The sequence below is a fragment of the Mus caroli genome, unplaced genomic scaffold (genome assembly GCF_978045245.1).
Source record: "Mus caroli unplaced genomic scaffold, Mus_caroli_1 scaffold_17, whole genome shotgun sequence".
NCBI lineage: Eukaryota > Metazoa > Chordata > Mammalia > Rodentia > Muridae > Mus > Mus caroli.
In genome coordinates this window covers 41,716,783-41,788,499 of record NW_028227272.1, presented here as the reverse complement: position 1 = coordinate 41,788,499, position 71,717 = coordinate 41,716,783, and the positions used below count along the sequence as shown (strand labels likewise).

The 71,717-nt window shown below is 41.1% G+C and overlaps 3 protein-coding genes across 6 annotated transcripts in view; 1 reads left to right on the top strand and 2 right to left on the bottom strand.

The window, feature by feature from the left end:
• Positions 1-21,586, bottom strand: part of Cd200r1 (CD200 receptor 1) — a 24,804-nt gene extending 3,218 nt beyond the window's left edge. The window contains exons 1-4 of the mRNA XM_021185411.3: positions 21,284-21,586; positions 3,317-3,379; positions 2,276-2,590; positions 1,913-2,164 (exon numbers count right to left, since the gene is read on the bottom strand). Of these exons, the coding sequence (XP_021041070.1) occupies positions 1,913-2,164; positions 2,276-2,590; positions 3,317-3,379; positions 21,284-21,347 (694 nt within the window). The 5' untranslated portion in view covers positions 21,348-21,586. The remainder of the gene's footprint in view (positions 1-1,912; positions 2,165-2,275; positions 2,591-3,316; positions 3,380-21,283) is intronic.
• Positions 21,587-40,977: 19,391 nt separating this feature from the next.
• On the top strand, positions 40,978-52,773 carry Gtpbp8 (GTP binding protein 8). 2 transcript variants are annotated; one of them, XR_015045774.1, is made up of 7 exons: positions 40,978-41,331; positions 41,837-41,935; positions 43,466-43,596; positions 44,732-44,831; positions 47,189-47,307; positions 50,141-50,362; positions 52,608-52,773. XR_015045774.1 is itself a non-coding variant. In XM_021185258.2 (6 exons), the coding sequence occupies exons 1-6, from the start codon at positions 40,993-40,995 to the stop codon at positions 50,220-50,222; spliced, it is 870 nt and encodes a 289-aa protein (XP_021040917.1). In that variant the 5' UTR covers positions 40,978-40,992; the 3' UTR covers positions 50,223-50,521. The 2 variants fall into 2 exon arrangements, 1 of the variants encoding a protein (XP_021040917.1); XM_021185258.2 differs by lacking the exon at positions 52,608-52,773 and having other exon boundaries at positions 50,141-50,521.
• Positions 50,142-65,939, bottom strand: Rmp64 (ribonuclease MRP subunit p64). Of its 3 annotated transcripts, XM_085832422.1 has the most exons (10): positions 65,779-65,939; positions 62,852-63,006; positions 60,729-60,808; positions 60,328-60,459; positions 59,644-59,721; positions 57,930-58,294; positions 57,503-57,564; positions 54,777-55,048; positions 53,304-53,790; positions 50,142-50,259 (listed from the first exon to the last, which is right to left on the bottom strand). In XM_085832422.1, exons 1-9 carry the CDS (start codon positions 65,882-65,884, stop codon positions 53,331-53,333), a joined length of 1,710 nt encoding a protein of 569 aa, XP_085688548.1. In that variant the 5' UTR covers positions 65,885-65,939; the 3' UTR covers positions 50,142-50,259; positions 53,304-53,330. The 3 variants fall into 3 exon arrangements, with proteins under 3 accessions (XP_085688548.1, XP_021040914.1, XP_085688549.1); XM_021185255.3 differs by lacking the exon at positions 50,142-50,259 and having other exon boundaries at positions 52,380-53,790; XM_085832423.1 differs by lacking the exons at positions 50,142-50,259; positions 65,779-65,939 and adding an exon at positions 65,001-65,446 and having other exon boundaries at positions 52,380-53,790.
• Between the last annotated feature and the right edge of the window lie 5,778 nt (positions 65,940-71,717).

Genomic DNA, 71,717 nt, shown 5'->3' with positions numbered 1-71,717 from the left:
CATGAGCTCCGTGGGAGAGGGGTGCGGGTCTTCTACTGTTGCTTTGCTAAATGGACACACTGTCCATTGTCTTCTAAACATTTATTTTATACTCATAAATTAATGCTGCTTTCAGTCCTGATCAGAAAATTTTTTTTCAATGACTGATGGCTAATGCAGGGACCCATAACTATTCAAGTTTCTGAGAATAAATGGTTGTTGAATGGAATGTTCAGCCTTAAACATTGTATATCTACCACTCCACCAAGTTTCAAGGAACATAGGAGAGTGGCAAAAAGAATGTAAAAACCAGAGGATAAGAAGGAGTGTTGTAAAACCCTGTCCTCCAGGAATAAAATAGGTGTTGAACTCAAAACAGCAGGGGTATGTACAAGACTGGACCTATCAACATTCCACCATTAACAGGGGAATAGACCATAGGTTGTCCTTGTTCAATTACATAATTCCCCATAAATACTCATGCAAGCAACCTCAATTAAACACATTATGCCACACACACACACATACACACACACACCAACAATGACAACAACACAACATCCCCAACATGCACATCTACACATACACATGCACACAAAGAAGTAGGAGGGGGCATGTTGAGAAGAAGTTCAATCGAAGGAGATAAGAGAGGGTAATGGAAGAAATGTTATCAAAGGTGTGTGTGTGTGTGTGTGTGTGTGTGTGTGTGTGTGTGTGTGTGTGTAAAACTTTTAAGGATAAAAACTTTTAAAAAGTGCCTCAGAACTTTCATAGACTAAATATCTATTTCTTTATTCAAAAAAAGAGAAAGAAAACAAGAGATCTCTTTGGGAAAAGAAAAAATGATGCAGTAAGTTTTTCTGTTGCTTGCTGTCTTTGCAGAATACTAAGAACCCTGTTTCCTCAGAAAGAAAGAGAATGGACTGGCAGAGGTACCTCAGAGCATTTCGTATATCTATTCAGACTTGTACAGCTGTGAATAAGAAGCCATGTTGTGCAAACACTTTACACCTAACTGCCATTTTGTATCCTGAAACCCAATATGAAGCTAGGAATGTTCTCATTTTTATCATTGTATCTTAAGCTTCAAATATATGAATAATTTCCAATAAATATTGGCTTCAGAGACAAGATGGCATGAGCAGGAAAACCTGGTGCTCACTTTAAACAACTGCAAGAAAATCAGGAAGAGAAGAATCACCACTCTTGGTTGTCAACTCAATAAGCATAAGACATATAAAAGTATTGATGTATTGTATCAATAATCTGAGAGTTAAAGTCTACACATCACTGAAGTATGAAAATATTTCATGGTGGTCCTTTAAAAAGGGCATTTAGAGAAGTACAGATTAGAACTGCTACTTAGTACTGACAGTTCTTTTCACTTGATATGAAGTTACAAAATACTTCCAGGCACAGCAGTGGATTTCCTAACTTTAGAACAATATCCAAATAAGCTGCTCAAATTGTCTTCCCTGTTCTGAGTTATTCGTTATCTACTACTGAAGAATAAATTAAATACCAGTTCCCTCTCAAGGAAGAAACAACTGCCCTGGAATCCAACCATTCAGGCAGCAGATAAAGGCAGATCATAAGTCAAGGCTACAAAAAGAGATCTTATCTCAGAAGAAAAAGATAAAGAGTGGAAGAAAAAAAACAGAGAAAATGACAAAGAAAGGAAAAACAGTTAGATAGGGCTGTGGATAGCTCAGCAGGTGAAAACACATGCTGCCAAACCTGCGGGCTGAATTTCTATCCCACATGGTGAAACGACATGTTGTTCTCTGGCCCCTACAAACTTACTATGGCACATGCACAAACATATATGTGTGTGTGTGTGTGTGTATGTATATGTGTGTATATGTATATATATATACACACATATACATACATACATACATATTAAAGGCAAAAAAAATTAAAAGGTACTCACCACCTCTACTCAGTTTTATGGACAGAGATTGGTTACCAGTCAAATGAGAGACAAAGCAGGACACAACAGACACATTGTTCTGCTCCCATTGGCACTTGCTCCTGACAGTCACGGTGCCATTGCTGTGTGATTCACTCTTAGTGACACAGTCCCCATCTGGAGTCCAAGAGATCTGTGCAGCAGGCTTGCCTGCCATTGCCTCACAGACTGCAGTTCTGTTTTTCCCTGGAAAGTAGGTTACTTCAGGGGGCACTGGGGAGATGGAAAGAAAATAAAGATTCAGTCTTGTCACAATCACATAGACATTTCTTCTAACTAAAATTGGTGACCTAAAATAGCAACATATGTGTCATTGTCACTTACCCAGCACTTGGAGGTCATAGTTTCTTTCAAAATTCCCTTCAGGTGTTACTGTCTCACATGAGTAATTCCCCTCATGCTGGAGGGTCACTGCACTGATCTGAAGTTCAGGACCGTAGTCAGGTGTGAAGGCCCAGATGATGTTCCTGCCCAAGCAGTTGGTTTCATTGGTCTTTGTTTCTACTTTGTATGCTATTGTGCAGGAAGGCAGGTCTCTGTGCTTTATTATCCATGTGATTAATACTGCTTTTGTCAGTGAAGTAGAATAGCAGCAGAGCAGAGCCTTTGAACCCATCTGTACAGACACTGTAGTGTTAACTGGATACACAGAGAAAACGAAAGAGAAAAGGTAACCTTGTGAGTTAGGTCTATCCACAGTAACTTATATGAAGTTACACTAGAACAATGCCTAACTAATGGAAGTATTACAGCAATAGTAGATTTTTCTCACATTTCTTTGTTTCTGTATGTTCAAACTATCAGAATTAAATATGTTATTCATCTTCTAAAGTAAAGGTTCAGGCATTTGGGCTACGCACATCTTGCACCATAAATCCACACATTGCTTGGACACTGATGAAAATCATCCATGATGGATACAAGTGTGCTGAGTGGTGATTACTCAACAAAGTTATCTGTGACTAAAGTTGGCCATGTCATCACTTTAACAGGAGTAGAACTTGATGGGATAAGCTGTGCTTATAATAAACATTGCATTAACTATCTCTACTATCCTATATCTATGTCGCTTGGCTCTTTGTGGAACTCAAGTCCTCACAAGTCAAATCCAAATCAAGGTCACCTAATCAGATGAAGAATGAAATTCTTCAACACAGACCTGGGAGGGTGATAATGCCACAGTCTTTCCATCACTCCCTCTGAGATGGCAGAGGTTTAGAGGCAAGTGTTCAGAGTCCCTCCCACCATAACACTACATCACCAGACTCTGCTACTCATCCTGAATCTGTCCAGCAGCCAAGGCATTAGTTACAGTTTCTAAGCAAGGTCAACTGTCCATTCCCACAAGATAAGCAAGAATATTACCTACTGACACAGGAACTGAACTGTTGTTCTGCGTTGTTTGATTCTTATCAGTACAACTTGACCCTAGAAAATATTTAAATACAAGTGCTTAAATATTTAAATGATTGTAAGGAGGAATTCAAACGTTTATCATCACTGATATGTCAACATCTTGAAAATTGCATTTATAAGAAACTAATCAGTTTTTTCCCATTCATGAGTAACTTTATTTTGCCACATAGTTTACAGTAGCCCTGCCTTCCTTCTTCCTTCTTGCCAGGTTCTTTGTAGGCATACCACACAAGCTGACTTCATTAAACTCTTTCTTCAGGTGTGATCCACTAATTAAAGCCATGTGATCCTATGCACCCTGCACCTATATAGTAGATTTGCAGCTTGATCTTCATGCAAGTCCCTCAAAGCTAGAGCAGAGCTGTCCCTGAATATGTTGCCTGCCTGTGGATCCAGGCCCCCTAACTGAGCTGCCTTGTCTGGCCTCAGGAAGGGAGGATGCACCTAGTCCTTCAGTGACTGATGTGCAGGGGTGGAGAAGTGATACCCAAGGGGCTCCTTCTTCTCAGATAAGAAAATAAGGGGGTTTGGGGGAGGAGCTGCAAGAGGGGTGACTGGGATGAAGGGGCTGACATTGGGATGTAAGGAGAATTAATTAATTAATTAATTAATTAATTTTAAAACCAAAGCCACTTGGTCCAATAATGAACACTTCCCACAGATGGAGAAACAGAGCCATTGTCCAAAAACTATAGAAACAGAATCACAAAGGGTTCATCCTCTCGCTTCCTTCCACCTGTTCTACCTTGTGACTGAACGGCAGAAATGAAGCCGAGCAGGGTAGGAGAAGTATGAGCCCCCTTTCCTCTTTCCTTTACTTCCCTGAGTTCTGCAGAATTGTTCACAGTTATGATGGTCTGAAACCAGGCATGGTTACACAGAGAGGGAAGACAGGAGAATTATGATGTCAGGGCAGATGGCCATATTGTGAATTTTGGGCCAACCTGGACTACATACACTGCTTTATAAGAAAAAAGCCGTCATAATCAGCTTCTGAAACATTGCCCTATAATAGTTCCAAGCTTTCCAGGCAACAATTAAAGACGCAGGAAAGGAAAGGTAGCTTTGTTTGTTATCCTAAGGTACCTACAGTACTATGAAGTGCTAGTGTGCTTTTTAATAGTAAAATTGGACTAATTATAAATGTATATTTCAAACAAAAGCAAAAGAATGCCTATGCTAAATATCAGAGGAGACACCGAAAGTACAGAAAATCTTCAATTAAGAACATAAAAAGATTAAAAAACACAGCAACAAAAACCTGTCATTAGCTGGAAAGAGGGTGGAGCCAGAAGACATGCTATTAAGCAGAATAAGCCCAGTACAGCGAGGTGAATGACTCATGGTATTGCATGTGAAAGCAAAATGAACCTAAGACCTGAAAACAGAACTGGGATTGCAGTGGACTGGGAAGGGTGAGGGGAGGAGGAGGGGCTGATGATGAAGGAAGACATTTTTCTTTCTTTCCTTTCTTCAGAACAGAGGGTGCATTATAAACCACAAAGCTACAGCCACTTGATTTTAATTGAAAATAGATTCTTTCATAAAACTAGATTATAATTGTGGTTTCCCCTTCCCTAACTCTTCCAAGATCCTCCACACCTACCCAAATCCGCACCCTTTCTTGGTCTCCCTCATTAGAAAGCAAACAAACATCTAAAAAATAAAAATTGTAATAAAATAAGATAAAGGACAAACAAAACAAGCAAAAAAAAAAACAATAAGCCAAACAAGACAGGAAAAATGGAGCTAAAGTAAAAACCCAAGAACGCATGTAGTCACACACAGAAATCACATTAAAACACAAAACCAAAAAGTATAATATATAACTAAAAGACCTGGAAGGGGGGAAAGCACCCAGAGAAAGCATTAGGACACAAAATGCCTCCAAAAGTACCACTGAGTCCATTTTGTGTTGCCCATCTACTGCAGGGCATGGTACCTGCCCTTAAGTGTAGTTTACATACTCAGTGAGAAACAAAATAAGAAATAATAATAATCTTTGATCAGAAATCAATAAAATGAGAAAAACTATATGAAATACTAAGAAAATAAGAATAAACCCCAGTGTGGACGGGGAGGAACACAGAAGTCCCCACACCTAGCTGAGGCTAACAGTGGATGGCTACTAGGGGAGGGACAGTGAGCTCCCTTTAGGGGTGCAGTGCCTGGGTAAGTTGGCCACACTCTGCTGGATGGCCCTACGCCCATGTGCATACGGGCAGCACTAATTAGACTCAATGATTTTTGGTCTTGCTTTTGGTTTTTAAGAGAACATGAATGGAGGGCATCCTGGAGAAGTCAGGGATGGGTCAAATATGATAAAATACACTATATGTAGTCAAAAATAATTCCTAGACCCTATAAGTCCTCAAAATAAGTAAAAATACTCAACATTTTAAAATAAATAAATGTATAAACTCTCTGTGCAGTGGAATGCTCTTTGAAACCAAAAAGAAAAACTTCAAAATGTCTTGCCTAAATGAGGCAAGACAGATGAGAAACAATACACAGAAGACAGTTGTCTTTATTTAAAATTTGAGTCAGCATAAAAAATAGGTTTCATTATAGCATTCTCGTACATATTAGACCTTTCCTTGGTCCCCTCCACTGCCTTGGCCCATTCCTACTTTCCACATGTTGCTGGACCTCTCCAAATAGTCTCTCTTCCACTTTCCTGTCAAATATACATACATATTTACATATGTATCACATTCACATAAACATACATGTTTAAATATAGATATTATAGTTAAGAATGAACTTGTGATTTTGTCTTTATTTTCCCTGAATACCTCAGTTTGACTTCCCACCTCCGGATCTCTCCCTTTGATTCTCTTTGTCCACACATCTATGCATATAGATATAAATCTAGATTCTGCATGAGAAAGAAGCCTGAGACGTTTATCTTCCAAAGTCTAACATGGCTCTTATCTTCTCTCTCTTTTTTTAGGATTTATTCGTTATTATATCTAAGTACACTGTAGCTGTACTTAGATGCACCACAAGAGGGCGTCCGATCTCATTAAAGATGGTGTGGTAACTGGGATTTAAACTCAGGACCTTTGGATGAGCAGTCAGTGCTCTTAACCGCTGAGCCATCTCTCCAGCCCAACATGTTTCACTTAACATGATATCAAGCTCGATGTGCTCTGTGGCACGTGATGTAATTTCATCCATATACCAGCTTCTCTATATCTGTTCGTCCATGTACAGGCTATGGTGGATAGTGTAGCCATGAACATGGGCATACAAGCATCTGTGTAATATACTGACTTAGACTCCTGCTGGACTAGACCCAAGAGTGGTGTAGCTAAATAGCTAGATAGATTTGAGTCCAATCCTGGGACTCAGATTGAGGAAGGAGAGAACTAACTCGACATGAGTTGACCTCTGACCTCTACCTGCACATGTGACGGACACACATACAAACACACGCTCATGTATGCACACAGGAATAAAGATAGTTTTAAAAAATAGGAGCTGAATTTATAGCTCATTGGTTAAGAGTCCTTCTTACTCTTCCAGACAACTTAAGTTCAGTCCCCAGCCCCTACACCAGCTCCAGGGGATCCGGTGTTCTCTTCGGGCCACCACAGAGCGTGGGGCATACAAGCACACACAAACAAATGATTTTTAAACTATTTTTCTTCTCTTTCATTTTGTTTCTGAGGAAAATTTTTGTCTGTGTAACCCTGGCTCTCCCGGAACTCACTATGTAGAGCAGTCTGGCCTCTACATAGTAGAGCAGTCTGGTCCACCCGGCTTTGCCTCCACAGTTCCAGGAAACTCCACCTCAGCCCAGTCAGAACGACCATCATCAAGAAAACAAATGACAACAAATGTTTCAAAGATATAAGGAAAGAGGTGACATTACTCATTCTTGATAAATAAAAACTAAGGCAGCAACTGTGGAAATAAAATGTGAACACTTCTTGGGAGCTGAAAACGGATCTACCGTCTGAGCCAGTTACATCACTCCTGAGCATAGACCCAAAGGACTCGAATATGATGCTTGCTGCTGCTCTCTTTACCATAGCAAGGAACTGGAAGCAGCCTGGAGGGATAGCTATTTGAAATGTAGTGTATACACACGTAAGACTGTGTTTGACTGTATGGAAAAAATGGAAATCAAAGGAAAACTGGATGGAAGTAAAACACATAATCAGAAGGTTATCCAGGCTCAGAAAAACAAATGTTATCTGGCCTCTCTCATACGTGGTGCCTGGCCTCTATTAAATGTGTAACCAGGTAGGTAAAAATGGGTAAAGGCCAGGAAACTACAAAGGAGCCAATCAGACTGAGGGTGGGGGCAAGGCGGGGTGGGGCAGGGCAGGGCGTTAAGGAAAGGGGTGGGAAATAAAGTTTCTCTATTTCCACAGAATAAAGTGGAAGGGTAAGACTGGTGAAGGCAGATAAGTGAGGAGCAGAGGGCTATTAAACCAAAATGGAATATGGATATATAGAAGAAAAAAAAAATCCAATCTGGAAATTTGGTGGTATATAAGTGAATTTAAAAATAAAACATTGTGCCGGGTGGTGGTGGCGCACACCTTTAATCCCAGCACTTGGGAGGCAGAGGCAGGCGGATTTCTGAGTTCGAGGTCAGCCTGTTTTACAAAGTGAGTTCCAGGACAGCCAGGGCTACACAGAGAAACCCTGTCAAAAAAAAAAAAAAAAAAAAAAAAAACACACACACACAAATAAATAAATAAAAACATTGTTTAAAAAAAGAAAGAGAAGATAGGAAAAGAAAGAAACTCCTTAGTTTTAACACATGTACTATCACTAATATATAGTTACACAAATAAGCACAAAAAAAAAAAAAAAAAAAAAAAAAACCTTGGTGAGGACCGAAAGAAGCGTTTAAATACGGAGGGAAGAAAACTTTTCCACCTAAGTCAAAATCGTCAAAGGAGAATGCCTTTTGGTTTTACTGTTAGCGAAACTTCTTAGTAACTCTGAGCAGCAGAAGTTTCCTTTCCCAAATCATCTTCGTCATTTGCCTGAGCAAGCAAATACCACCCACACACGGGACCCACGGCAAAGGCATGACGGTGCAAACCCGGAGCTGGAGCGAGGCTTCCTCAGTGACAGGAAAAGGCCCTCAGAAAAGGCACATGACTTCCTTGTGAGATTAAACAATTTTCATCTGTTGCAAAATGCTGCATTTTTTAGGGCAAGCTCTAACAAAAAAACCTGAAGAGAGGGATTTCTTCATGAAACCTCGGCATTAACAGCCCCTGGTTGGGAGCCGTCATCCGCTCAGATGGAGCACGGAGTGCGCCGTAGATTAGCAGCTGTTAACAGTCATTTCTTATTCCCCGTGCATAAAAATAAGCAAAAAGTTAAGATTTCCTTCCTTTTCATTCCTTTTCGAGTCTTTTAGAGGAATGCAATCTTGTGTTTAAAGATCTAATAAATGGCCAGGCGTGGTAGCACATGCCTTTAACCCCAGCACTAAGGAAGCAGAGGCTGGTGGATCCCTGAGTTCAAGGCCAGCCTGATCTACAAAGTGACTTTCAGGACACCCAGAGCTGCACAGAGAAACACTATTTCGAAAAATCAAACAACAACAAAAATCTAATAAGCGAACTTTGTATTAAAATTTTAAATCAGCCCCAAACTGGTTTTTTTTTCAAAAATTAATTTACAAATTCATAACTGTATCACTGCAAAAAAATAATAAATTTAGAACTTGTCATCTTCATTTGTTATTTAACACAAAAAAATATCAATCGGAATGAGTGGAAATATCTAAGGAAAACCAAGTTAAAGCATTTCTCTCTTCACCAGTTAATCTAAGCTCCAGAACCGTTTTCTTTCCACCCTTCAAAGCTAAACTAATACACTACACGCGGAGCTGAGCATTTGGGGGGTGGAGCAGGAAGGAACCTAAAGGCTGGAGAATCTGAGAGATGGGAGTTTTGTGTCTTCCTTTTCCTTTGAATGTTTTATATAATTAGATGGATGGTGGCGCAGTGCTTTCCCTTCCAAAAACTCTAGGCTGTTGTCATTTATTTTACAAACAAGGAACAAGTATAATATAGAAGCACATTGCAAGCTGAGGTACTAAGCCTGTTGTAATCACAGACATGTTTCTCCTGGAGAATCAAGGTCTCATTTTATTTTATTTATTCATTTATTTTGATCCGTTCTTTGTAATGTGATCTGTCCTCGATCTTGCTACAAAGACCAGACTCACAGAGATCCACTTGCCTCTGCCTTCCTTGTAGCAGGATTAGAGGTATTTGCCAGTACCCCAGGGTCAAGGTTTTATTTTAAATGAATGCAACTTCATGGTTCACATCTTCACCATAAAAGAACCAGAAATTCAAATGTCCTTGGCAGATGCCTTTCCTCAGCTACACTAAGACCTTTATTAAGCTCTGCTGCAGGGTGACTTTTGCTACCCACAAGTATACTACAGTCACTATGGTATGGAGAACTGCTGACCCAAGTAAAGGCTAATGTGGCAACTTTAATTGTGACTTAGTGTTTTCCTACATTTATAAGCTACGTATTGTAGCTGTAGGTTAGAAAAGTGTCCTTCTTCCAAGATGTTTTTGAGTAATAAGTGGGATGGGATGAAAATTCGTTGAATTGTGGGATTAAATTGGCAATTGTCCAGAGGTTCTCAGACCTAAGATTATCATCATCCAATGACTTCACTGTGTTCTACTCTAATACAGTGATTTTCACACTATGATAGGAAAGTAGTAGAAGTCTGTGATAGCTAGCCAGAAGATCCAACACATACACACACACACTCACATACATACATACACTCACACACATACATACATACAAACACACACACACACTGCGTTTATAAATATACACCCATGCACATAAACCACACATTTGCAAAAAGACACATGGATTACTCTCACCTCTTATATGAAAATAAAATACATGGGAGGTTGAAACACGAAGAACAAAAATAGCAAAAAAAAAAAAAAAAAAAAAAGGAGGGGGAAGAGAGGGGGATGATTTTGGTTTTTGAATCTCAACCAGCATCTACAATGAGTAGAATCTTACTTTGCTGGTTTCCTGGAATGCAGAAATTTCAGTTCTCAATCCAGAAGAAAAAAAGATTTTCATGTAAACTGAGATGAGTCATCTGCACTGGGTAATTGAAAGCCATTATAAAATAGAATATTCAACATTCCTGTTAGGCACAACATGCAAAAAGGTAAAAGATCTTATATTATTCAGAGCGGTCCGTATATGTGATGATGATAATTGTTATTAAGGAAACAGGACTTTTGCAAAGGGGATGATTTCCTCAGGGGAATCTGCTGCTGTCAGAGCAGAAGTCGGGGCGAGGCAGGGAGTGAGGGGAGGGAGACTCACAATAGTCTACTTTTTAAATTAGTTAGGTCCTTAATGTTTAATTATCCCTTTATGTTTATAAATGTCATATATTATATACAACTTAGTATTCATTTACATGGGAGAAAATTTAAATAATTGCAAATAAATAAAAAGTACACATTGGTGTGTTTTATTTTTAATATTCTTAGCCTAATTGGCACAACTGATCTGGGATTTATTTCCTAGTCTTAGACTTTATGGAACTATCTTTCCTTATTAGAAATACCAACTTAGTAGCAGACAATATCTATGTAGATGTTAAATAACAACATTTTGAATAGAAGCCCAAAGTGACAGCAAAGACAGAGGAAAGAAGATATCAAAATCTGAGTCACAAGACCAACCAATAAATTAACTTTTCATTTATTATCCCTGTAATCTTACACAGGTTCCTGAGAACCTCAGTCGCTTAATTACACATGTGAGAACTGAGAATCTAACATTATTAGTGGTACTTAAGCTCTGATAGTCACGGGTAATTAGTCACATTATTAGTGAATGTAATTTTTTAAAATAGCCACATGGAAAAAAATCAAATCAGGTTCCTATCTCACTCCTCAGACAAAGGAAAGAAATATTTGAATGTAAGTTTTTAAAGCCTAGAAAGAAAATGTGAGTAATTTGTGGTTTTTAATCTTAAACAGGGCTGATGATGGATAAGACCCTATGTGGCTAGAGCCGAAAGGCTTCCTGGGGTGTGCCAGGGTTTAAGAACTGAAACCAGGAAGAAAGTTCCAGGTAAAATGGGACAGTTGACTTTAACCAGAAACTTTTCTAGCCCCCATAGAAAGCTGAAACCATAAATAAAAATACCGAAATATCTAACTCTAGAGCTTATACCCTTTTCATGGCCAAAACAAAAAACAAAAAAACTAAAAAACAAAAAACCTCATTAAAAGATTGTCAAGCCAAACTGTAGAGATTGTTTACAACATTTATGATGAACAAAGGCTACTTTTTCTCAGAAAATAAACAGAGAGCGTGCAACCAATTGGAAAACAATGGAAACGCTGAATGAAAAAAAACAAAGTCATGAATGTCTAGACAAAACATTTAAAAACGTGTTGGAACAATCTTACTGGTCAGACCGAGCATGGAGATCAAATAAAACACCCAGATAGTTTCCAAAACAAAGATATGAAAAAATGATTACAGAAGCAAAGCTTAAGACACAAGAATTCAAACAACACATTCAACAAATAGATACAATTTAGAAAACAAGCAACAATTGTGTGTGGTGAATAATAAATCTTATTCCAGTTTCCAAAGCAAAATAGCCATTTGTGTCAGTTACTTGTGCCAACTGCTAATATAGACTTAGCCAAAAAAAAAAAAAAAAGAGAGAGAGAAAGAAAGAAAGAAAGAAAGAAAGAAAGAGAGAGAGAAAGAGAGAAAAAGAGAAAGAGAGAGAGAAAGAGAGAAAGAGAGAAAGAGAGAAAGAGAGAAAGAGAGAAAGAGAGAAAGAGAGAAAGAGAGAAAGAGAGAAAGAGAGAAAGAGAGAAAGAGAGAAAGAGAGAAAGAGAGAAAGAGAGAAGAGAGAGAAAGAAAGAAAGAAAGAAAGAAAGAAAGAAAGAAAGAAAGAAAGAAAGAAAGAAAGAAAGAAAGAGAGTGGGAAGGAAAGAAGGAAGGAGGGAGGGGGGAGGGAGGGAAGGAGGGAGAGAGAGAGAGAGAGAGAGAGAGACCTCTAATTGTTAAATAATCAAAGCCAGTCAATGGAGAAAAACTTGTTCCCTGACATAAGCCAAATACTGTAGACCTATGTATAAATTGCCCATGACCGTAAGGGATAATAGCCACTGGATACATACTAAATACATATGCAGAATCGCATATGCAAAGACATATAATAAAATGTTAAATCCAGTATTGGTTCTAATTTCTCAAGAAACCTAAAATAGCCAAAATGTTAATCTGTAGAGAGCTAAATTAACTCTATGTTGTGAAACAATGCGTGTGAAAATTCTTTGAAAACTATAAAATAATCATCTTTAAATGATTTCAAATACTAACTGTGCTAAAAATGTCAGCTACTTTGTTGGACCTAATCCTCCGAAAAACTCTAGAAACTAAATTAAGGATTTGCAGCAAAAATCTCCCGAGTTTCCCATTAACTGACAGCTAGTTTAACGTTTTCGTTTAACGCTTTAAAAATATGATGGGAACTAACCTTGAGTGACTGCAAGCTAGCTAAGCCCATCATCTGCCAAGTGTCTGTCTGTGGTATGGAAACTAGAGAAAAGGTCAAACTCAGACCTTTAAGAATGTGCACCTAGGGCTCTGTTGGAGGCTATGAACTTGGCGGAAACCGTGCAGCAGAGCAGAAAGCAAGCATGATGTCGAGAAGTCCAGAAGATCTCATGATACAAAGGATGCAGACCAAGTTAAATGGGCGATATTTTTGATATTAGTTGGCAACAAGCATTTCAGTGACGGCCCTTGAGATCTGTAAGGGAAGCCATCTGAGTAGAGATATAGGGGTGGAAACCAGTCTCAAAGGGACCTAGAGAGCAGAGATGATTGAATACACAAAATGGAGGCTTAGACAAGAATCCTGCCCTAGATAAGATGGGAGCCATGAGACCTTGGCTTTGTTTCCTGTTCGTATCAAACTTGGGACAGAGATAGAGCAACAGCTGGTGCCTGAGGACTGAGGAAGTATCTAAGGACAGGGGAAGACAAAGTGTGCTTGAAGATAGAAAGACATAGAAGTTAATGAAGAAAGCTGTCTGGGAAAACAGGATCTTAGAGGTACTGAAAGAGTGTGAGGCAAACAGTAAAGTGGTTTCCTTTTGAAAAGGAGGAAAAAGGCATGCTTACAGATGCGAGGGATGGGAAGGATGTTCAAGGCACGTAACAGTTAAGTAGCTTAGTGTCCGGTAGCTGGCAGGGCCCTAGGCGTGCTAGGATAAATGGAGCAAGGTCTCAGATGCCTTATCACTGGGAGGTTAAAGATCACATTGAAGATGAGCCCATCAGAAATGAGCTACTATCCTTTGACTGTGGAATAACAGGGATAATCCAGGTAGCAGGGAGACTAAAAAAGACCTAGGGCAGAACTCTTAACTATAGCTCTATCTGTGTCACCTACTAAGATTCATGAAAGCCCAGGTGTCTTGTCCTTTGAAAGCCTGAGTGTCTCTAGCAACTTAAGCTCCTTAGGAGACTCACAGTGGCACATGTTGTTGTTGGTGTTGCTGGTGGTAGTGGTGGTGGTGTTTCGGTTGGTTTTGTTTGTTTGTTTGTTTGTTTGTTTGTTTGTTTGAGACAGGGTTTACCTGTGTAGCCCTGGCTGTCCTGGAACTTACTCTGTAGACCAGGCTGGTCTTGAACTCAGAGATCTGCCTGCCTCTGCCTCCTGAATACAGGGATTAAAGCCATGTGCCACCACCACTTAGTTCTGTATGTCACAACTTAAAAGTACTAGATTGCAATAGTACTTACTTAAAAGTACTAGATTACAATAGCCCAGGAAACAGCAAAGAAGGAACCAGTTAAGGTTTGCTTTGGAAATCAAACTCGCTAGACTTAATCATTTGGAATCTGCCAGTGTTTACCACTTCAACATTTTTGTTGACACCTTAGAAAGGATCGTGGATGTCAAGGTTCCTGTAGGATGCAATGGATAAGTTGGACAGAAAGAGATACTTCATGATAAAGTAAGAGAAAAAAATACATATATATATATACATATACATATACACAGTAGTTACTAAATACATCAAAACTGCATGAACACACCCAGATCAAAAAGATATTTTTACTGAGTCACCACATTGTCTCAGATAAGTATCCTGAATACACTCCCAGGTTTACCAATTTTGATGGGGGTGGGGCTGGGGGCAGATTCTGCTTTCCTCACTTGAAACAGTTCCCTTCCCCTTCCTTTGCTGCCTGACTTCTAGAATGAGTGGCTGGGGCTCTCAGCATCGATTTTCCTCCCACTTACTTCCCCAGCAGTAGCTGCAACCTGACTGCTCCCCCGCCTTCTACTCAAACTGCAATCTCGAGGTCACCCTCATCTTTATAGGCAAATTAGGGCTTTCTGTGCACCTGGGTTGCTTGGCTGGGTTTTTAGATTGGGGAAGTTAGAATTAAAATAGAATTATTTGTATTAACTATTTCATTTTAAAAAAATCAAATAAAGTAAATAAAGTCAGAAGGTTACGATGGGCAGGAATCTCATGCTTATGTGTGGTAAAAATAAATAAATAAATAAATAAATAAATAAATAAATAAATAAATAAAATAAAGAAATAGAAAAAAAAAAAAAAAGAACTGTGGTGACTCTGTAAAACCATACATAAAGGTCACTGCTACCTTACACAGAAAACAAGACAATTACCCAACAACTATGGGAAAATATGGACAGAGCCCACTCATGTCATGATTCCTTGCAGGCAATGATGATAGCTTGAAAGCATCCTATGTAATCCTTCTCTTTCCACCTTTAAAAACTTCCCTTGCCAAAAGCTCTTTGTGTACACACATAGTTGACGATGACACATACTGCCAGTGTGGAGCAACTCCTAAATATATTTACTAATCTTTGGGGCATCTCTCCCTGGTTGCTCTCTAAGTTAACAACACACATGGTCACTTTCTCCGTCTGAAGCCCCTTTCTTCACCTCCACCACAATACCTACATGTTTCTTCTCTGTCTCCTTCCCATCCTACTCCAATACCCTCTCTGTAAGCTTCCTTTCTCCTTGGGCATCTTGGTGTGGGTATTCTCCCAAAAGTCAGGGCTCCTTTATGTTAGTTAGGTAGTTAGTTTTGTTTTTGTTTTGAGATAGCACAGCTCTAGCTGTTCTAGAACTCACTCAGTAGACCAGGCTGGCCTCGAACTCAGAAATCTGCATGCCTCTGCCTCCTGCATGCTAAGATTAAAGGCATGCGCCGCCACCACCACCCAGCCACCTCTATTTTAAAAAACGTTTTGTTTATTTGCTTGCTTGTTTGAGATAGGCTCAACTATGTAGCCTAGGTGGAGCAGACCACCTCCCTCACGGGCCTAAATGCAGAGACTGAAGGTATGCATCACCATTCATAGATAGGTCTTTCGTAAACTACTCTCTTCTCAGTATCTTCTCCCCTCATCCATTCCACCTTCCAGAATTTCTGCTTAATCTCCACGCTGTCAGCTTCCTCACTCCTGTCCTACCTGAGCTCTCTGTGTGTATCGTGGAGACTGTTCCACCAGCCCCAGAGAGTTCTACTCACAGCCCTTACTCTGTCATCACCACCTGAAGCCCAGACAAGATCAGATTTGCCGGTTACACTTTTATGCCATCCTGTAATTTTCCTACATATTTTATGTTCTTTAATTATTTGCGAGAATTTGTGTAACATCTATCCTCCCTACCAGATTCTAAGCTCCAAGAAAGTGGAGTCTATGGCTGTCTTTTTGAAGTGCTGGGGTTTAGTTTAAACCCTTGTACATGGTAGACCAGTGCCCAGCCACTGAACTACATCCTCAGCCCTGGTACATCTTTCTTCATCAAGTATCACCAGTACAAAGCACAGTACTGACACATGGCCAAAGACTCCCTTGCTTACTCGTCGATCAAATGACCAAGCCTCATTTTGACTGTGACTTATTTTTCCAAAACAGGAATCTCAAGCCTCTAATTATTCTTGTTTCTCTCTTAAATGTGACTCTTATCTCCAGTGCATCGCCTCTAAAACCAGGGGTTCCATACACACAGAGACTCTTGACTCAGCTCTTTCCCTTCTATTGTTGGTCCCACAGAGCCATTCCAACCAATTCATCCACTGAAAGGTTAGGCGACATTATCGGCAGTTCCTTGAACATGGCTAGTCTCCACATACAAGATGGGAGAACTTAATACAGAAGTGTCTTGAGTCCTTTCTGTCTAAAAATTCTAATCCCCTAATATTATCATGCCTATTTGTTTCATAAGTGAGGAAATCATGTCTAATGAAGTTAAGCAATGTCTTACAGGTGAAAATACCACAGTTAGACAGATTAAATGTGGCCAAACCCCAGCAATATGGACAAAATGTCGTAAACAGGCCTAGAAGATCAGAGATTAAATTCAGAGAAATGATGTAAGAGACTGGCTGACTCCCCATTAGAGATTTTTTGGGTGTTAAAGGGGAGGGGAGATCAATATCAACCCATAATTCTACACATTCCCAGCAAATATATGCTTTGGTAATGAAAGTAAAACAAATATTTCAGACATAAAACAGTTAACTCTTTTCATATACAAGAAAACTGGGAGAACTTCTTAACTGCTAAAAATAAAATAAAAACTAAAGTGATAGAACTGATTTGGAGAATAATACCAGATAGAGGCTCAGAGTTTCATGAAGGGATGCAGAACATAGGAAGCAGCAACTCTAGCATGTATCAAGAATGTGCCACCCAGAATCCCCTCCAGGGATGGCCCTTGCTCCTCTGACTGAGAGCAGTAAGTAGACAGCCTTCAGTTTTCAGAGACTTCAAAGGACGGTTTGGTTGCTTTGCTGAAGATCAAGCCCTTCCCCCAGGCAGCCCACCTAACAACTGAATATGGCAGAGATATAAATGACCAGTGTTCTGATCAGTGAAATCTCTCAAAAATCCAGCTAACTCAGCTCCTCGCTGTGCCCAATGACGGTGGTAACTGAGATGCAGGAATGTCTGTACACAAAACCCCAATTTAGATTGACTCCACACCACACTAAGTGCTGATGACCACAGCATCAACAGTTCAGAGCAGCAGAACTGCCAGTTGTGTCTCCATGCTGGCACTTTTCTAGGGCACTTCCCTTAAACACACACAAGATTGTGTTCTCAGAACAAATGGAGCCTAGCTTTTCAGACACGCAAGGCATCTAAATTCTAGATATGAAAACCTTGAAATCTTTGCTTAGAGTCAACGCATGAATGACATCAGTTCTTGGGGAAGAATGAAATGAGTAGATCATAGTCAACTCGCATAAAAACTTCATGTATTTGTGATGTCTATTGTTTCTTAATGTGATGGATGTTCACTGCTTCTTAGGGAGTATTAGCATCACTCAGTCCAAAGCTACATGACACCCTCTGGCCTGCTCTCTAGACCCAGTCAGGCACTAGCAAATGGGAGTCAGTGACATCAAGGGAGAGGACACCAAAGCTCACTATGCACTGATAACATTTTAACGACTGCATAGATTAATTCTTCAGTCACAATAGAAAATTAGATGACCACTGGATGGCTTTGTTGGGTAGCAACATCAGCTTAAATTCACCTGGTCATACTGAGAAGTTAGTTTGTCACAGTGAGTACCTTCATTGATTCCACCTTGTTCTAGCCATTTTGAGCTGGCCTCACCTTATCTAAGATCTGTATCAACTAATTTCTCAAGCTCAGAACATTTCTTTCCTTCTAGTTAAGGCTAAGCATAGTCTCTGTAGGTGACATTGTCTCCTTTCCCATCTCTTCTTAGAACTTGCTCGCTGTTACACAGAGATAGTTATGGCTCCCCAGACTGAAGACAAACATTTCTAGTGCTTCATCTCTCATTTGCCCGTCTGTCTCGGCTTTGAGGGAACATCTGCTTTCAATATGGTGCGCAAACTCTAGATCTTTCTATTCTCCCTAGGATGGATAGGCATGTCCATCCTTCATGTCCTTCCTCTACAGTTCCCTTCTCAGCCACGAAAGCCATAGCACAGAACCTTCTACTACTTCAACTCCTAGTTCAACCTTCAAAAGGGAACCCTTTCCAAAGTGTGACTGCCAATCAACAGGATCCCTCTGTCACATTCTCGAAAACTACTGCCTGAGATTATTGCTTCTCCTTACAAGCTAATAGACAGCCTCACCATCAACTGCACAATATCCATATTCTCTCCCCGTTAACAAGCCTCAGAAAGCAGCTTATTGTTGTTATTATTATTATTATTATATAGCACATTGTTCCTGCCAGCTGGATCTCATTGTCTCACAGAACCTCCGGGTCTCTCTGTTCTGTAACACACCCTGCCTCCCAGTTTCCTTCTCTATCTATCTTCTTTATCTATCTGCCAAAACCTGTGGGTCAGGGCCCACTCTTCTGTAACACTCTGTCTCGAACCCACCCCCCAAAAAAGTAACACTCTCAACACACTATGGTTTTACTATTCCTCACATTTTTTACTTCAATATTTTCTGACTTACAATGTTCCTTAAGGATTTTTTTTCATCTCCCTCATTTAGATTGCTGGAAACTTTTAGTCAGCATTCTTGCACATGAGACACACACACACACACACACACACACACACACCTCTTAGTATTCTTATTCACCAGAATCTTGAACATTAGTGTCCAAAGGAAAACACACCTATGTGTTATGCTAACTAGCAAATGTATAGTTAGCACAACCTCTATAAAGGAAGAAAGGGGCTAAGTCAATGAGGCCTGTTCCTTGCTTTTCTGATGTTGCATTTAATCTCTATAGGGCTCAGTGTGTCTCCTCCTGTTGGTACCTGCCCCCTAGTGGAAGGCAAGGACAATGAGTAAAAATTCTTTTAGGGAAGAAAACAGTAGAGGGTTGTTGGTTCCTTTTTCTTGTTAGCAACTCATATTGGCAAAACCAGCAACTTCAATAAAAGGTGGGGTGATCTCAATCAGGACATGAAACTATAATTTGAACATAAGAACTTTGAAGACAATGGGACAAAAATAAGGAGAAAGAAAAGCCACAGTTTGTGAACTCGGAGGTCATTCAGCTACGCACAAGATTAAATTCTTGTTAACTTCCCCTCGGATGATTTATTAAATAAACACCACAGGGTTTGAAGTTTAAAGTAAAATTTAAAAGTAAATAGGCAAAACAAGAGCATCCTATCATTGACCCTGATGCCCTGCCCTCTCTCCTGTGCGAATGGATCTTACACAGAGGGAGCTACTCCTGTCGGCAGTAGCACTAAGCGAAGCCATAAAGTCTCAGCCCTGACTGGCTTTCAACTCACAATCCTAAGTCATTTCTTGGTGAACTTGTCATGCCAAAGCATGTGTATAAAGTAATTTACTGATTGGCATTCTAAACGTTTGATGATTTTCTGATGCCAGCTTGGATTTCAGAGACTTGGAGAACGTAGTGTCTCCAATGCAAGCCTTTAATCCCAGCACTTGGGAGGCAGAGGCAGGCGGGTTTCTGAGTTTGAGGCCAGCCTGGTCTACAAAGTGAGTTCCAGGACAGCCAGGGCTACACAGAGAAACCCTATCTTGGGGTGGGGGGGAGGACCTTTCAGCTTTCAAAATTCAAACTCTGCTATGTTTCCATTTTGTTGATTTTCTGTCTGATCTACTAAGTTAATACACAACCTGACTGGGCTTTCCCTGTCAAATTGATCCTGCACAGACTTTAAGGGCTTTCTAGAGAAGCCCAACTACTGAAAGACTCAGGACACTCCCTTCCCCGCCCCCCTTCAAATTATAAACAAATAATTAGCTTAGCATTTTCAGCTGTGCTACAATGGGTGCCTCTCAGTGAAAAGCAATCCGGGTAAACTGCACACTCCAATGTTTTGTGGTTCTTATGGAAATAAGGGTGCTGCTAGCCCTTCAGTACTGCAGACAAAACATTTAGACACCCTAAGCTTAGGTTCTAGCTCTGTGAAACAGAGCTTTCTTCCATCCCAACCTCAATGGCTCGCTATGCACATCAAAAAGAACAGATAACTGAAAATTCTCAGCAGAAGGGTGCAGTGGTGGATCATAGTTATCTTATGTGTGCTCACCAGTAAGATTATCATGTGATGTTCTTTCTCCGAAGATAGACAAAAATGTGATTTTTAAAGGAATTCTGGTGAAAGGAAAGAAATGCCCTGTCTCCTTTAAATTGTTAAACTATACATTTTAGAGCTAAGTGTGTTGTTCCCTCGCAGCTACTGCAGCTACTAAAAGTGAAACACGAAAAAGCCTCCTACACGAACTCCCACCACCCTTCTACAGTGAAATCAGGACACCCGCACAGTAGCCCCAAATTCTATTGAACTCCTACAAAACTGCAGACATTGAGGCGTGCACCTCCTGATTCAGAAAGTGACTCCTGTAGCCCACATATCTTCAAGATAAAGGCAAACGTACATCACAGATACACCAGTGTATGTATGCATAAAGCCCGCAGTCACGGAAAGCGTCAGAAAAAAAAAAAAAAAAAAAAAAGATATGTTCCCAACTTACACTGTTGGCAAGGGAGACCAGAGATGATAGCTGGTTGTTGGTTTGGTTTTTTTCCCCAAGAAGAAGATACAGAGACCCCATGTCATTTTGATTGCTATGAATATGTGTTTAATTTATCCTGCCTTGTCCTAAAGGGGGAGGGGAGATGAGGAAGCGACAGTGGAGGACATTATAGAACACAAAGCAAAAATAAATCAGACAAAGCAGAAAGTAGGGGTGACGAGGTAACCCATATCTGGAGCAACCCTTATCTCTACAACAGAAATTGGCTTGCGTTACCCAGCGAAAAGGGACAAGGCTTAAATGCTGCGCAGAACAGGTCTCTCCTCCCTTAGTCATTCTCCCCACCCACACCCCCAAAAAATTTCAGACTCACCAGCCACAAAGACCCCCCATATTAAGAGCACTGCTAGGTCAGAAGTTCTCCAAAAGCAAAACATTTCGGTTTTCTGGTTTTCCGCCGCTCACTCGGTACTTTTTCTCCTCAGAGGTAAGGGAGCAGCAGTGACCATAACCAGGATCCCTCTTCTCTTCTCTCGGGTTGGCTTCTGCGTGGTAGCGCACCTCTTAACCCATCCGCAGGGAGCAGCCCCGTCCTGCCTGCCAACTCCTTCCACTCGCGTGCTTTAGTCTGACTTGGAAGAGAAGAAACTTCTCTGGGACTTGACACCGCAATGGATTTCCTGTGCAGAACCGTGAAGCAAAGACAGAGGAAGCTGACTGAGTGGGTTACTTTCAGCCCATTGGCTCTTTCTCTTCTCCTGCTGCTCACAGATAAACTGTACAGTAAGGCTCTGAACATGCCCAAGACAGATGGATGTGTCTAAACCTCCATTCAAAACTGAAGAGGGTTATCGATCGATTTTCGCCGCATGCTTGTAAATTTCCTAACCACAAGGAACTTCTGGAAAGTTCTCCAATTTAATAATAATAATAATAATAATAATAATAGTGTGTATACGCTTCCTCAGTCTTTAATGCAGAATAGATACTTCTATGGTGAGATTACTATCTAGTCTGGAACCCCACACATAATGCTGGGAGAATCAAATGCGTACCACTTTTTCTATTATTACCCTAACAATCCCAAAATGAGAGGCTTAAACACAGCACTAATGCACTGCCCGGGAGTCAAAAGTCTGAACGTCATCATATGGGATTAAAATCAAGGCGTAGCCAGGCCTTTGCTTCTTCTGGAGACACGACCTTTTCCAGCACCCAGATATCTCTGCGCTCTAGCCTGTGGACGTCGGACATTATTCTGACCTGTGTTCCATTGCCATAGCTGATCGCCTGATGATGACCCTTCTGCCTTCCTCTTACAAGGTCCTTTGCGATTAATTTGTCCAATCAGCATTGTCTGTTCATCCGAAGATCCTTAATTTAATTACGTTCACATAGTCCCTTTTGCCACATCAGTGAACGTTCACTCGCAGACCTCTGTGGGAGGCTCAGTACTGAATTTCCATTCTCTCTGACTCTCGAAGAGTTAGGTTGTTGTAATCACAGATAACCGCCTTTGGGTTGTCACAGATCTGAGAGTCTAACTTCCCAGAAAAATTCTGTGTAATGTTACGAGTTAGTATAAACTTAGATTACAGTTGAGAAGAAGAAGAAAGAAAAAAAAAAAAACAAAAAACCTCTGTGGTAAGAATTTCCTACCCCAGAGCAAAATGCTCCAGGAAGAGGAAGAAAACATTGTCAACAGGAAAAAAGATAAAACAGCACGAATTTTCTTTCAAAGTTAGCAATTCCCTCTTCCCTCTTGCCAAACATTAAACTCTATTTATATATTACCCTCCTCCACCTCTCAAGCTTTCTCAGTGCATCAATCTGATTCGAACGAACAAGGAGATAAGATCCTTAAGAGAAAGAAAGACTTGAAGACATGTCATTTAAAGTTAAATACTGTTTTTCCATCACAAGAAGCTGTTGACACTGTAGGTTCTGACGACAACCTGAGCACTGCTTAATTCTCTGCCAAGCAACCTCAATGATACCGGTTCATTTTCTTAGTTGTGTCTGTGTTTCTTTTCTATTTGATATTATAATGGCATGAGCTTTTGTCCATGTCATCAAACAGTTTTGATGATCAGGGGAGCGAAATGGCTTAGTAGGTAAAGGTGTTTGCCACACAAGCCTGAAGACCTGATTGCAGTCCCCAGCAACTACATCAAAGTAGAGTGAGATAACAGCCAGCCTTCACATTTGTACGATGGCATGTACATGTACACACACACACACACATACACACACACACACACACAAAGCAGAGAGAGAGAACAAATTCTTTAATTTTGTTTTTCTTTTTTTTTATTCTCTTCATTATTTATTTTTGAGATGGGATGGTCTCAAACTTTCTGTGTATCCACGGATAACTGAGAACTCCTGGTTCTCCTGTCTTCACCTCCCCAATGCTGAGATTATACTGTGCCATGTGCTACCACAGTTAGTTTATGTGGTCCTGGGGATGAGCCCAAGGTTTCATGCATGCTAGGCAAGACACTATAAACTGAGCCACATTCACAGCCTTGATATTTTTTTTAATTACTTTTTTTTAAGTTACTTTCATTTGTTTTAATGAAATAAAACAAATGATGATTAAAAAAAAATTGAAGCTAAGCTTCAGAGACCTTCTAAGTGTCCAAGCAAAGGATTTTGTGCTTGCCAATGGCCTGTCTGAGTTCTTCAGGCTCAGCTCCCATCCCCTCACAGCCCTGCCTCCCACAGCCCCACCCCACCCTTCAAGCAGTGCTCTTTCAGACTCTCTCCTTGTGTGCTCATCTGAGAACAAATCACAGTCTTTAACCAGCTGAGTAAGAGTTGACTCAGTAACTTCCACACTATGGAGTTCACAAAGTAGGCTCACAAAGAGTCTACTTTGCCTCTCTACTTCTTCACGCCTTCTGCCCTCAAGTCCCACACCCCAACTTTCCCAAGCCCCACCTTCTCTTCTTAAGGAGAACAGGTATTTACATTCAGGCCTCAGAACCACTTCAGTTCTCTCTGAAGATGTACAACGAACATGACCACTATAAGAGAGGTATGTGTGCATCTTGTAAACGCTTCTCTCTGAAAAATCTCAAGGCCCTAGTTTCTCCCTGTGTCTACTTTTTGGTACCTGATCCCAGAAAGCAGGACAGAAGAATGAAGAGAGATCAAGAGAGAGAAATTGCTCTAGGAGAAACACAAACCCTCCAACTTTCTTTCACTGTTATTTATTAAGAATAGAGGAATTTGTGGGCAAAAAAATAAAATAAAAATCCAGAATGGGGTGGTGTAAATTTGAAAACATGAAACAGAATTGGATAGTGTAGATCGACGTCAATGGTGTGGTTGCCAAAAGCTAAAGGCTTAACAAGTTAGCTAAAGCCCCTTTAAGCTGTACCTTTAAACTTGTACCTTTGGTTTACTCAAAAAATTATGTATCTATCATAATTCAATGCTATTCAAGTGAACAACTTCTGCTCAGGAGTACTCCTCATTCTGGAAGGGCCCAGGATACAGTTCAGTGTCAAGTGTCTGTCCAGCCCTGAGAAGAAGGATGCAGGTGATGCACTATATATGTGTCTACCTTCATATCCTATCGTTACGCTGATATTTATCTTGACAAATTTTACTTCTACTGACACTATGTACATTTACATATATTATGGGTATGCATGGATGCATACATTTATATGTTATACATTTACATGTCTATTATATAAGAGCTAACCATTTTGTTATAATTTTACAAATTATGCACAAAATAGACATGAATGTATCAAAACAAAGTATGAGTAATATCCAACAAGTAGCGTGTGTCCTAGTTAGTGTGGTAGCATCCTTTGCGTACATAGAGAAATTTCAGTGATGCTTTATTTGTTGCTAAGCATTAGTTCTAGATCTTACTGATCATGTTCACAGTAAATAACACTGGCTAAGCCCTTATGCTTAACATCCAAAGTTGAGCCCTCCTAAGTATTACCCTATTTCATTCTCTCCACAGCCTTGTGTAGAATAATATCTTTAGTATTCCCATTTTACATTTTCCCTTTCTTAGACAAAAAACAAACAAACAAAACCAAAAAAAACAAGAACAACAACAACAACAAACCTAGGTGAAATTTCCAAAGACACAAGTAACACATGACAGAAGCAGGAATGAAATCTAATAAACTAATTTGTAGTTAGACCTTAGCCAGTTAGACTGTCCTTTTCTTTCCCCTTTCTGGGTCTCTGTCTTGCCTTGAATACATCTTCCACTGAGTAGTCATCTGCCAATTATGTTTCTCTTTCAATTTCACACACTTACCATTTCGTTGAGTTGTGTTGTCTTTGTTGCTGTTTTCTGTATGGTTGGTTCTTTAGTAAATGAGCCATGTGCCTAGTTTACATTAATATTGCTCTCTGCTGCCCACTGCAGACAATTTTGTGAAATCAATATAAATGCTTTCAAACTTGTATTTGATAAGTTCAGTTAAAGGTTTCACTTTGTGATTTTGAGGACAATGTATGCTAATGTACTAAGCACTTACACACTTAACTAATATCTTCTATGAATTTATTTTAAATTAAGGGGCCAGACATGGTGGTGTATGCTTTTAAACCACCCCCCCCCCCGAATTTGGGAGGCAGAGGCAAGTTGATCTCTATGAGTCTGAGGCCAGCCTAATCTACATAGCAAGCTCAGGACAGCCAGGACTATATAGAGAAACCTTGTCACTTATCTTAAAGACAACAACAAAAAATTACAAATGATTACTTAATGGATAGTGTGGTTGTCGTGGCCATTAGATGTGTCATTTAAAAGAGTAATAGTAAATCTTCTGAATTGCTGGGCAGATTTAGACAAACAGTATAAAGAAATTGATACAAAAGAGGCCCTTTGCCTTGTTTCAAGAAAAGCTGAAGAGTGCCACTGTTGAGTACTGAGCAAAGGAAACTGTAAGCCATCATTTGTAGTAATGAAGGGATAAAGGAAAACAGTGGAACAAACGGACTAGAATCACTTCACAAGACTCGGGTAATCTCATACAGAATGCTAGGGCATACATCATCCTTTAGAATATCTTCTATTGGCCCCAAATGACCAGGTTTAAAGGTGCACACCCATCAGTCACAAGAGATGGCTACAGGAAGATGTGGGTGAGACAGTTCACAAAAAAAAATACCTGAACTGTGGGCAATGCCATCAAACCTGAAATAGCAAAGCCATTTACTGCAAAGGATAACATGGTCCCTTGCAGTGTTGGCCATGTTGATAAACACTGGAAAATAATCAGATCCAATTCTGGACTCAGGAGCCTTGCTTTAAGTGCTACCAACTATATTTATGCTCCCAGAAGTCAAATAAATTAGAAATCTTGTTGAAAATACAATAGTGAATGTGCAGAGACACAGCAAATGATGGAGCAGAGACAGAGGGAATGACTAACCAGTGACTGGCCCAACTTGCATGGGCAAGAACCAATCCCTGACACTACTAATGATATTCTGTTATGTTAGCATAGCTGTCCTCTGAAAACCTCCAACCAGAAGCCAATGGAAACAAATCCAGAGACCCACAGCCAGACATTAGATGGAGCTAGGGGTGTCATATGGAAGAGTTGGGGAAAGGATTGAGAGACCTAAAGAGAACAGGGACTCCACAAGAAGGACAACCATGTCAACTAACCTAGGCCCTTTGGGGCTCCAAGAGGCCAAACTACCAATCAAAAAGTAAGCATGGGATGGACCTAGGACCGCCCCCTAAAAGTAGCAGATGTACAGCTTGATCTTCATGTGGGTTCCCCAATAACGAGTGGGGCTGTTCCTGACTCTGTTGTCTATCTGGGAGGGAGGGGAGGAACTGGGGGTACTGACACTGGGATGTAAAGTCAATAAATAAATATTTTTTAAAAGAAAGAAAATATAATCTCAAAGTATTATTCTGCATTATTTCCTAATTAAAGCAGTTTCTACTTGTGGGTGGCAACTGGGAAGTTCAGAAAAAAAAAAAAAAACAGAAGTCAAATGGGGGGGGGGGAAGATGAAAATTGCTGTCACATATCTTAGCTAAAAACTAACAACATAGCAAAACACTCTGAAGTCAAACAGACAAAGATCATCTGACCGCCAAAAATTACTAAGGCAGAAGAGTTGAAACAGAATACTCCAAGGGCGATTATCTTAAATGTCTCAGATAGTATTCAATTAATAAATAAATAAATTCCATGTGGCCTTCTAATGAAATAATATAAAACATGAAAACCGCAGCAGTCACAAAAACTGGTATTTCCCACAATTCACTTGAATTTCATTGGCTCAAGATTTCTCAAGGGAATGATAGATGTTCTACGGAACTGTGGTGGTTTTAGTCTCCCAGTAGGTTAAGAATGTTGCCTTCAAGCTATACATAGCTAAGCATGCTGCATTTTGTAATATAATTTTTCAGTGACTAAGTGATAGCTTTAAATGGTTAGAATCCAGTGCAGTAAATGTAGAATTTGAGAAAATCATGAGCTTCCCCCTCTTTTGAAGTAGTTAAAACTTTCTTAACATTGCTAACATCAACACTCCTTAGTTCAATCTTCAGTTCTGTCACTTAAGGTTTTTTCTGGCCTAGGATGTCTATTGGATTCTTTAAAAAAAAAAAATCTTGTCATGCCAAGTGATGGCGGCACATGCCTTTAACCCTAACACTCAGTAGGAGGAAGCAGGTGGATCTCTGAGTTCTAGGCCAGCCTGGTCTACTGAGCAGGTTCCAAGATAGCCAGAGCTATAAATAAATAAATAAATAAATAAATAAATAAATAAATAAATAAGTCTTTATGATTCTTTCAGTGAAGTCTTGTCTCAAGTGCCTGGCACTGTACTGTTTCTGTTTTGTAGACATTCTTGTAGAAAATTTAGAGGTAATTTGCATCCCTGTGTGATTTTTATCTTCCTCTGGAAATTATTTTCATGTACTTCTTCCAGGAATCTTCATCCTGGGATATGACTAAGAGTAGAGGGTGACATCCTGTGACTCAAAGCAAGATCAAGCCTAGGAGAGATGAGGTTCTATTGTCCACTCAGCCCTACCTCACCCTACTCTCCCTAATTCAAGGGGCTGATGGCAACATGGTTAGTTTTTCAATTAGCTCTTGTAGTTCACTAAGCAAACATCACCAGGTAAAAGTTACCATGTCAAACATCTCTCTCTCTCTCTCTCTCTCTCTCTCTCTCTCTCTCTCTCTCTCTCTATCTATCTATCTCTCCTTCTCTCTCTCCTTCTCCCTCTCTCTCTCTCTCTCCTTCTCTCTCTCTCTCTCTCTCTCTCTCTCTCTCTCTCTCTCTCTCTCTCTCTCTCTCTCTCTCTCTCCCTTCCTTTTTTTCTTTTGGACCTGCCAGCATATTTTATTACTATTATGATGTCCAACTTTTCTACTTGTCTTCAGTTGGAAGGGCTGATCTATCACGGTCATCACACAGAAGTCCCTTTCCTTGATTCCTTATGTTCCCTCATCCTTATGCATCGGCAAGTCACCTCCTTTCCTTTTTTAGCACATTCCCTGAACTTGACCATTTCATCCAATCTCCCTTGAACTATATTAGGAAAATGGAGATAAAGCTCTACATTCAAATGCATGGTTTTTGAAAGACAAAATCTGTGCCACTTAACTTGTAGGCTTCATAAATAAAACAAAAATAAATAAATAAAACAAAAAGAATAGACAGCATGCCTTCAAGAATCCCTTGCATATCACAGCTGAACTGTTCCAGCACACGCTTCTTCAGTGTGGTCTGTTACCAGTACTCACCTAGTTTGATCATTTGTAGCAGGTATTAATATTAACAAACTATACATGAAATATTAGAATTTTACAAGCCCGAAGTTCTACATGTAGATGTTTTTTCCTTAAAATAGTTTGTTACATTAACATCTAAGTTTCGTTTCTGTGACTTTTTCTACTAATGATCTTCATTGAGTGCTTCAGTTCATTTTTAATTTTAATGGACAGTATTGATAATAATTTTGGGCTGATTTAACATGATTCAAACGTGTATCTAGGAGAGTTTTAATTAAAAATACTGTTATGATTATCTCAGCTTTGGGAAAAGAAGAAGTAAGGACCGTGGCACTGTTGAAAATGTTTAGAGTTTTAAATGTTCCCTATCAAGAAAAGGAAGTAGATAAGATCTTTTTCAAACTTAGTGTCAATGTATTTTACTTGGCTGAACATAATAAAAACAAACCCACAAGAAATAATTCCCTGCTTGTAACGATTTTTCCCTGAGAGTAAACAGAGCAGCTGTAACTGATCTCTGGATTGTGAGGTAGCAACTTTGGTGAAAATGGACCTGGAATGAGGTAGAACCATGGTTGACCTAGAAACCTTGATGGTGCAAATTCAGAACACCAGAAGCAATGGCAGAGGGCCCACAAGCATCGGTGCCTCATCTTCAAATGGAAGTCACTCTTTTATTATATGTTGCGTTTATTTTTTGCGAGTATAATTACGTCATTCCCCCCTTCCCTTCTGTCCTCTAGCCAAGTGGTTCTCAATCTTCCTAATGTTGCAACACTTTAATACAGTTCCTCAAGCTGGGGTGACTGCCAACCATGAAATATTTTTTCTTGTTACTTCATAACTGCAATTTTGCTACCGTTATGAATTGTAATGTAAATATCCATGGTTGTCAATGGTCTTAGGGGACCTTTGTGAAAGGGTCATGACCCACCGGTTGAGAACTGGTGTTCCAACCCCTCCTATATATTCCCTCACTCTTTCAAGTCCATAGCCTCTTGCTCTTCGTTGTTACATATGCTATACACATAACAAATATTTTATATACATAATACATGTATATATGTACACACACACATATTCCTAAATTCATAATAGAACCTTCTCAGTCCATATAATGGTACTTGTATGTATATTTTCAGGGCTGACCATTTGGTATTGGATAACCAATTGGAGGGCTCTTTCCTGGAGAAGACTATTTCTCCCACTCCCAGCATTCCTTAGTGGCCTGAAGTTCTCTGTCTATGGTTGAGGAGTCCTAGCCTTTCCCCATCTCTTGTTCAGGCTGTGATGAGGCAGAGAAGTCACTTTCCTTTTTGCTTTTCTTCCCCTTTTATTGAAAATACGTTTTCCTCACATAATATATTATAATCATGGTTTCTCTATATATACTCCTCCCAGTTACTCCCCACCTCCCGTCTCATCCAGATCCACCCCATTTCTATCTCTCATTAGAACACAAGCAGGCTTCTAAAGGACAATAATAAAGTATAATATAATAAGACAAAACCAAATCTAGCATATCGGAATAGGACAAAGTAAGCAAATAAAAGAGACAAAGAGAAAGCACAAGAAACAGATAGAGAACAGAAACCAAGTCATTCAGTTCAGGAATCCCCCTCCAAAAAAAACACTAAAAAACATGGAAATCACATGTGTACACAAAGGGCCTTGTCTTAGTTAGGGCTTCTATTGCTGTGACGAAACACCATGACCAAAAATCAATGTAGGGAGGAAAGGGCTTATTTAGCTTATACTTTATAATCTATGATTGGAGGAAGTCAGAACAGGAGCCCAAGCAGGGCTAGAACCCAGAGGCAGGAGCTGATGCAGAGGCCAGGGAGGAGTGTTGCTTACTGGCTTCCTTTCCCAGGCTTGCTCAGCCTGACTTCTTATAGAACCCAGGACACCCATCCCAGGGATGGCACCACCAAACGGGCCTTTCCTCACTAGCCAGGAATTGAGAAAACGCTGTACCGCTGAATCTCATGGAGGCATTTCCTCAAGAGAAGTTCCTTTCTCTGTGATGACTCTAGTTTGTGTCAAGTTGGCACACAAAACCAGCCAGTACAACTGAACCCTTGTCAATTTGACAGACAGACACACACACCAAAAAAAAAAAAAAAAAAAAAAAAAAAAAAAGCACAACAAAGTCACAACCCTTACTTTCTTATTCATCCCCAGGTTCTAAATAACTTTTAAAGTCCCACGGTCTTTACAAATTCAAACACATTAAAATTTCACACCTTTTAAAATACTCAAACTCCTTTAAAATCCAAAGTCTTTTACAATTCAAAGTCTCTTAGCTGTGGGTTCCAGTAAAATACTTTCTTACTTCAAGAGGGAAAAATCAAAGCACTGTCACGATTAAATCAAAGTAAAATCAAACTCCAACCACCCAATTTTTGGAATCCATTCAGAGTCTTCTGAACTCCTCCAAAGGACTTCGGTCATTTCTCCAGCTCTGCCCTCTGTAGCTCACAGCTTGTCTTCTAAGCTCTAGCTGCCTCCACTCCACTGCTATTGCTGTTCTTGGTGGTCATCCAATCATACTGGCATCTCCAAAATGCTGGGGTCTTCTGCTCCAACCAGGCTGCACCTTCACAAATAGCTTCTCATAGGATATCTTTATACGATCTCTTGGTATAGCTTCTCTGTGCTCTTAGAAAATACTTCCTAGAAGATTTCACCTAAGTGATGCTGGTCTTTTCTTAATCACCATAATTTCTTAGCTCTAGCTAGCCAGCATCAACTGTTCCAGTAATCTAAAAGTTTCACTTTAGTAATTCTGGTATCTTGTTAATCACAGCTGTTTTCGGCTCCAGCAAACAAGAACCACAGAATCTTAAATCAAAATAGCAATGCCCCTAAAAGACTCAACTTCTCTGCATGACCTCTTGAGTCCTGGGCCTTCAACTGCCACTGAGGCTGCACCTTCACCCATGGTCTCTCCTGGCCGCTCAGAGTGTCAAGCCTCAGCTGATCCCCATGACCCCTTCATGTCCTCAAAACCAGTGCCATCTGGGTGACAAGCAGTGCCAAGTCCAACCGCCAACACAAGGTACAAGCTTGACTGTCTCTGGAATACCGCTTCTCTGTGCTCTTAGAAAATAATTCCTAGAGGATTTCACCTAATTGATACTCGTCTTTTCTTAATCACCATAATTTCTTAGCTCCAGCTGCCCAGCATCAATTGTTCCAGTAATCTAAAAGTTTCATTTTAATAGTTCTGGCATCTTGTTAATCATAGATAATTGTTCAGCCCCAGCAAACAAGAACAACAGAACCTTACATCAAAATAGCTATGGCCCCCAAAAGATTCTTTCATCTTCCCTCTGAAACTTCACAAACCAGGCCTTCATCTTCTGCACTGCTCTCAACGTTCTTATCTTCCAAGCTCCTACAGAACATCCCACAGAGTCTTTAACACTCAGTGGCTCTCCTAGTCCAACGTTCCAAAGTCTTTCCACAATAATTTTTTTCAAAAGAAAGAAAGGAAAGGAGAGCCTTGAGATGACATTATGAGACAAAGAACCTCCAAAAAATGCCATTGAGTTCGTTGGCCATTGGCCATCTACTGCTGGGCATGTAGCCTGCCCTACCCTGAAGGGTAGTTTGCTTCCCCGTTCAGAATCCCCTGGAGAAAACTAAATTTTCATTTGCAAGGAGATATCAATTGGAGACAGCTTCTGGATTAGGAGTAGGGCTGGGTGTCCATTCTCTTTTCACGTCTTGGGCCCCATATAGTCCCTGTGCCTGCTTCTTGGTGTCTTTGAATTCATATGTGCATCAATCATGTTGATCTAAATTTAGAGAGCCTTATTTTCTTGGTGTTCTCCATCATGCCTGGCTCTTACATTCTTTCTACCACCTCCTTTGCAGGGTGCCCTGAGTCCTGCTGGAGCCATCCCATCTACAAGCAAGTGTTCCAAGATCTAGCACTCTCTACATACTGTCTGGCTGTGGGTCTTTGTATTTCTTTATGATAGCTGAGCACGGTGCTGATCTATGAGCATATCAGAATGTATAGGAGTCATTTTATCGCTACGTTTTGTTTTGAGTTTTGGTTTTGGTTGGGTTTTCTTAGAAACTTGGTATTTGGTTTTATCCTTGGACCCTGGGCTATCTAGTCTTGGGTTCTTGGTCATTCAAGCAGTGTCAAATATGTGCTCGATCTCATGGAGTGGGCCTCATGTCAAATCTGATATTGGTCGGTTGTTCCCACAGCTTTGCACCAGAATATCTTGCAAGTGGGATAGATTGTAGATCAAAGATTTTGTGGCTGGATTGGTGTGCATGTTTCTCTTTTGGTAGAATTCAGCGTCCCTTCCTGTACCAAAGATGCTAGCACGTACTGGTGTAGGCTTTATGTAGGCACTAGCTCAACTCCTCCATGTTCAATGAGTTTTGTGGGTGTTGTCTTCAGCCATGGGCCCTTGCTGACAGTTTGTGGAGAGCAGACTTGTCTTATAGTCTTGGCAACAGCTTTGTTTGTTTGGAGTTCCCTGGGGCCCCTTTAGCCAACAATTTAATTAAATGTAACTTGATCTTGGTACTGAAACTTCATTTGGTGACGAGAGTTGTCCATCTGGGGCTGTCTCCCCTGTTATTTGGCAATTTCATTTGGTTCATTTTCATACATGTATATATTTTAGGAAGCTTCTACTGTATTAGGTTTCTATACTGTCTCTCCCACTATTTCCCTCCTCATCCTTCTTTTCCATCCCCCTCCTCCTCATTCAGCCCTCCTGTTTCTGCCACACACACCCCCATCCATCCATAACTATTCTATTTTCATTTCCTAGGGAGATCTGTCGATCCCTGACTAGTCCTTTCTCTATACCTAACCTCTATAGTTCTATAGATTGTCACTTTCTTAATACAAGTACCTCCTGGTGCATCCATCCTGGGCATAGAATACCTTGGTAAATACTTTAGGAAGAAGAAATATGGATTTAGCTTACAGTTCTCAAGCACCGAAACACGGCAATGGGATTAGCTTATGTGGAGAACCTCAGAGTCAGTAGCATACTAAGAGAGTCAGTTCTTGTGGCCTGAAAGGTGGTAAGAGAGGTCAGTTTTTAAAAGCTGAACTTTCTTTATCACAGCTCATTCTGTGGTAACCAGTCTAGTACCCCAGAACCTAACTTATTTCTGTGACCTGTTAACTTTTTCCAAGAGTCACTGTAATTAGCTCTCACTAATTAGTATGTGATAGCATTTACATACTAATGTGTCTATGCTTCTACTATTCTTTTCATTATCTCTGTCCTTACCTGGCCCAGGCTTTATACCCCTAAGACTCTAGTGAGACTGAAGATGGATGCCCACATACAACATATCTAAGTGTTTTAAAGTTATGAAAAAGAATAATAATTTGTTACATAAAATTTGTTTTGGACAGCAAGGTATCTCAGAGATTGAAGATGCTTGTCGTTAGCTAATGCTTTCAAACCAAATTCAACCCCCTTAACCCTTGTGGTGGAAGAATTCATTCCTGAAAGGTGTCCTCAAGCCTGCATATGTGGGCCAAGGTTCATGCATACATGCACATGCCAAACACACACCATAAACAAATAAATTTCAAAATCTTTAAATATGTCCCACCCTCCTTATCATGTGTAACTTTCATTTTTTTTTAAGCAAATATGTTACAAGGCTAAGTATGTTAGGAAAAATATCAAAGATGTTGCTATTAAATGTCTGGGTGTTGTCTTGATGGCTCTTCTATGTTTGGAAGAATCCCAAAGCATGTGATTCATGACCCTCTCCATCATGATTACGCTACGAAGTGTGGGTTCTGTATACTTCGGTTACCTTGACTACTGGTTTTTCCTAAGTTTGTCTCTGATTTTTGTATATGTGTTGGCTGATTTTGCGTGACAGTTTGACTGGGCTGGGGATGCCCAGATGACAGTAAAAATATTAGTTACTGGTGTGCATGTAAGAATGTTTCTGGAAGTGGTTAGTATAAGAGTTGGTAGAGTGAATGAAGAAACCCATACCGTTGTGGTTGCAAATGCTATCCTGTTATCAGGAAATTCCCTGGTGTCCCTACCACATGCATTATGCCTGCTAGAGAGTAAGCATATTCCCCCCTCACTCACTCACTTCATCTCTCTCTGCCTCCCTTCCTCTCTCCCTTTAGTAGCTGATGGTCCAGCTCATGGAAGAGGGTAAGAAAGTCAAAAGAAACAGAAATGCTCCATAAACTAGTAGCATCTGATTCCAGCTCAAGACATCAGCCTCGTTTCATCAGCCAAGGATCTACTGTATAGGAGCTACAGTGTGTGGGGGAGTGGAGAATAGAGTGGGAGGGAGAACAGAACCCAGGGCCATCTGAATTGTTAGGCAAGCACTGCCACTGTGTCACTTCCTAGTCTGAGACAGTGACTTTAGTTAGAATTCCTAGGCAGGTAGAATTCTGGATTGCGCACATTTTATTAAAATGATAGACAAGTCTGTCCCATTTTTTTTCTCAAACATTTCCAAAGAAATTATTTGTATTTAAAGTAGAACCTATAATATAAGCGTATAATATGTAAATATGTATTGCAATAAATACAAATGAAACAATTCCCTCTTTTCACTCTTCAATGTTTTTCTTTTAGGTCTGAGTGTAGAAAGAAGTGTGATGGAACTAAGTGGTGACATCCAACAAAATCACCATGTGACAGGTTTCCTGTGGGACATTTATTAAGAGGGAGGGGCTAAGAGGATACAGAGGCTGCCTCTGGGTGAGGGAAGGGGTAAAAGGGAGGGGGAGAATCAAGGCCGTGGCACATGCACAGGAGAACATGAGATAGACGACAATAGTAATGTGTTTGATGCCTCTGGTCAGCTAGTGATGGCATGTCCTGTTGTCACCAGTCCCTTGAGGCTGACCATGGAGGTGTCTGTTGGTCCCATTGTCGCCAAGTTCCTAGATCTGGCCACAGGGATGCCAAAAGACCAACTGAGTCAGCCAAGTGTGGCAGAGGTCAGAGGCCAGAGGCCAGCTTACTGTAAGGGACTGGCCCAGAACTGCTTCTGATTGCTAGACTGTTAAGAATTATGATATAAACCTGTGACAGAGTCATTTGAATCCCAAAGGGGTTGTGACACACAGGATGAGAACCTCTGAGAAACTTCCTACAAGGCTCTGGCTCTTAAAGTTTTCAGTACCTGTTAATAGTAATAGCATGACCTCTAGAGACTGGCCAAGTCTTTACCACCTTGACCTTTTGGGAGCCATTAAGATAAAAACTATAGCAACACTGAGTAGGATATGGTGGTGTATGCCTTAAATCCTAACATTGGGAGACAGAGACAGGTAGATCTCTGTTTGAGGCCAACATAGTCTACATTGTGAATTCCAGGATAACCGGGGCGACATAGTGATGCCCAGTCTCAAAAACAAGACGACAACAATAGTAATGCTGAGTGCCTGCCTACCTTGTGAGGATCTGCAACTTCAGAAAGTGTGGTACGTTGCACAAGCACAAGGTAGTTACATGGTCAGCCATTGATATAGACTCTAGAGTTCTGGGCTGCTGTGAGCTCTCCGCGTGAGCAGCATTCACACGTCACAACTCATTGCAGACAGACGTGAATGCAGTCTGTTCTCTGGGAGAGAAGGCTGAGAGGCTCCCACTGACTTTCTCAAGACTTCAGTTGCATCTGTTCCTTCAATTTGCATCCTTTGGCTATGACGTATCCTAGCCACAGAGACAACTATAGACAGATTTTAATGAATCTTCCCATTATATCAACAGATATGGAACATGCATATCTGCCTGTGGTACATTGCTCCATTTCTTCAGTGTGTCAAAGAGTGTGCTGTTCATATCATTAAAGCAATGAGATGTGGTTTAGAGATTCTGTTCCTTTCTGTTTACTGTGCTAAGACACCATGGCCAAAGCAGCTTATAGAAGAAAATATTTACTGCAGACTTACGCTTTCAGAAGTTGGAGTCTATAATCATCATGGCAGAGAGCATGGCAGTAGACAGACAGATTTGGCACTGGAGCAATACCATGACCCAGAGAGAGCTAACAGGGAATTGCATTGGCTTTTGAAAGGTCATAGCCCACCCACTGTGGCACACCTCTAACTATGCCGTACCTCCTGATCCCTCCCAAAGAGTTCCACCAACTGGGGACCAAGTACTCAAATATCTGAGCCATGCTCATTCAAAGCTCTACAAAAGTCTACTGCCAAGTATTGCCCTCCAAAAAAAACCCTCTGCCTAATAAGTAATACAGTTTAGAATGATAATGAAGTCATCACTTGGAATAGGAAAACTCATGATTTTTTTCAACCACTACAGCACACACACACACACACACACACACACACACACACCTTTTACTGATACAAAAGCAAAGACTATATATGGCTAAGGTTCCAAACTAATGATTAGAATGAATATACATGAATTAATAATGGGAAATTATTATCTAAAGCAACTTGTCCTCTATTGATTGAAAAAAATCTTGATGGAAACAAATTTTTATTTTTTTTCCAGAACCCAAATCATTCTAAGAACTCACCTCCTACACGCCTAGTATTTGATATTTAATCTCCAAATCTCTTTAGAGAAATTTGTCAGCATGGCAGATACAATCTTAAAGGAAGCTCAAAAAGACTTCGTAGAGAGAAAAAAAAGAACAACAAAAACGACACACACAGTTCTTTGGAGACATTGTCTAAAGGAACATTACTAAGATATATGAAATTAATAGATAAATATAGATAGAAATAAATAAAATTCAATGATTTGATAAACTATCCAAAATGGTCATGAGAAATATGTCTGGTTTTTCTTCAGATTAATATAGTGACTCTCATGTATAATAACCTGTACCCATAGAATAAGTTAGGTAGAAAGTGATGCAACATGTTGCATACATTGAAGTCACAAACCTGTGTCAATGTGAATAATAGCTTATATAGTTGTTTAATAGGAAAGTGGCACAAGAAATTTAAAATATAATTAAAGAAAAATGTTAATTGCCCTGGAGAGATACCCCAGTGGTTAAAGACATTTGCTGATCATCCAAAGGACCTGGATTTGGCTTCTAGCACCCACGTTGGGACATTCACAACTTCCTGTAACTACAGTTCCAAGAGACCCAACACTCTCTTCTGATCTCTGCTGAAATCGATGAATACAAGGCACACACACACACACACACACACACACACACACAGGAAGATAAAAATAAATTTTAAACTTAAATAATTTATCCTGACAGTTGCAGTTATAGTTCAGGCAATTTATGTATAGGAGTTTTTCCATGTCACTCCCCATGTAATACCCTCTTCAACCCTACTATTCCCAATGCAAGCCATCTTCATTTTGATATGACCAGGTCTTTTTCACAAGTGATCCTTGGTACTCAAATCAATTCCTTTTCTAGAAAGTATTCAATAATGTTTTTCAGACCGGCTCTATATAGTCCAGGCTGGCCTCAAATTTTGTAGATAGCTAAAAATGCCTTTAAGCTCTGGTCCTCCTCACTCTGCCTCCCAATTACTTCCATTCCAGACACCAATGCTATGCTTAGTGTTGTCACAAGTACATTGTAATTATTGTTGAAAAGAAAGGGAAAGTGAAGGCAAGAAAGGATCTTATGTAAAAACAAACATTGAATACTAACTAGTCTATTACCTTTCCCAATATCCAAAAGCTAGTTTTCCCAGTGTCTCTAATCTTACTTCTACCTAGGCAGTCAAAGTATGGTGTGTCTAAACTAGATAAGAGTTGCTCTCTGTGCTCTCTTGTTCTTGCCTTCTTACTCCCGCTCTGTCTCTGTCTCTGTCTCTGTCTCTGTCTCTGTCTCTGTCTCTGTCTCTGTCTCTCTCTCTCTCTCTCTCTCTCTCTGCCTTTCTCTGTCTCTACTACCCTCTCAACTCCCCTCCCCATTCCCCATGCCCTGAATAAACTCTATTCTATACTTTACAAAAACAAAAAAACACTTGATCTATGTGAGTTCTGAACTTGCTGACTCTCTGATATCCATGATTCTGTCTACCTGCCTCTGCCTTACAGTGCTTACCTTCTTCTTGGATCAGATGGAATCCCTAAACTTGATACCTACTGGATTTACATAGTTCAGGGTCATTTGGAACCAAACAGTCATTCGTTTCAGAGACAGACAACAATGGAAAAATAACTGTGATGATCTGTAAGAATGGCAAAATCTTTTCACTGATCTACCAACCTTCTTCCTGTTCTTATCAACTAAGCCTGCCAGAATATAGTCACAGCACTTCAGTCACTTGAATTTTAGTGAAAAATCTTAGCTCTAAATCTGGGTGTGGTAGCACATCACTCTGAAGGCTCAGACAGGATGATCACGAATTTGAGGCCAGTCTGACCTATGTAATAGACTCTGTCTCAAAAGCAAACCAACCCAAACAAACAAACAAGTGCCTATAAGGATTATACAAAGAGTGTGTAATACCTGTCTACGTCATACTAAATTTTTTTATGTGTTAACTCTGTGATGAACTGTTTCAGTTCTCAAAATCAAAGCCACTTCTTCTGAAGGATGATCACAAACAGCCCAACTAGGAAAGAAGCAAGGTGTGTAATAATATCTGGAAGGAAGCATTCCAGACAGGCATATGCAGCAACCCAGGGGCATCTATGTTTCTTACATCAGTGGACTACATTACATTTGAGACTAGAAGATGTTGGAGATTTTCACTTGCACGTTAACAGGATCATGTTTGCCATTATATCGGGAATATACCTAAAGGAGAAACAAGCAATGATACACAGCTAGATTTTGGAAGCTATGCCAATAATCTAGGTGAGAGACAATGGGAATTGGGAACACGATGCTAAGGTCTGAGAATCGCCAAAGAATGATACCCCAGACTCAAATAATATACAACAGCAAAGAGCGTCTTTCAGCAGAATTCAGCGTGCAAAGGTCTCTCCATTTAAGAATGGAGACACCAGGGGGCTGGTGAGATGGCTCAGTGGGTAAGAGCACCCGACTGCTCTTCCGAAGGTCCGGAGTTCAAATCCCAGCAACCACATGGTGGCTCACAACCATCCGTAACGAGATCTGGTGCCCTCTTCTGGAGTGTCTGAAGACAGCTACAGTGTACTTACATATAATAAATAAATAAATCTTTAAAAAAAAAAAAAAAAAAAAAAAGAATGGAGACACCAGTGTGTGCTCTGCAGGGTCAGTTTAAAGCCTGTTAGGGTGGAAGTAGGTGTCTTTTATCTTTTGTTTTTTCTTGATTATTTGGCTCTATCTCCAGGGATATGAGTCCTTTATGATTGGTTAGGGCTCTGGGGACTTTCCAAGGTGGTAAGGCACCCTTGGATTGGCTGTCTGCATCTGTGGTTGGATGGCCACGGGTTCCTGCATCTGGGTCCTCATTTCTGGGAAACAGAAATAGGGCTAGACTCCCAAACTGCCAGTTTACAGCCTGTCATGGAGTCAACCTGGCTCTGGCTCTTTGATCTTCTGCCTACACTAGAGACTAGGGAAGAGTTTGATCACAAGTGCCCATGGAAAACACAGCATATGTTGACTCTAAAGTTTATGAGCCTGGTATATGCAGATGCTTTAAAAAAATAAATAATGGAGTGACAGGGCACGGAATGATTAAATGCTTGTGGTGGTTTAAATGAGAATGGCTCCCATGAGCTAATATGTTTGAATACTTGCTCCCGAGTTTAGGAAACTGTTTGGAAAGGGTTGGAAGGTGGGGCCTTGTAGGATTAGAAGGTATGACTGTGGGGGGGGGGCGTGTATTTGGGGGCTTCAAAGGACTCCTGCTGTTCCCAATTCTCTGTTTCTGGTTTATCGATCTTTGTCAGTTCTCAACTGCAGCTCCAATGCTCTGCCTGTCAGAGAAATACAGTCCCTCCTCTGAAAACGAGTTGCAATTCCAACCACATTTCTCACCAGCTTATTTAATTTTGCAAACGTGTTTTTCTCGGTGACGTGAACTTATGATAAATGTCAATCGACGATAAAAACGACCGGAAACAGAAGGCAAAACGGGCTTGGAATCCACTAGTTTGTCACTATGGTTCCTTCCCTTGAGACTCAAAGATCACAGGACAAGGTAAGTTTTTCGCATCTGGAAACCGTTGAAGACCAGAACACACCAATCTGATACATAGTTGGTAAAGCCAAGGTGTTAAAGAAAGCCAGTGGGGTTTCCCCCTTTCTGTCCGGAGCTGGTGAGAAGCTTGAGCAGGCGAGGAGGCCCTAGAAAACTACAATTCCCAGCAGGCGCCGCGGCAGCGAGCTTTCTGTCTGGCGCTGTCCAGACCCTACGAATAAAATCCAGTCGCGAGGATTCTGGGAGAGGAAAATGGCAGCGCCTAGGTTGAGTCATAGAATGGGAAGGCTCCTTGAGAAAGCGCCCGCACTGGGGCCTCGGCCCCGGGTTTACAGCACGTCCCCTGCCTTCGCAGAAGTGCTAAGGCTGCCACAGAAACAGCTAACGAGGGTAGTGTACCCGCTGCGGGAACTGGGGCAGCACCTCGCCGCGGACTCGGGGCCTGGCCTTATCGAACAGGGACTCTTCGACCCGAGCCTGGAGGACATCGGGAGGGCGGAGAGCATCTTCGAGGCCACCGCCCGGAACCGCATCGAGTACCTCAGCTCCGCCGTCCGCCTCGACCACGCCCCGAGTTTGCAGCAGCCGGAGGTGAGGTTGACCGCCCGGTCTACTGTAGGTGCGAGAGGCTGAGTCGCCCCGTGCTCATTTCCTGTCACCCAGTGAGAGAGCTCGTAACAGCAAAAGAAAACACTCCGTGTGGATGCGCCACTCGTGTGCGGTGCCCGTGGAGGACCGCAGTGAGCCGCAGTGTGGGTGCTGGGAATCGAGCTCCGGTGTTCCGGAAGAGCTGCCCGTGCTTTTATATTTTCATTTTAGTTTATGTGTGTTTGCCTGCGTGTATGTCTGTGTACCACATGCCTGTTGCCTTCAGAACCCAGAAAAAGACATCAGTGCTCGCTGGAACGGGAGTTTCAGGCAGTTGGGAGCAGCCATACGTGCTGGCTGGAACTTGAACTACAATCCTCTGGCAGCAAGCGCATCTAACCACTGAGCCATGTCTCCAACCCCGAAAATACAACATGTAATAAATAAGCCACTGTAAAGTCCTGAGAATACTAAGTACTCCATTCTCCCTTCCTCCCTCTCATACTAGGTGTGTTTCATAGGCCGAAGCAATGTTGGAAAATCCTCTTTGATAAAGGCCTTATTTTCCCTGGCCCCAGATGTAGAAGTCAGGATCTCAAAAAAACCGGTATGCTGGCTATCTCTTGAATTTATAAAATGAGACCTAAGTATTGGCAGATGCAAGAGATCATAATTGCTAAGTTCCTAGAGAAGAAATTTTTTAAAAACATGTAATAAGGTAAGACATCATTAATGTCTGTATATTCTCTGAAAAATAAACAAGAATATAGCTGAATTGATTTTAGTAGCCTTGCCAATATCTAAAGGAAAGCATTCTTGTTCTAAATTTTTCCTTAGTTGACAAGTTAAGTATTTTATTGCTGTTATCTGTTTTCTTCTATAATAATGAGTGTCTAGTTCTACATTGGTTGTAGGAAAAAAGGGTTTAAGTTGCTTTGTCCTCTATATTCTTGTGTATATTCCAGATGTGTGTATTCTTTTACCCAAGGCCACTCTGTGCCTTTCTTCACAGATAACTCTGATCTTCGGGCCTTCTGCTATCCTCTCCTTCTTCTCCTTCCTTTTCAATGATGCAGTCAACTGGTACCTAAAACAACCTTTTCCGAAATCTCACCGCTGGCCCCACTTACCTTAGTGTCCATCTGACAAAACACTTCCACCAGCTGTGACCCTCACTGTTTCACCCGCGAAAGTTTAAGCCCTTTCATGAAGCTAGCTTTCTCCTTCCCACTTCATGGTCTCTGGTTTCATCACAGGGATTCCATCCTTCACCCCTCTCCTTCCTCACCACATAAGCCAGCTAAAAGGTTAATTCTAGACAGAATGAATCTCACTCTTGTATAAGAGAATGATAGAGAAGGTGTATTCTTTTCATTCTCAAATACACAATTCTAAAAACACTTTCTAACAGATAGACAAAGACGCTCACCAAGAACTTAATCATCGCTTACGAAAAGCCCTCTCCTTTGATATTTTATACCAAACAATTGACTTTAGTTTGTCTTTCCTTTTCTGATTCCTATGTGTTTCATGAATGCAAAAGCGCAAGTACCTGTGTTGTGTTATCTTTGCATCAATTTTAACTTCACTGTTGTAATTGTGGGGTTGTACATTCTTTAAAAATTATTTTTGAGGACACTAAACTGCACATGCAAAAACATCTTGGTTTACGGAAACACTAGTCTGCAGAGGATGAATGTCAGACTCCGAATCTGGGTGTTATAAGAATCTTTGTGATAGAATAAATGTTTGGTCAGCACTCTTAAGTTATTCCTCTGTATACATTGCTCATCAGAGAACTGGCTGATGGCAAACACAGCCTTAATCTGGGTGGTTTTCACAGACAGCAAAATAGGAAAGATCCTAAAATATTTTGTCTGTGTATTTCTAATATGAAATGTAAAGTTTTTAAGCTAAGCATACTTTTTGAAAAATTGGAAAGATTTAATTATGATTTAATCATTGGTGGCCACTTCTCTCCACCTTTTTTCCCCCTTGTATTCACAGTAGTTCAGAATATACTTCAACTTTTAATAAGTATTTGTTGATTGAATATTTAGGTTCGTGAACATTTCTAGGCATGAAATAAAGGATATATTTTAAGCCAGGTTTTTTTTTTTTTCATTTATTCTATCAGGGGCACACAAAGAAAATGAATTTTTTCAAAGTTGGAAAACATTTTACATTGGTGGACATGCCAGGGTATGGCTATAGAGCACCCAAAGACTTCGTTGACATGGTAGAGACTTATCTAAAGGAACGAAATAAGTAAGGACATTCTTTTTCTTTCCGTTGTTAGACATTTGACCCCAAAGCACCTTAAAGGGTCAAGGTGATTCTACACATGACAGACACTGCAGATTTGTTAAACGCCTTACTTGTAGGTGCGCTTCATCCTTGTATAACTCTACAATATTGAGAACCAGGGTATACACTGCCTGTTTAGCTTCTGCCTAGCTCAGGGAAGTCTTAACTTCATTTATTTTATCAAGCTGAAACTATAAATAGTATTCCACAGCTAGTTCATCCATTTAAAAACAAAAAACAAAAAAAAACAAGCTCTTAGCTGGCTAACTTTGAAAATGAAAATTGTTAGCTAATTGATTTAAATAAAATTCAGTAAACCCTGTCCATTCAATCATCATAGACTCTGAAAATGTTATAAAAATTCTTTGGTCTCCGTACATAATCAAGCAATAATATGTTTCAAGAACACACAATCTAGAGGAAAATAATGTTAGGCTTCTGTAGTGTAAAAAAGTAATCGTAAAAAAAGGACTAGGGATGTAGCTCAGTAATAGAGTACTTGCCTAACTTGTTAAAAAGCTCTGGATTTGAACTCAGCATCACTAATTTGAAAGAATATATATGTATATATGTATATGTGTGTGTGTCTATGTAAACATTTTATTTACAGCTTTACATATAAATGATGCAAAATTAAACTAATATTAAAAATTATAATTTGGGCCAGAGAGATGGCTCAGCCGTTAAGAGTACTGACTGCTCTTCTAGAGGTCCTGAGTTCAATTAACAGCAACCATATGGTGGCTCACAAATATGTGTAATGGGATCTGATGCCCTCTTCTGGTGTGTCTGAAGACAGCTACAGTGTACTCATACAAATAAAACATATCTTTAAAAAAATTATAATAATTTGATATTGTCTCCTTTTTCCATTAGATATTGTAAGGTCTTACAGGAGGAGGTCTCATTTATATTTATTTCAAGTCTCAGTTTAATATGTTCTTATTGAAATAAACTGGTATTTGACAAATTTTGTTATTGAAGAACAGTAACTGCATTGAGTCCTACTAGACTACAGGATGAAGTTCCTAGTATGAGAGAGACAGATGAATGTGTATATCCTATATTGCCATTAACTTTCTTTCTATTCTTACAGTTTGAAGAGGACATTTTTATTAGTGGATAGTGTTGTTGGAATTACAAAATTAGACAATATTGCCATAGAAATGTGTGAAGAATTTGCATTGCCTTATGTGGTAAGTGCTTCCTTAGACTCATGGTGGGAGTTAGAAATCAGTTTGATATGCATTTGAATATGCAAATATGCTTGTCAGTAATAAGCAGGTATTTTCCTCAGAAGGTAACAGAGTGGCTGGGGCGATGGGTCCATGGGTAAGAATGCTTGCTACACAGCATGAGGCCGTAAGTTCTAATCCTTAGCACCCACATAAAGAGCTGTGTGACTGTGTATATGCCTGTCACCCCAGTGCTATAGATGCTGGAGACAAGAAGACCACTCGGCTTGCTGGCTACCAACTTAGCTCCAGGTTCAGTGAGGGGCCCAGGCTCAAAGGAAAAAGCCAAGTGATAGAATAGACACACGTCCTCCTCTGGCCTCCACAGGCTGACACGTGTACACACAAGCACACTTATACACACAAGCATACGTCATACACATAAAAGTTCTGTGACACTTTCATATATGCTTCCTTTCGGTTTTAAGCTTTTAAATGTATGGAGTGTGTGTATGTACATGTGCATCTGCATATGCCACATGTATGGGGAAACCTGTGAAGGCCAGGAGAGGGAACAGGTTTCTCTGAAGCTGGAGTAACAGGAGGTTGTGAGCCACCCACTGGGTGATGGAAACTGAACTACTCAGGGCCTCTGAAGGAGTGTGTGATCTTAACACGCCTGAGCCATCCCTCCACCCAGAGCTTCTAAAGTGACAGTCACAGTTTTTAAGCTGTTCATTTAGTGTTCTTAGATGCCCTTACATCCATGATGTTTTCATAGCAACACAAACATTTGCTCTGTTAACTTTGAACAGCAGCCCATGCAACCAACATTTCTACAGCAGAACTTTTGCAAACAAAAATGTTCAAAGAATGTAGAAGATTCAAGCACAACACACACAAGTAGAATTTTAATATTCTTCGAAAAAAAAAATCTGGGCTGGAGTGATGGCTTAGTAGTTAAGTGTAGTAGCTGTTTTTCTGGGGAACCCTGGATCAATTCCAGCACCATATGACAGCTTATACCTCCAGTTCCAGGCAATCTGACACTCTCACACAGACATTCATGCAGGCAAAATACCAATGCACATGAAATAAAAATAAAATTTAAAAATTATCTTAAAAATTTTATTTCAGGAATATCTCACTAGGTTTTTTCCCCCCTACTAGCATAAAATAACACCACACTAAAATGCAGATTGGTAGGTTAGTATCCACATTAATTTTGCTTTGTAATACTTCCAGATAAACTAAGACTTAAAGTTCCTTTCTGTGAAAAGTGAGGAACCCAATTACTATAATTTATTTTTCAAAAAATGTCAGAAACCACTAAACTGAAGCAGAGAAGTTTCAGGTGAACAAATCCATGTGCCTCGTCAGCCACATTTGTCAATGTCTCAAAATTATGAAATTCTTGGGATTTGCAGGAGTCCTATGAAGTATTAGGGACACTGTTGTAATGCATCAAGAGATTGGTATAAAAATGACTGAACATTATCAAGCTGGTTGTGGAGTAATTGTATTCCTGGCTTAGTATCATACACATCGTTTTGTGAAATCATATATTCCCTTCAGTTTAGCTGAAGTTAACTGAAGGGAATATTATTTTCTTCTTTGGAAAAGTACCCAAGATGGGGGGAAAATAGTCCAAAGGATAACTTTATATTTTAGCCTAGTGGAGTTAGAGTTGAGCGATATAACAGTCACTCGGCATGGTACGGGGCACCACTACCACCCTCAAATCAGTGTGTGTGTGTTTGATATTCCCCAGGAAAACCTGACAGATTGAAATTTCACTCTTTCCATAATTTGTCATTACTCATGTTTTGACCTTCTGCTACTACTTTGTAGTTGGATAAATAACATTCTGGATTTACAGATAATACAACTATGGCAGATGTGCCCAGAAAATAACCCAATTTCTAATTTTTCCTTTAGAATATTACATGTAAAATTGAACTTTTTGGTTCCAAAATTGTTTCATATTGGCAGCTTTATGTGACTCAGCCAAGATATATTAATTTAAATGTCATAGACTATAAGATACATTGTAATCACATGAAACAGCTGATGTCAATAATAAATGTTGCTCAGTGGTTCTCACTGATCTTTAGATAAAGTCCAAGATGGTCAAATGTAGTAAATGTACTTAAATTATTAAGTGGTGGGCACACAATGTACACTTTGTATGTGACATAGATTACCTCTTTTCATCAAAGCAAATTATATATGGCTTATTTTTATTTTATAGATTAAAGAGTAGGTAGAAATGGAAATTTTTATGTGAACCAACTCAACCTAACTGAAAGATTGTAGTTAAAATGTGTAAGTCTATACTGTTAAATTTTATTTCTAATACTTAAATGATTTTCCTATAGATGATATTAACAAAAATCGACAAATCTTCCAAGGGGTATCTTTTAAAACAAGTGCTCCAGATTCAGAAGTTTGTTAACACGCAGACACAAGGCTGTTTTCCTCAGCTGTTTCCTATAAGGTGAGAATCCGATTGCTCTAATAACATTGCGTACTAAAAGGCTTGGCTGTGGAATGAGCGCTCCGGGAGGAGGTGCCACGTGGACACCTGTTCCACTGTGAGTTTCCAGTAATCTGCTAGTGCTTTAGTCTGTTCTGTTTTCAAGCTGGCTCTCCCTTATAGGTACTTCCCTCTCTTTCTGCTTCAACCCAGGTCAACCCTAGCCCATGGCAGAGATTAAAAACTGTACTTTTCAAACCAGTCTTTACTTATGTACCTACTAACTGTGTCTCAGGCACAAGCATGAGGTGCAGTGCCTACCGAGGACAGAGCACCTTTAGAGTCAGTTCTCTCCTGTCACCTTGTGGGATCTGAGACTCAACTCAGATCATCAGGCTGGAAAACAAGCCCATCTCCTTAATTTCAAAGAAAACTACTTAGCTTTAAGGTAAAAAGCTCATTCAGGCCATAACAAAGCAAAGTTTGCCTGAAAACTTACTGGAAAAATTTGCTTTCAAGACTGTAGAGCTGAGTTCAAGACCAGCTCCCTCTCCTGTAATAAATGATGATGATAATAATAAATCCTTATTTTAAAATTTAATATTGGCTTTTATAAAGAAGAAAAAATGTTCTAACTTTGAATTAAACTAGTCAGACAGTATTTTCTGAGCGGGTAAATTTGGGGACTCTGTTGTGGTTTCATGACAAATGGGTTTTTCCTTCTGTTGTGAATCTTGGGTACAGTAAGTACTGTGTGCTGAGACAGCTGGAGAATCAATCTCTGGTTTCCTTGCTTTGACTTATTTGTGGAAGGCACTGTGGTAATTTGTGAGAAAATAAGAAACCAAGTCACTGTTGTAGGTGAAACTGCCCTGAGCACCCATTTTAGTCAAATCAGTGTGGATCTGTTGAAATTGAGATTTCGAATGTGCCTTTCAGCGTCCCCTCCTTAATCCCACACACCACTCTTCTCTGGCCCTCCATTCAGGTCTGCCCTGTTCCTGAGCCTTTATCCTACAAGAGCAAGGGAAATCCTGCAGGTGGAAGTAAGGTCCTAATTCCTCCCAGTATCCTCAGCTTTGTCAGACAGCCATTTAACTTAACTGTTCAGTATGAAATAAAACGGGTTTAAAAAGTACAGAGTTAAACCTAGCAAATCATGGTTAATATATAGCTATGCTGAAACAATATAAATTTTAGTTCTATAAGCTGTTTGAATTGACAGCATGATGTGCCCTGGGAAAGTTAGTAGGTTTGGGAGCTACAGTGGTGGAATTACGGAGTTCCCAAGAAGGGACTGATGACTCAGTAGCCTCACACTGCTGTGCACACAAACCATCCACCAGAGGCATACACATGTCAGAGCTGTATCTGTGTGACCACAGACAATGGGGGAGTTGTTCCCACACATACAGCATGCTTCGTTGACCTTTTCTCATGCCCGTTTCTCAAGTGAGAAACGGAGTTACAGAGAGGTATGTGACGTGGAAAGAGCATGGGCCTTAGCCTTGGTTTTGTGTAACATCTACGGGCTTCTGTTAAAGAGGCTACATGTTTTAAAGCAGCTTGTTTCATTTTCTCACTGGGAAATGTCACTAGAAGGCTCATGTATTGTGGTTGATATACACTTTAAATACAGAATTTCTTGTCAGTCCAAAGTGGCAGGCTTAGGCTTACGGTCCACTTTATTGAATTCCTGGTGTTTTTTTAAGGGCATTTGCCTTTTTACACGTGTCCCTGGAATTACTGCTGTCATGCATATTTGCCACATGTGGCCCAGGACCTGCAGAAAGTCACCCAAACACTCAGAATCTATGAATTGAGATATGGAAACCTGCTCTCCTGAAAGAATGATAACACACCAGTCATTTATAAGAATATACTCATAAAAAAAAAAAAGAATATACTCATATATTATGATTGGTATGTTTTATAGATGATATGGGGAAATATATAAGTAGGCACAGTCTAGTTGCTTCTGTATTTTTTTTTTTTTGAGAATAAATTTGCAAACAAATGAGAACTGACTCTCAAGACAGAACTGTGGGTTAACAGAACCATAGCACGTGAGTACAGAGTGCCAGTTAGTATATGAACCATCAAACTTGTATTTTTCCTCTAAGTTTTATCTGCTTACTTCAGTCATAAAAGGTGTCATAAAGCTGTTTTCAGCAAGGTAGTTTTGGCCAGAAAATCTACAGGGCTGCACTTGCTATCAGAACTGGCTCAGTCCAGGGCAGACTTCATCCTTATAAGCCAGGGTAGATTCACGCCTGAGAAATAGGTGGTCCACCCACTTCTATATGGATGGAAACAGATACATACAAGTCACAATATGTGAGGATTTCTTTTTAACTTAAAGTATTTCAAGGTGGTTGAACTTTTATCACAAAGACCACACTAATTATCTCAAGGCCTACTCTGGAGAACAGATGAAAGGGAAGCTGTGATACAACACCTAGTATCCTTAAAGAAATGGGTCACATAGTGTAGATCATCACAGTTTAGAATATGCGCGACACTAACAAAAGAGAAGCCAGACAACAGACTACAAGCATAGCCCTCCTACATGAGATTGTAAGAGTTTATATGAAGAAAGCTGGGCGTGGTGGCACACGCCTTTAATCCCAGCACTCAGGAGGCAGAGGCAGGCGAATTTCTGAGTTCGAGGCCAGCCTGGTTTACAGAGTGAGTTCCAGGACAAACAGGGCTACACAGAGAAACCTTGTCTCGAAAAACTTAAAAGAGTTTATTTGAAGAAAAAAAAAAACTTTGTGCTTTGTATTACTTGAATTGAAGTCTGTTGCAACCTCTGAGGTAAAGAAGAAAATCAAGTTTTCTTTTCTTTTCACAGTGCAGTGACCAATTCTGGAGTCCATCTGTTGAAATGCTTTATCGCAGATATAACAGGAAGTCTTAAGTCCCAGAGTAGATGATGTTTCAGAGTTCTTCCTGACAACTGGAGTTAAACACCTAGAAGAATGCCAATATTGTTTTAAATATTGTGCATCTCAACTTGAAGGAGATTCGGCATTAAGACCTGCATTACCCTGAAGCAAGAACAAATGCGTTGGGGGTAAGGGTTACAAATAATGAATTAAATCATATTGGTCATTAGGACAGATGCTAGCGGGCTTTTCTATTTTAACTGACAAGCCCAGAGCATATACAAATCCATGAAGGGAGACCCTGCTTCTATAGAGAGGATGGATAAATCCGGTTTTTCTCTTATAAATGGCTACTGTCTTCAGTTCCGTAAATGTGAACTAGGTAAAGGAGGGGAGTGCCTTCTGTAAAGCGTGCATATGTGAGTAGAAAGGAAATGATTGTATGCTTAGAACTCTTCTTCTAGTATTTAATTGAATATGAAAAAAATTGTCAAAACTTGCTGGACCAAGGAAGCACCAGTCCTGAGAGTGCAACACAGGCTTCATCATCAGAGTCCAGGGTTCAGCTTCTACTTCTAGTGTCCTTGGGAAAACTACTTGATGTTGCCTCACCTCCATGGTGACCATCAGCACCTTAGCTATGAAAGCCAACAAGTTATACCGAAGACAACTGCATGTTTATAAACCCAAAGCAACCACACAGCACAGCAAAAGTCACAGGCTTTTATCATAGAAGGCACTCCACCTTGAAAGTAGCAGCAAAAATAAACAGGAACTAGATTTAAGTGAAGAAATTCACAAGTCAGTGCAATGTTTAGAATCACTGTGCTAGAGATTCTGAATGGGAAGATCAGCTTTGACTTGCAGCTCATAACTCTTCATGAAATATCTTAGCATTTCAAAGTGAGACTGCTGTTAGAGGTTATAGCTGTGGTAAGGCTCCACAACTCTGTGGCTTTTTAAAAACCCAATTGTAAATGTTCCCATTGTTCTACAGTTGATAGATTTAGTCTATTTTACCCTAACTAGCAGAAAGGTTTTTTTTTTTTTTCCACAAAGCAAAACATAGATGTCAAAATAATTACTTTCAAAGCCATCCTTCTGCCAAAAGCAGAACTGTCTGTCAATGTGTCCCACAGCAGCAGACAGCTGAGGTGATCAGGAAAAGGAGCACTGAAGTGGAAGGACTGCTTGCCCAACATGCTGGGCCACCACGTAGACAGGCACTGCGGCTTGCTCTTGAGGGACTTTCTGAGCACTCTCAAGACATGGGCTTCCAGTGCAATGCCTGCCCAGGGACCAGAGGATGAGGCAGGGACACACCTCTTCCCAGTTTACATACCCAAGCACTCAGATTCATACGCTCATACATGTATACAGACATACACTATACACACAGATCACACATTCTAAAAAGCCAGGACAGGTTGCCAGAGCAGAAGACAAGGTAGCAGCAACAGGGGGTCGACACAGCAATGTCAGGAGGATTTGAAAGGTCACAAACTGTCATACTCTGCACTTACAACTGGAACACCTAATGCTCCTTTTAGCTCTTATCTGCAAAGCTAGGAACTGGAAATGGTTCAGATTACAGAATTTGGGACTGTTTGCCGTCTTTAATTGTAGAATGCCCCAAGGCCAAGAATCCCAAAATAGAAATATTCAAACTTGTAGCTTTCTTGAGCCTCATGAGTATGGTATATAGCAGAAAGCAGCAGTGTCCTAGTTGAAGTGAGTATGCAAAATCCAGATTCACATCCTGCCACTCCCACCCTCTGGCCTTTAAAGCAAGTGTCCAGTTGTGCCTAAGGTTTCAGGCTTGCAGGCCTTAGGCTGTGCCGTCACTGGAGAGCAGGGGGAAGACTCATTGTTTTCTCCTAAGCTTACCCCTCCTGCCCCCTTCCTGGCCTGCAGGGCTGAGCAGACTTTCCATGACTACATTACCTTTTTTCATGGGTAGAGCAGCTCATTTTGTAACTCATGACTGTCATTTCCAGCTTACTGATATGTACAAAGAATCAGGTGATGGCATTGATGCCAGGTTTCAAATTCATGATTGGCCTTATTCCTTAGCTACTTTTTTGCAATATTTCATAGGAACAAAAATGGGAAAACACCAAAAGTCTTTTCATATACCCCCTTAGGAGTTACACAGTGACAAAATGAAGATTAGATAATGGTTTTAAGCATTTGAGTAATGGAAAATCTTTTGATAATCCATCTTTAATAACATAGCATACACTCACATTTGTTATTCAAAAGGAAGACCTGGGCAGGAGATGGCTCAGCCCATGGGTAAACACATGATGCTATGCCTGACAATCTTAAGTCCACCTGTGGTGACTTGAATATGCTTGGCCCAGGAATTGGCACCATTAGGAAGTATGGCCTTGTGTGTCACTGTGGGTGTGAGCTTTAAGCCCTTCCTCCTAGGTGCCTGGAAGCTAGTCTTCTCCTGTTTGCTTTTGAACAAGATGTAGAACTCTCAGCTCCTCCTGCACCATGCCTGCCTGGATGCTGCCGTGCTCCTACCTTGACGATAATGGACTAAACCTCTGAACCTGTAAGGCAGCCCCAATTAAATGTTGTCCTTATAAGAGTTGCCTTGTCATGGTGTCTGTTCACAGCAGTAAAACCCTAACTAGGACACCACTCCTGGGACCCATAGGCGAGGACAGAACCAACTCTCACAGGTTACCCTCTGATATCCACATATACGTACACACCCTCACACAAAGTATAAAACTTTAAAAGGGAGTGAGGTCAGTGAGGCCAGGTGACCCTTCATGGTGCTTTGCTACTCCAGCCTTGTTCTGTTTACCTTCAGATATAAGATCTTATAAAATTACTCAGATTTTAACTCAACAGTAGATCATAAAATCATCTAATTCAGAAACTGACTTGTTTCAGTCATGAAGGATGTGTTCCTCAGACTGTTCATCATAGTTAACACCTTGCACAGTCTAAGCCAAACACCATCTGATTAGCTTACACAAGGCTGCTGTGAATGTTTATTGACCTGAATGCACTCCGGTGGGAAACTGCACAGAAGCAGCTCTCAGCCTAAGCAGTGTTTCCAGAGCTTAGCAACACCCCTTAAAGGAGCAGAACACTGGACCAGCTTGTTACCTGCTCAGAAGTTTCACATCACTACATCTAAACTCCCATCAAAGCAAAAATATCATCAATGTCATCTGCTTCTTTAGCAGTGTCTGGCGCATTGTGTGTGTGCATCTGTCTCTTCGCCTGAAAGCCAGATTCATTTCTACTGCCCCCTGGAAGGTTCCCATGGACCACCATCTTTGTCTTTAGGTCAGGCTTTGCAAGTTTTCTCAAGACCTGCTTTCCATTAGGACAGACATCTGACCTCTGAACTGTCCCAGAGCATCTCCTCTTAGCACTGCTGTCCCTAGTGTTCTTCAGAGTCCCTTCAGGGACCTGCTGGGTTTCCTTTAAAAGAGTTGACTGTAACTTTCTCTGCGGTTTCCTTTGTCTTGATAAAACTTTATACTCTGATCTTCTTTGTCTGGGAGGATGCTTTGAAGTGCTGGTACGAGAGCCTCGGAGAAGGCAGTTGCAGAGAGATGTTTTCATGCACTGTAGCTTCTTTGTCAAACTAAAGGACGAAACAGAAAAATCTCAACTTATTATGATACTAAAACGTTCTCACTTTTTAACTGTCTCCACCAATTTCTAACAGAAAAGTACACAATCTATTACAAGTCCTAGGCCTGTATATACATATAACCCCAAACATACAAAAATAAGGAAATGAGAGTTTCAACCTAAGAGTATTTTGTTCAGAGCCTGATTCCCTCTCTGAATCAGGATGCAGGCAGATGTGCTTCCGTTTTTCCCCAAAGTAACTCCCATTCACTGTCTAACAAGGTCACAAATGGTGTGACCTTGCTCACACGTAAGAACCGTAGCCTTCCCCTCATGCTGATAATCTGTTCCTAGGTAAACAAGAGTGGAAATGGCAAAATATCACAAACGAAAAGCTCTGTGGTGTGTCAGACTCTGCTTCTGGCTAAGCTCGTGTTCTAGCAGGAAATGAACAGAGGGAAGGAATAAAAGGAAGCGGGGTCACCTACCAAAGACTGTGACCCCTGTGAGGTGCTCTGTGAGTTGTTCCGCATCCCCCTCAAGCCCGCAGTTAGAACTCAACCGGAGCCATCTAGGCATTGCCTCACTACCTCACTTCTCTCTCACCCTCAGCCAGCTGTGCTGCTGCTATCTACAGAAAGCCGCCTCCCACAAGATCACCAGGAGCCCAAGGACTAAGGCTGCCCCACACTGTTGCCCAGGCTTTGAACACCACAGGCAATCTTAGTGCTTTCTGAAATGAACCAGTGGGAATGCCGTGGTGGAAGGGAGTCCAGACACTGTCAGTTCACTTTTTTCTCCTGACACAACCGCCCAGATAACTGTTAGCAACACATGAAACTGTACTTTGAGTAGGACTTGTTCTAGCATCACATATTTAACTGTACTTTGTCTTGTCCTAGCACCCCAAGGGCTGTTAGATTTTAAACAAAGGCCGTAATGCATATGCATATGCTTTCTTACTGAAAAGGGAAAGGAATTTTCTGATGTAATTACCTATAGCCTTGAGATTCCACATGTCTGAACCTATTACTCTTAAGAAGTTTGTTGCCCAGATAGGTGGCCTGAATCTTGAGCTTTTTGCTCCGGGACCACACAATTGCCATTTCAATTTCTTCAGAAAGTTGGGTGAACGTCTTGGTCTTTCGGATTCTTTGCACAGTATTGTTAGCCCAGTGAGTTCTCAGTTTCTGAGAGGGAAGTTTGGTTGTCTTCAGTTTGGATTGAGAATATTTAAACTCGCAGTTGGTCTCCTGGCGGTTGGTCTCCTGAAGTGTAAAAAGGTGAGAAAAAAATATTGAAAATAGTAGTGACTTCAAAATAAAGGAAAAGAGTTTTGAAAAGCTGATCCATTTTAAAAAAGTTAAAATAATTTTGTAAGGACACTTTTAATCCATCAGCCTTTCCTTTTGATCCATTCTTCTAACACTATCTCTCTTTATACTTCTACAGAGGCAAGTCCTATCTGCCTTTTAATGAAGTGTACACAGGAAACCCAAGATAAATACTGTAACACACATATGTAGTACACCTACACACACACAAACTGACTAAATAGTAGTCAAGGTCGAATGATTTGTGGGGGGAGGGAGATTCCCAAGTCTTTTACAATGACATCACTCAACTACCTCATTTCCTTGTTTGCTTATCAGGGACATAATTTTTATTTTTTTACTTCATTTTCTTTACTAAAGACTGAGCTTAGGACCTTGTAAATACTTGGCAAGTAGCCTATATCCCCAGCCCTTTAAAGTTTGTTTTGTTTTGTTTTAATTCTGAGACTGGGCCTCAACAAGTTATCCAGGCTGATTTAAACTCAGTCTAGTTCAAAGGGGCTTTGAACTTGCCATCCTCCTGCCTCAGCCTACTGAGTAGCAGACATAACAAGGCTATGCCAGTAGGCCTGACTTGGACTACATTTGCCTTTCACTTATTCCCATCACCCCCAGGAACAATCCTCAAGATGGGTCATAAATGTTACTGTAACCATGAAGACAGAGAACCCTGGAAGTGTCCAGCATGATAGGCCTGGCAGTCCCTTAGTGACCAGTGAAATGATTAAGTGTGCAACACTCCTACCTTGCACCACTTTTAAGAAAGCATGTTTACTTAGTCTTTTCTACAGCTAGTCAAGTTTGATTTTACCAGCTTTTTCTACTTTATGAAACTATACCACCCACCAAGTCTACCTAGCCTCCATTTAAAGCTAACTTTCTTTCCAAATTTGTGGTGGTACACACTTTTATCCCCAACACTCAGGAAGTGGAGACAAACTGGTCTCTATGAGGTCAGCCTGCTGGTCTAGCATGGTGAGTCCCAGGCTAGCCAGGGCTGCATAGTGAGACCCTGCCAAATAAATAAGTAAATAAATATTCTCAAACCCAACCTAAAGAAATAATGATGAAACTAAAGACTGCAGTATTATTTTATAATCAATAAGTTGTTCTAAATAGTATATAAATGCCAATTACTAACAATATGGGAGCAATTAAGGGTCCAGCCCAGCTCCCCTCCAGACCAACTCTGCAGAGGTGGGAAGGTCCACAGACACCACAGTCCCGGGACTGCTGTAATGAGGAATCACATGGCCTCATTCAGACCAGAAGTCTATCACTTCACTGTGGAGCCTTGGTAACTCTGGAGACTGCCTCAGGTTTCCCCCTTGAGATAGGAAAGCAGTAATACAAGAGTTTCTCTCATGGAGCTTTTCTGAGGATTCTGGCGTTAATGTGCATAAAGCATTTAAGATATTGCCAGCTGCTTAAAGGGTCTGCTATGATTTTTCCTCCTTCTCAACTCATCAATTAGGTAAGATAAAAATGCAAACTGCCATCTGTGTTAAAAAGGTCAATAAAGAAGTGTGGGTTCAGCCAGGCAGTGGTGGCACACGCCTTTAATCCCAGCACTCAGGAGGCAGAGGCAGGCAGATTTCTGAGTTCGAGGCCAGCATGGTCTACAAAGTGAGTTCCAGGACAGCCTGGGCTATACAGAGAAACCCTGTCTCAAAAAACAAAAAATAAATAAATAATGTGTGGGGTTCTTAGAATTAAGAAGTAGTAAATAAAATGGAAGATATAAGCCATGAAGGTTTGAAACCGACAATGGTAATAAAAGGCAGGCGGTTCCTGGATGACGGACGGGTGACACTGACATACTGTAGAGGCATAAAGTCAGGAACCATTTTCTAACACTAATAAAAGGTATCATGTTAAAGCTTAACAGGACTGATGCCTGATGACAAATGAGGCGGGAAACAAAACTGGTGACTGTTACTAACAACATCTGCCATCAGTACTGGTGACTGTTACTAACAACATCTGCCATCACTTAAATGCTTACCACACATGAGTCTCCACTGACTACATGTATAAACCCAAACTCAGAGGTGCATGGCATGGAGAAGGGAGGTAGAGACAGGTGAGGGATCACACAGCTAATACGAAGCAGGGCCAACGTTGCAGCAGGTACAAAGCCCATGCTCTTCAACTGCTCACCATCCATACATAGGCTACTTGGAGATTCCAGAGCAATGCCTATTAAAGCACTTCTGAATACACTCCACTAACTGGACTAACTAGGACCATTAAAAAGCCACCTTCTTCATTCTGCAGCACACACCTAGAACTAAGAGTGCCATCAAGCAAACTCCACCTCCCTCCTTACTGAGGAGCTTCCTCGACACTTGGCAGAAGTGAAAAGCGATGAGGTTAAACCAGACAGACCTGAGTCGCTTTGTTTCCACGTCTTGTGCAAAAAGCCCGCAGGTCAAATCCCAATGGCTTTTCTGCAGAATTAAAAAAACAAAACACAACAACAAAAGAGACAGAAAAACTCAATCATATTACTTTCAAACCTCCAACGAATTCTTAACTACGTGACATTTCCTGCCAAGTTACTACAAAAGAAATGAAGAGAATAAAGCAAAGCCCCAGGATGGAACCGGAAGCCCAGCTGTGAGAACAGGTAACACTCACACCTCCCTAACATAACCAGGGTGAGGTGCTGAGTTTCTTTCTACACAATGCACAACTGTACCATGCTTTCAAACGCTTATTTTATAAATATGTGTTTAAGACACAACAGACAGAACTAGATACACACAATTTAAAGGAAATAATAAAAAGGTGTGTGCTTCTCTACGCAGCTCACCTTTTCTGGTCCTCTTATAGGCTTTCACTGGCTGGCCCAGGTCCACAGTGCTCTGTAGATTGCTTGTCATTTGTTCAGATGGTTTGGAAAGTCTATCTAAGGTGTCTTCATTCATCTTTGGTAGTTGCTCTCTCATTAAAAACAGTTTATTTAGCAACTTTGTTACTCCTTTAGTAGCAGAAGCTGCAGGTGTTTTTCCCTTGAAGACTTCAAGGTAAGAGGGGCCTAGAAAGTCAGTGATGTCCGAGGGAAAGGCAAAATCTTTGAAGTAAGGCATGGGATGAATGCTGGAGATCTCCTGATGCAATCTGAGTAATGGCTCATATAAGGAAATGAGCCTTCTCAAAAGTCCTTTATGGAGAACCCTAGAAAGAAACAGAAGCTCTTTATATTTATACACACACACACACATATATACACACATAGTAATTCAAATGCTATTACTTCTAAGAATAAGCAGAATAAACAGATGTAGAGGAAGAACTGTAGGAGGCAGAGAGCTCAAGGACACCACATGAAAACCCACAGAATCAACTAAACTGGGCTCATAGGGGCTCAGAGACTGAACTGCCAACCAGGAGCCTACATGGGACTGACCTAGGCCCTCTGCACATATGCTACAGTTGGAGACTTAACAGTGGAAGCTGGGACTGTCTCTGACTGTTGCCTTTTTGGGACCGTTTCCTCCTCCTGGGTTGCCTGGTCTGGCCTTAACAGGGAGGAGGTGCCCAGTCTTACTGCAACTGGATATGTCATGGCTGGCTGATAGCCATGGAGGCCTGCCATTTTTTGAGGAGTGGATGGGGCCTAGGAGTGGAAAGGAGAGAGGCCAAACTTCGGTCCAGATGTTTAAGCAGATCAAAAAGATGATTGAAAATACAAATAAGCTGGCAGTGGTGGTGCACGCCTTTAATCCCAGCACTTGGGAGGCAGAGGCAGGTGGATTTCTGAGTTTGAGGCCAGCCTGGTCTACAAAGTGAGTTCCAGGACAGCCAGGGCTACACAGAGAAACCCTGTCTTGAAAAACCAAAAAAAAAAAAAAAATACAACTAAGATATGTAGGTTAAGATATCTTACCCTAGGTTTCTATTTGAAGGTAGCAAGACTCTTCTGGGTGTGTCTCTGTTGTTAACAGTTTTGCTACACTCAAATCAGAACTAATGATCCAAAAATTCTCTACTTATCCATTAAACCACTTTATGCACACACACACAAGGAAATGCCTTTTTTTTTAGTTTATAAATTTAACAAGTGGTAATCCTATCAACCAAATATGGCTCAAAAGCAGCAGTGTGTCAGGCAAAAAGAAGTCTAGAGCATACAAGGAAGGTGAAATTGTATTTCTACGTTCTATTAAAATTAACAACCAGTTGTCAGAAAGAACCAAAATATGACCAGCTCAGGAACAGCAGCTTTTTCAAAAGCCTACTGCAATATTACTATGGCCAACATTTGTTGTTGTTGTTATTATTATTTACTATTATTATAGTTCCTAGGTCCTAGAAAATCACTTTCTGAGCTACTCAGAGTCAAGGCGAAGAAAAGCCGTCTTACGTAACTATCCAGCTAACAATGTGAAAATCAACTGTCATGGGAAGAAAGGGAAGACTGCACCTTTAGATCCCAGGGCAAGAGTGTGAAACGAAACTGTGTGAACTCTAACAAGAACCTCAGGCCTGATAAAGATGAAACAGAATGCAGAATGTGAACGTACCATAACCTGCTCACCAGCCCAACCATCACAAGGTTCAAAATAATGAATTCCTTTAGCCCTAAGTGCTTCACAGTCAACCTGAGGAATATGTTAAGGTGAAAAAATAAAACCAAGGGAATTTAAGATTTGTAAGTTACAATTATGAAAGAATTTATAAGAACGCTTTGAAGATATTAAAGCCCTAAATGGCAATAAAGTCGCATTACACTAAAAGCAAAACTATCCATTCTACTAGAGCTCCTATTGTTAGTCAGTGTCTGGGAGTAAGAATGTCTAAAGACCAAGCTCTTGGAGTACTTGCTAGGTAGAGACACAGAGTCCCTGGCCCCAGCCACAACAGCAGTTGCTGGAAGAGGAGCCAAAAGGCAAAGCTTTGAGAATCCCCACAGGTTACAGTGCCTTAAGAACACAGCATTTGGGCTGGTGAGATGGCTCAGTGGGTAAGAGCACCCGACTGCTCTTCCGAAGGTCCAGAGTTCTAATCCCAGCAACCACATGGTGGCTCACAACCATCCGTAACGAGATCTGGCGCCCTCTTCTGGAGTGTCTGAAGGCAGCTACAGTGTACTTACATGTAATAAATAAATAAATCTTTTAAAAAAAAAAAAAGAACACAGCATTTGAACAGCCAAATAGACCCAAAGAGCTTCCAGTCAAGAGACGGCGTCCCGCAGTCAAGGATACAGAAATGCCTTGCAGCAGCAGTCCAGCAAGCGCAGTAACAACTTGCAGCCTCCCAAAACCTTCATCAGCACCACCTCCACCACTGGCTGGCTGGGGACGACGCGGTTTTCTGTAGCTCCAGGCTGAGTTGCACTTGACATACACAGAAAGAACATGACTGTCATTTTCCAGACAGCATTTCTGCAGCAGTATACAGCCTGAGGTGGTAATGCCCAGTAGCACTCCACTGTTCTTTCACTGCAACCTATGAGTCCCATTTCAGTGTCCCACCAGTCCCTCCCATCAGTCAACAGGCTCCCCTCATTAACACGCAACATGTACATCTTTGCATAGCTGATTATATCTCACCACCAAGCAGAGAATACCAAAGGGTGCCCCAGACAGAGCAATGGACCACCTACTTGGCAGACAACAACTGTGACAGGTCTTCGATTGAGCCCTCCAAATTCATATGTTTCAAACGCTTTAAGCACTGTTCTACCTGAAGGAGGAAGAGCAGCTCAAATTAGTATGTGTATATACAGCAGTGTCACAGATACGACCAAGAATGCAAAGAAGCAAAGCATTTCATGGTATGGAAATAGCCACAGAAGGCCTTCCCATTTAATGCCAAGGAAACCCAAATCCCAAAACAATCTCACCAACCCAACAACTTTCTCAATTCAAGAAAATTACTACATGCCAAATGTACTCGATGCTGTAAAGTGACCAAAATGAATGTAAGTCTCAACATTCTAATTTGTTGAGGGAGCACATTTATAGCTGGGAGCCTAGTAAAACAAGAAAGCAAATTCTTAACTCCGTTTCAACAGTCTATAAGCACCAAAAATGAAGAAAGTGACTTAGTCAGAGTAACTACACTGAACACCTACTATGTGCAAGATATGCTAGGCAATAACATGGTATATGATACGCTCCAATTTACAGTAATAAAGATAGATATAGCAAGTACTTAACTAAATGCTGAGATGGATATGCTTTATTTAACACGGCAATCCCCCCTTCTCTGCTTTTCCCTACAGCGCTTCTTACCAGTTGGTATACCAGTTATTGACTGACTGGCTGACTGACTGACTGCCCTTTTCCCCAAACTATACTATAAACTCCCCATGGAGAAGAGAACTTGTCCGTTTTGTTCACGAGTGTAATCCAGTTATTAGAACGGGTTAGTAGGTTCTTGTGGTGGGGGAGGAGGGGGATCCATGTAGAATACAAAAAACTGCATGAATTCTCTAGTTGTCAGGAACGCCTACCATGGGCGCTCCCTGGACTGCACCAACATGTCAAAGCATGATGGGAATTGATCCTGGTTAGTGCTGTTATCTTTTCAGAGCTACACATATACTGCTAAAAACCAATCACACTTACAGGCTCTAACTCCTTAAATTCACTGGGGCTAGCTTTTAATTTCCAAGTCTGGATACCATCTTTTCAGATAGTTATTGACAGCCCAAGACAGTAACACTTGGAAAATAGTGAGTGAAATAAGATTTGGGGGTGGGGAAGGGAGGAAGGGAAGGAACATCAGCAAGGAAGCTAGTAAATAAGTTTGATCCTGGATTCAAAAGCCTGCGTACAAGCTGCCCTAGAAGGAAATCTAGGGAAGACCATGGTCCTCTTTGACAGGGAATCTTCATCTCTTGGGCCTTCAGCAGGAGGAGTATGGCTAGCCAGAAAGAGTACGTCTGTACAGTGAGAAACTCTGTCTTTTCATAGCTGTAGATCCAACGCACTGCCAACAGAGAACTTTGTGAAAAATAAGTAAATACCGGAAAGATGTCTGTGTCACACAGCGCCCAGCGCGCTGAGCTTTTAAAGGTACCTGAAGCGTTACCTAAGTGGCCACATGAACGGTACATGCAGAAGCCAGCTTCAGCAGCTCTCTGCCACGTTACAGTCCTGGAGCTCAAAGTCGCAGTGTTTTCTTAATCTAAAACGTACATGGAACCATTCTGCACCACAACTTACCATAAACCCACTTACACCAGCACACTGCTGATTAGATTATGACTCCAAAGGAGTAAACCACAGCTCTAAACCACAACTGTTTTCTTTTTTAAGATTTTAGGGTTTAGATTAGTTTACTTTTGAACTAGACAAAGGCGCTGTTAGACTGTACATAGAGAAAATTAAACTGGAAAGAATCAAAATACACTGTTTTGTTTGCTTGCTTGCTTGATTCATTTGAGACAAGGTCTCTCTACATAGCCCTGGCTGTGCTGGAACTCACTACATAGACCAGGCTGGTCTCAAACTCACAGAGATCCACCTGCCTCTGTCTCCAAGTGCTAGGATTAAAGGCGTGAACCACCACACCCAGCTTTGAAATATGTTTGATTATAAATTACTTTTTTAAATGATTTTGGAAAAATCAAAGACCAAAAAAGCTAAAATGTAATTGTATCTTAGAGGCTGAAGAATCAAAACAATATATGAACTTTGCATGAATAAAAAACTAGTAAGTGGCAGTGAGTCTCATGTCCCTCAGTACCAGGCTATGTGTGGAGCACAGAGCTCCCCTCACCTGTCTGAGGGCCAAATGGGGCTTGTGGTGGCCCAGCCTGTTGTGATTGCTGTAGAGAACGGAGCATAACACATCGACTTCCGCATCCAAGGTCTGGCTCTTGAGTGACTGTGTGACGAGGTGGCACCCTTTAATGACAGCTGCAGTGCAGGCATCTAAAGCAGAGACAGTTAAACGAGACTCGGTATGCAATCCTACACTTACTGCACCCACCCGGTGAGAAACTCGCTAAAACATGTGCTTTAGGGGCTGGCAAGATGGCTCAGTGGTTAAGAGCGCCGACTGCTCTTCCGAAGGTCCCGAGTTCAAATCCCAGCAACCACATGGTGGTTCACAACCATCCATAATGAAATCTGATGCCCTCTTCTGGAGTATCTGAGAACAGCTACAGTGTACTTACATATAATAAATAAATAAATCTTTAAAAAAAAAAACATGTGCTTTAAAGAACTCAAAACACAAACTGGCCTCAACTATAAAAATGAAGGATTCTAAGAAAGACATTGGAAAATGAGGGCAGGTGACCAATAAGGGAACATGTGTTAAACATCAACATGCGTCTGTCTTTACATCACTTTTTACCGTGACTGTGAGTAATAGACTGCTTTTACAGCTATCATTTGCTGTACGCTTACGCTTACACCCCGGATATTAAAAAGCCTGGCCACGCTCCATCCATCTCTAAACCCCTCACTTTGTTCTGCAGGTGAGCAAGACAGCATGCATACAAATACAGCCTTCAAAGGCAGAGGAACTGTATTTGGATACAACTTTTTTCTCTTTTTTAAGATTTATTTATTTCATGAGTACATTGTAGCTGTCCTCAGACACACCAGAAGAGGGCATCCGGTCCCATTTCAGATGGTTGTGAGCCACCATGTGGTTGCTGGGAATTGAACTCAGGGCCTCTGAGCAGTCTGCTCTTAACTACTGAGCCATCTCTCCTGCCCCATAAATACCACATTTTGATAAGAATATATAATACATTCGGCCCTCTACCTGTGAGCACCATCTGTGTATTCAAGCAACCTCACACTGAATATAGTCCCCCAAAATTCCATCTGTAATGTCATATTGTATAGGATTTCATAAGCAAAGTAGATAGTGTTAATGTATACAGAAAGATAGGTCCTACTGCAAATACTATCTACCATGTTATACAGACTCGAGCATGTACACATTTTTTTATAAGGAAGGATTCCTAGAGCCAATCCTCCGTGGATATCAATGGGAAACTACATCCAGAAAAGAGAAACCACCAGGGCCACTGGAAATTGTATTATGTAACTGAATGGGTATACAAATGTTTCCTAATCGGAACATGAGCAGCTGGGAAGCAGGCGTCAGGCGCCATCTGGTGGCTCAGAAAGGAAACACAAGCATTCTAAGTGAAAAGCTCTGTCCTATCTGGAGAAATTAAATCAGCTACCTGGGTGATGAGAGGTTGGTGAATTTCCCATAGTAATCTGTTTTTAAAATTGTGACTAGAGAGGAATTAGAAAGAACTTAAAACTGCGTGGGAAAGATGGATGGGAAGAGGGGTGAGAATACTCGATAGGTTGAACTTAACAATTACCAAATGTGTCTGTAATGACAGCTACGGTCATTTGACTGTCAAACCAGGCACTGTTACAAATGCTTCGTGGTATCAACCTTTCCATTTCCCGAGTATGGCCAAGAAGCTGGTACTATTTTTTATTCCCATTTTTGAGTGGGATAAAACCTGTCTTAGAAATAACAAAAAGTAACTGACAGTCATAGGACCACAAGCAGCTTCAAAAACAAAAAGTTGGATGTAACCATGAAAACTACAGTATTTGGTAGCTGTGTCTCCCGGTAGCTGATGAATGTCCCTTTGTGATTAAACATCCTTCAAGCTGTAGGTAGGCTGCTCTCACTCTGGCGCACGCCTTTAATCCCAGCACTGGGGAGGCAGAGGCAGGCGGATTTCTGAGTTCGAGGCCAGCCTGCTCTACAGAGTGAGTCCCAGGACAGCCAGGGCTACACAGAGAAAACTCTGTCTCAAAAAACAAAAACAACAACAAAAAAAAACTAAGGCAACCCAGGTATTAACTCACAATTAGAAAGACCCCCCACCTCATTAAAATATTTACGTTTTAATATTTTATTAATTTTAATATTTTATTACGTTTTTGGGGGTTCGGGGTTGTAGCACAGCATTAAGTCCAGGGAGAGATGTAGAACATATTACTTGCAGAAGTTGGTTCTCGCTTTCTACCACGTGAATCCTGAGAATCGACCTCATTTCGGCTTGGCCATACGCACGTCCCACCCACCCAATAGGCTTTTCTAAAGGATCATGGGAAAAACGTTCCAAACGAGAGTCCGCCCGTGGTTTGGGAGCGGGTAAAACAAATCGCCTGATCCCTCGAATATGGTTAACACCTCCACAGCATATATACTAACAAACTAAATTAAAACTCACAACACAGACCCCACACACACACACACACATCTCTTTGCGAATCCCTGTTTTCTAAACAAACTGCTCTAACGATCTCATTTTTTCCCCCTTGAGAAAAACCGAGAGACCAGAGTAACTCCCTCGCCCAGTAAGGGGGAAACGAGCTCCATGTATTTTAGAGACAAGCCGGAGGTCCGAAGCCGCGGCGCACGGTACTTGAGTGACAGCCCCGATCCTTGGGGACAGCACAGGACCCAGGCAGCGTCTGGGGGCTACACATGCCGGGCCGGGACTAGCCATGCTCTCTCCTGTTCCGGCATAGGCACGGTGAAGCCCAGGCGCTTGCCAGCAATCCTCATGCCACACTATCCAGGCCGGACCTTCCGCCTGGCGCGCCCCTTCCCGGCGTGCCCCGCGCTCAGGAAGTCCCACCCCGTCCCACGTGAGCCCGCCTGGCCGGTTCCCGGAGACACGCTAGGACCTCCTCGCTGGCCACACTCACCCAGGGTGGCGCTGGGGTCCCGCACGGTCAGCGTGCTGCAGTTCCCCGCCTGGGGGATCCTCACGCGGTTCCACGGCTCCGCGCCCGGCCGCACCGCAGCGGCCATCTCGAGCGGCGCGGGAGGGCCGGGGAAGGCCGAGCCGAGCGAGAGCGAGTTGACGTCCTGGGCAGGAGAGGGAGGGAGGAGGGGACGAGGGGCGGGGCGGGCCGGAGGTGTGGGACCCGCCCCGGGGCGGAGTCACGGCCGGTCAGACCTGCTGGGGAAGGAGAAACGCGTTAGAATTTTCTGAGGCTCCTACACTTTTAGAGCAACTTCCGAAGCTTTGCATTTTACAGATGGATCCGAGTGAGGCCCAGCCTTTAACTCTTATTCGGATATTTTGAAAAGAAGAACTCGGATCATATCAGCAAATGTGACATTCGTCACGTAGTCACGATTTATTTGGAGTAGTCAAGGAAAACTATATAGCTTGGATATAGCTCAACTTCAATAATTACAAAATAACCCAGAGGTTGTCTTGACCACCCATTATCACCGTCATTTTTCTCCGACAAAATATTCCAGGCTCTGCTGGTTCTGATCACTGATAACTGGTGATTGTTCATTTTAAGTCCTTGGGGCCTTCTTGCTTCTGTTCATAAAGTTTCTTTCACAGGGTGGAGAGGAGCAGTTGGTGGGCATAAAGTGAGACTGCCAAGTTGCTTAATTATGTCTGCGGATTACCATATGTTATCCCAAAAAGGTAATTTCTCCAGACTTCAGTGTGCTTGGGGGTAAAGACTTCTTAGAACAGTGCCTGCTGTACAAATTTTTACTCTTACTAGACTTGTATTTAACACAAGTAATCTTGCCCTACTGAGATGCTCTCTGTCCTGTGTGTTCCTTGCAGATAATTGCTCGCTTTTTTTTTTTTTTTTTTTTTTTTCTGTTTTTTGGGTTTTTCGAGACAGGGTTTCTCTGTATAGCCCTGGCTGTCCTGGAACTCACTCTGTAGACCAGGCTGGTCTTGAACTCAGAAATCCTCCTGCCTCTGCCTCCCAAGTGCTAGGTTTAAAGGCGTGTGCCTTCACTGCCCAGCTTAATTGCTCTTTCCTTTGAACCATTTTGAAACAATCTCACTTCCTCAGTCAGCTCTGGGACCACTATCTTTAATAACACTTCGTAAACTATCCTCACACGATAACGACTTAAATGCCCCTCTAATGCACTACCAAATGACCTGTGTGTTCGTTTCCTATTTGGGCTGTAACATATTACCACAGACTTAGCAGAATCTACATAATGTTTCTGGACTTGTGGAAGACAGAAGATATTTTAGTTGGAGATGTGTGGTGCGTGCACGTTGGAGGCTAAGGGTAGTGGTCAGGGTCTTCCTCTACCACTGCCCACCTTTGCTTCTGAGTCAGGCTCTCCCACTGATCCTGGAACTCAGTGTTTGGTGATCAGTCCCCAGAGGCATCCCTTCTCCATCCCAACCCTCTGAAACTCCTTCCTAGCCCCAGTTCAGTCTTACTGAGCTAAAATTAGCTGTTTAATGGGCTGTTTCCTTCTGAGGGCTTTAAAGAAGAGATTCCTCGACTTTTCCCGACTTTTAGTGGTTGCCGAATTCTTTGGCACATGTCCACATCCTCCATGTTCAAAGTCACTACAATAGCATCCTGCAAAATCTTCCCCTGTTCAGAGACAAGGAGAGATAGACTCAAGTGTTTAAGCAAAATAATCCACTTGAACATTAAAAAGCTATATTATGAGCCAGAAAGAAAAGATAAGACAGCTGTAGACAGAGATATATTTGTGGTGTAGTGATAGAGATAAGGAACCCAAGAATGAGAGGTCTGTGTTTTCCTAAAGGAAGATTCGAGGTCATAATGAAGAATAGAGACAAGGGAATGGTGTTCTGTATTCTATGAGCAATACATACTGAAATTGAAGTTTCCAGGAACTGGGCACACGGAAGAAGTACAGGATAGTTTTTAAGTCATGCTTGGAAAACTTGTAGACTCTAGAGAAAGACTCACTGACACAGATGGCCACCAAATATGTAAAGCCTTACATACCTTAATAATCCAAGAAATGAGTATTACAATAACTTTGATGTACTATTAAATAGAAAAAATGATGTCCTTTGTTACCGCATGCATGTGCGTGTTCACATATAGACACACACATAGTCTCTTTTATAGTCCTTAAAATGGGAAATAAGCCTGGCTTGGTTTCACACATGTAATCTTAGCACTCAGACTGGGTCAAGTGGATTTCCTTGAGTTTGGGTTACAATCTGGACTACATAGCAAGAAAGCAGAAAATAGGAAATTATAGTGATTGCACTATAACCTTGTAAGAAATTTGTTGTTTTCTAATAGTTTGGTAGTAGAATTTTCTCCCTCTAAGAATTTTATGCTGATATCAAATGTTTAAAGCAAATATTAAAAACAGAATTGTATTGGCTAAGGGTGATGATAGGCCCTGCCATTAAGGCCTGCTGCTCTAGTTCCCATGGATGGTTCCAAAGCCCATACTTGGGAATGGTTTGAAATCCTAAGTGTAAATAAATATGAGCAATATTTATATATAACATAAGTAATATTTATAATATAAATAATATTTTTAAAAGATAATAAATGTTATATGTTACATTATGGTGGGTTTTTTAAAGAGTTTATTTTATTCTATCCAATGTCTACTGCTGTTTTGCCTGGAGAGAAAGAGAGAGAGAGAGATGCATTTCATTCTGCCTGATGCCCATGGCAGTGAGAAGAGGGCCTTGGATCCTGTGGAACTGGAGTAGCAGATGCTTGTGAGCCACCATGTGGGTACTGACAACTGTACCCAGGCCCTCTGCAAGAGCAACAAGTGTGCCCAACTGTGGGCTCCTCTCACCAGTCCCCTAAGACTTTTCTTCTTTTTTTTTTTTTAAGATTTTATTTATTTATTATACACTGTAGCTATCTTCAGACATTTCAGAAGAGGGCATCAGATCTCGTTACAAATGATTGTGAATCACAATGTGGTTGCTGGGATTTGAACTAATCTTAGCCACTGAGCCACCCTCCCCCTTGGTTTGGTTTGGTTTGGTTTGGTTTGGTTTAGGGTTTTTTTTGTTTGTTTGTTTGTTTTTTGTTTTTCGAACAGGGTTTCTCTGTGTAGCCCTGCCTGTCCTGGAACTTACTCTGTAGACCAGGCTGGCCTTGAACTAAAAAACCTGCCTGCCTCTGCCTCCCAAGTGCTGGGATTAAAGGCATGCACCACCACTGCCTGCCCCTAAAATATTTTCAAAAGGAGTTTAGAAAACTGTAATCTGTTGACATTATACATTTATACATGTGGAATGCTCTAGAAAATCCTTAAAAGGTAGTAACAGTGATCAGTTTTCAGCAGTAAGACAAACTTTTTTCTTCGTTGACTTTTTATTTTCTATTTAAAAACTGGGAAATTATTACAATGTTGATGGGAAAATGCTTTAATACTAAAAAAAAACAACACTGAAGACTGTGTGTGAGAGAGACAGAGAGACACTCTGATCTGATCTTATGAGGCAGTATATTCAGAGGCACATACTTCAGGACTCTTCATTAAGGCCTTTCGGCTCTAATCCCATTCCTCTCACCACGGTGCATGTTATACCACTATGGGCCACTAGAGGAGGATAACTTCAAAAGAGACCACCTTTCTGCTCCCTTATTTTTAGTTAACAGCATTGTTCTTCATTGTACTGGCAGTTGATCCCTGACTCTTTCTTACTAGATCCCAGAAGCAGCCACAGTAGCACCAGCAGGGCCTCCTTGGTGAGTTCCTTTTCACTAAGGGGCTCTAATGGATAAGAGATTTGGAACCAGAGGTGGTCCCAGGGAACAGCCCCCTCAATACAGAGGTGGTCCCAGGGAACAGCCCCCTCAATATTGGATTCAGTGGTATGGTCATATTGTTACCTTGTAACACAATACCAATCTTCCTCATTAAGGCAATGGAATATGAGTCTATGACATGCTGGGTCACCATGCTTAATCACATAGGTTGACTGGGATGAAGAACTTGCTGAAGTTCACTGGGAACCAAGAGTAGGTAGCTAGCACTGGTGCTTCTCAATCAACTGGAGAGCCTAAGACAAAGACAAGACGCGCTCTCTTACTCTTCTTGGCTCAAGTTGAAACCAGAGCTGCTGTGGTAACTACGAATACTTCACTAGCCTTGTTAGAATTTCCCACAGACAGGGACTCAAAACACAACATTGTGGGTTGCAGAATTGTAACTAAAGTAGCATTTGTGTGTGCTCGTAAGCCTCATGTGTAACGATGATTAGTCACAAGAAAGACGGTGCACCTTGGTATGGGGACCACGTACTAGGACTTAGGAAAAGCTGAGCTCTTGGGTCTGCCTATCGGCCTGGGTCTGAAGACACTGATATGAAGACCCTACAGTAAGCTCAAGGCCCACCCCAGCTGCTTCTCATTACCTCTAGGACTCTATCTAGATGCAGGTTTGGATTTGTTCTGAGGAACCAGGTACAAAGCCTGGCACAAAAGGAAATAGCTTATACTCCAAAGTCATTACAAAAATGTTTCTCATTTTTAGTGACAGTGTTACTCAAGTAACACTGATTAATTAGACCAGAGAAAATAGATACAAGGCAGTGAACTAGATAAAATGTGCTGATATGGAAGGATCTGGAAGCCAAAAGTTGTCTATGCTCTTTGCTGATTGAAGTGAACCAGCTGGAACCTACATTCATTCAGTCAGGCTAACTGCCAGAATCGGGTTAATGAAGAGGGTAAGATCCAAAGACTTAGGGAATTGGAATGTGGTCTGAGTGTTCAACTCCAAGGGTGTAGCCTTCAAGAGAGTTCAGACACAACTCCCCGTGCTGAGGCACTGAGAAATGTGTCAGTGAGAGGGTGACAGTGTCTTCTGTGATGTCTGTCTTCAGTAGGTCAAGTGGTAGTAACCCGTACTGCTACAGAACTGAGCTTCCAAGTTTCAGTGGGAATAGTAGGGTCCCATAGAGACAACGGTCAGTATGCAGTGGTTGGCTATAAGAAACAAAGTTGCTGCATTGTTTTGACCACTGGTAGTTGATAGATCAAGGTGTCTGGAGGAACTAAAGAGGTCACAGCCTATTAAAGCATTATTTTGTCTATAGGGACTAGGAAACTGGTTTTAGCACCAATGTAGAGAAATAGTCTTAATTTCCATATTTAAGTTGAACAAGATAGACTCTTTGATGAACAGAGAGCAAAGGACAGTGTTGTTCATCTCTGTCATGCACAGTAACAAGAAATTAAAGATGTATAAACTTTGTTTGTGTCTGGTCCTTGCCATCTCCAAACATTGCACCATGGTAGTTGAGAAAACAGTGTAATCAAGTCCAGTCTCTGATCTTTCCACACAATCTGGGATTACCCAGAATATTTTCCCTGGGAGCTGGAATTCATCATCAGCAAAGCTGGTGCTGCAAGTCCTCTTACGGCTCAGACGAAGATGGAACTTCCCTTACACTCTACTGGACAAAACCAGCCGTATGGGCAAATTCCAGGAATGAGGAAATAAGAGTCCATCTCTCGTTGGAGAAAAGTATCATTAGTCAGCGTGTGCACAGGGTGTTGTGATCTATTCATTGGAGGCCATTTTTAACAAATTACTGTAGCCTGATGGGAGACATTTCAGACAGGAACCTGGGGCCTGTTTGCCATGTTCACTTTGGGATAGCTATGAATGTGGTCCAAACACATAATTATAAACTTGCTTGAAACATTTGTGAGATATTTTTGTAAATTTTATTTTTATTGTACTTATTTATGTTTAACTGGATTGTGTGGTTCTCAAGTGTGAACCTTATAAGGTAATGACTTTGTCTCAGAGGAAGAAGATGGGAGAGAAGTCTGGGGTCCAGGTCTGAGACGGGAGTTCCCACATTCCCTGTTTACATGGTCTTCCCAGAATT

Coding starts and splice junctions, on each gene's coding strand:
- Gtpbp8 (XM_021185258.2), top strand. CDS start 40,993: ATGGCAGCGCCTAGGTTGAGTCATAGAATGGGAAGGCTCCTTGAGAAA. Junction 41,332..41,836: donor CGAGTTTGCAGCAGCCGGAG/GTGAGGTTGACC, acceptor CTCTCATACTAG/GTGTGTTTCATAGGCCGAAG. Junction 43,597..44,731: donor TATCTAAAGGAACGAAATAA/GTAAGGACATTC, acceptor CTATTCTTACAG/TTTGAAGAGGACATTTTTAT.
- Rmp64 (XM_085832422.1), bottom strand. CDS start 65,884: ATGGCCGCTGCGGTGCGGCCGGGCGCGGAGCCGTGGAACCGCGTGAGG. Junction 63,007..65,778: donor GGACCCCAGCGCCACCCTGG/GTGAGTGTGGCC, acceptor TCTCTGCTTTAG/ATGCCTGCACTGCAGCTGTC. Junction 59,722..60,327: donor TGCTGCTGCAAGGCATTTCT/GTATCCTTGACT, acceptor CATATTCCTCAG/GTTGACTGTGAAGCACTTAG.